We start from the raw sequence: 60,948 nt of genomic DNA on the forward strand, positions 1-60,948 counted from the left end.
GTTTAGGAGGGTTTGAATTTGGCCTTGACTGACGGCGAGGGCATGGCTGGGCACAGCTCCAGTTAAATGCTGCTCTGGGAAAAAGAAAAAATAATGAAAGGGGATAAAGAAAGCCTATGGGACTAATGGGACACCATTAAGAGAAATAATGTCTGTATCATTGGAATTTCAGAAGGAGAAGAGAGGGAGAAAGAGGCAGAAAGACTATTTAAAGAAATAATGGCTAAAAACTTCCCAAAACTGGGGAGAGATTTGGACATCCAAGTTATCAAAGCTAATAGGTTGCCCCAAAATTTCAATCCAAGACAGTCTTCTCTGTCTTGGATTGAGACACATTATAATAAAACTATCTAAATCAAAGCCAAAGAGAGAATTTTTAAAACAGCTAGAGAAAAAATTTTTCTCTCATACAAGGGAACCCCCATGAGGCTATAACCATATTTTTCAGCAAAAACCTTGCAAGCTGGGAGAGAAAATGGGATGATATATTTAAAGTGCTGAAAGAAAAAAAACCGTTAGCCAAGAATACCTTACCTAGCAAAGCTGTCCTTCAAAAATGGAGGTGAGATAAAGATTCTCTAACAAACAAAACTTGAGGGAGTTCATCACCAGTAGACCTGCCTTACAAGAAATGCTGAAAGGAATCTTCAGGCTGAAATGTAAGAGTGCAAATTAACAGCATGAAAACACATGAAAATGTATAACACACTGGTAAAGAATTCAGAATACTCTAATACTGTAATATGGTGGTGTGTTAACCACTTAACTCTAGTATAAAGGTTAAAGGACAGAATTATTTAAAATAGCTATAGCTACAATAATTTGGTTATGAATGCACAATATAAAAAGGTGTAGGGCTTCCCTGGTGGCACAGTGGTTGGGAGTCCGCCTGTCGATGCAGGGGATGCCGGTTCGTGCCTCGGTCTGGGGGGGGTCCCGCATGCCGTGGAGCGGCTGGGCCCGTAAGCCATGGCCGCTGGGCCTGCGCGTCCGGAGCCTGTGCTCCACAGTGGGAGAGGCCACAGCAGTGAGAGGCCCGCGTATTGCAAAAAAAAAAAAAAAAAGATGTAAATTCTGACATCAAAAACATAAAAGGGGAGCGTAAAAGGGGAGAGTTTTTGTATGTGATCAAAGTTAAATTGTTATCGGCATAAAATATTCTGTTATAGCCATACAATGTTTTATGTAAGCCTCGTGGTAACCACAAAACAAAAAGCTACAGTAGATTCACAAAAGATAAAGCAAAGGGAATCAAAGCATACCACTATGGAAAATCATCAATTCATAATAGAAGGTAGCAAGAGTGGAAGAAAGGAACAAGGGAACTACGAAACAGCTAGAAAACAGTGAATAAGATGGCATTAGTAAGTCCTTACCTATCAAGAATTACACTAAATGTAAATAAATTGAATTCTCCAATCAAAAGACATAGAGTAGCTAAAAAACAAGACCCACTATATGCTGCCTACGAGAGACTCACCTCAGCTTTAAAGACACACAAAGTGAAGGGATGAAAAAAGATAATTCATGCAAGTGGAAACCAAAAGAGAGCAGGGGTGGCTATACGTATATCAGAAAAAAGTAGACTTTAACTAAAAAAATGGTAACAAGAGGAAAAGTAGGTCATTATATAATGATAAAAGGGTCAATTCATCAAGAAGATACGACAATTGTAAATATATGTGCACCCAACATTGGAGTACCTATATATATTTAGCAAATACAGATCTGAAGAAAGAAGTAGACAATGATATAATAATAGTAGGGACTTCAATACCCCACTTTCAGCAATGGATAGATTATCCAGACAGAAAATCAATAAGGAGACATTAGACTTGAACCATACTTTAGATCAAATGAACCTAACAGGCATATATAGAACATTCCATCTAACAGAAGCAGAATACACATTCTTCTCAAGTGCACATGGAACACTCTCCAGGATATATCATATGACAGGTCACAAAACAAATCTTGGCAAATTTTAAAAGACTGAAATCATACCAAGTGCCTTTTCCAACAACAGTGGTATTAAACTAGAATTCAATAACAGGAAGAAAGCTGGAAAATTCATAAGTATGTGGGAATTAAACAACACACTCCTGAACAACCAATAAGTCAAAGAACAAATCAAAACAGAAATTAAAAAATATCTTGAAACAAATGACAATGGAAACACAACATAGCATTATCTTTTTTAAGACATTTTTCCAAAAAAACCCATACAGATGGCCAATACATACATGAAAAGGTGCTCAACATCACTGACCACCAGGAAAATGCAAATCAAAACCACAATGAGATATCACCTCACACCTCTTTAAATGGGTATCATCAAAAGACAAAAGATAGTGTTGGTGAGGATGGAGAAAAGGGAACCCTTGTGCACTATTGGTGGGAATGTAAAGTGGTACAGCCACTATGCAAATCAATACGGAGGTTCCTCAGAAAGTTAAAAAATAGAACTACCATATGATCCAGCAGCCCCATTTCTGGGTATATATCCAAAGGAAGTGAAAACAGGATCTCAAAGAGATATCCGCACTCCTGTGTCTATTACAGCATTATTCACAATAGGCAGGATATGGAAACATCATAAGTGTTTGTCAATGTATGAATGGATAAAGAAGTTCTGGAAATGTAGTGTACAGTATGGCGACTATAGTTAACAGTACTGTATGGTATATTTGGAAGTTGGTAAGAGTAGATTTTATAAGTTCTCACCACAAAAAGAAAAATTGTAACTATTTGAGGTGATGGGTGTGTTAACTAACTTTATTGTGGTAATTATTTTGCAGTATATGTGTATAAAAAATCAGGGCTTCCCTGGTGGCGCAGTGGTTGAGAGTCCGCCTGCCGATGCAGGGGATGCGGGTTCATGCCCTGGTCCAGGAGGATCCCACATGCCGCGGAGCAGCTGGGCCCGTGAGCCATGGCCACTAGGCCTGCGCGTCCGGAGCCTGTGCTCCGCAACGGGGGAGGCCACAGCAGTGAGAGGCCCGTGTACTGCAAATAAATGAATAAATAAATAAATAAAAATCATTACGTTGCACACCTTAAACTCACACAATGTTATATATCAATTGTATCTCAATGAACCTGGAAAAAAACATGGTGTGGAAATATATATATATATATGTATATATATATACACACACACACACACACACACACACACACACACATATATATTGAACTATTATAAGCCATGAGAAAAAAAAAGAAATTCTGCCATTCGTGACAACATGGATTGACCTTGAGGGCATTATGCTAAGGGAAATAAGTCAGACATAGAAAGATGAATACTGTATGATATCACTTCTATGTGGAATCTAAAAAAGCCGAATTCTTAAAAACAGAGAGTAGAGTGGTGGTTGCCAGGGGTTGGGGTGGGGGAAATGGGGAGATGTTGGTCAACGGGTACAAACTTCCAATTATAAGACAACTAAGTTCTGGAGATTTAATGTAAAACATGGTGATTATAATTAATGATACTATATTAAATACTTGAAAGTTGCTAAGAGTAAATCTTAAATGTTCTCACCACAAAAAAGGAGATGGGGGACTTCCCTGGTGGCGCAGTGGTTAAGAATCTGCCTGCCAATGCAGGGGACACGGGTTTGAGCCCTGGTCCGGGAAGATCCCACATGCTGTGGAGCAACTAAGCCCGTGCACCACAACTGCTGAGCCTGCGCTCTAGAGCCCGCGAGCCACAACTACTGAGCCCGTGAGCCACAACTACTGAAGTCCGTGCACCTAGAGCCTGTGCTCTGCAACAAGAGAAGCCACCACAATGAGAAGGCCACACACCGCAACACAGAGTAGCTCCCACTCACCGCAACTGGAGAAATCCTGCGTGCAGTAATGAAGACCCAATGCAGCCAAAAATAAATAAGTAAATTTATTTTTTAAAAAAAGGAGATGGTAATTATGTGATGTGATAGAGATGTTAGCTAACACTATGGTGGTCATCACTTTGAAATCTATATCAAATCAACATGTTGTACACCTTAAACTTCCACAATGTTATAGGTCAGTTATGTCTCTATAAAGCTGGGAAACAAACAAAGGAAAGCAAATGCTGCCCTGAGAATGAGCCCCAACCACAGTCCAAATGGGGCTTCTTCCCCACTCCCCTCCCCACCCCTACCTCCCACTCCCTGTGTAAGGAGCCCAGCCCATCCACCATTACATCTCTAACAGCCTGACCCGGTGTGTCCTCTCTCCTTTCATTTCCAACCCTCTCAGCACCTCGTCTCTCCCAGCCCTTCATAATTCGTTTTGAATGGTTAGATCTAGGTGGTGGATAAGTGGGTGTTCATTATACTACTCCTCCACCTTTCTTTATGCATGATAATGTTTATAATAAAAAAGTAGCAGGAGGTGTACAGGAACCGAAGGCAGATCGTGTAGGGCCCCATCACCATTTAGAGAGGTTGGGTTCTACCTAGAAAGAGATGGGTAGAGAGGAGAGGCTTAAGTAAAGGAATGATATCATGGTTTGACTTTCCATTTGTTTTTATTTTTGTTTTGTTTATTTCAGGGTTTTTTGTTTATTGGGTTTTTTTGGCTGTGCTGTGTGGCTTGTGGAATTTTAGTTCCCTGACCAGGGACTGAACCTGAGCCCTTGGCAGTGAGAGTGTGGAGTCCTAACCACTGGACCACCAGGGAATTCCCTGACTTTCCATTTTAACAGGATATGTCAGGGTTTTCTTCCTCCATTTAAATCTGACTCAATATAGGATGAGGAAAGTTGCAGTTCTGATTGCAGTTTTACCAGAGCCACTAAAATATGCCTTTCATTACCCCCAAGCCAAGTATAAATAGCAAATGACCTAAATCAAGCATAGCACAGGAATGGCCAACAATGATCCGAAGAGCTATACAAATGCTGAAGCAAAGATATAATCCTTATTTTAAAAATTTTCCAGCTGTGAAACACATTCAATCTGTTTAAGATTCTGATTTCTCTCTATGCCACTGCCCATGGTACTGTATTTGGTTTGGACCAAGAATAATCCTGGCAACCACCCTGCACATTAGCCAGTCATGGGGTTTCAGGCACCCCAACCCCAGCTCTTCTCCTCCATTGAGGACACGGCTGGCATGGCACTGATGACATGTTTCAAGTCATTCCAGGAAGAGGAGTTGATGACAAAGTCCTTTTTAAACGGAAATAAGCTAAACGTAGAACAGTATAGTTAAAATATGGTAACTAAAGGAATCAGGTGCTCCAAACCCTCTAACAACATGTGAACATCTTTAAAGGCTGCATGATTTCAGGTAAGATATTTAAATTCGCTCAGCTGTTTCTTCTTCTGTTAAGTCAGATTAGTAATACTTGCTTTTGAATAAAATAAATAATGAGAAGCAATAAAAATTCATGAATAAAATGGACCTTGTGAATAAAACTTTTATATTCTTTAGAAAAAGTGCTATTGAAACTATTCAACTTGAGTCCACAAAGAGAAGGAAAAAAGACTGATTTAGGGAAACTATTTTACAATACGGATATTCATATCTACAATGACTAAATCTTAACTAAGATAACCTATCTATCTGGAAAGAAACATAGGTCTGACAGGGAGGTGGTGAAAGGGATATTTAAGGCATCTATCTGGACTCGCAACACAAAGTAAAAACGAACTATAAAACTATGAGAAAAATTGCCAGGTACCCTGATTTCTAGCCCCCCACACCCTCAATTCTCCCCCAAAGGACTCCTGTATAATCCTTGGGGAGGTTTTATAAATGGCTTTCCCCCCACCCCCCCGATCTATTGGAATGTGCTGTGTCAAAGCACGATATTTGAAACTGTAACCTGAGGCTTTCGGCAATCACTGTACTACTAAAATGAACCTTTATAGCTAAGCAGATGATAACCTAGCAGACAAACACTATAATATATGATGAGCATTTAATATGAGCTTCAGTCACCCTTGGAATGATGGCAAAGATATTAACATTGGCAAGCCTCCGTTGCTTTTGAGCAAGCAGATTTTAGTTCTTGCATTCATAGGTTTAAATTTTCTTTAGGTCCTCAGAAAGTACGTTAGATTACCTGGAATTGTGCTAAATAAAAGTCAAAAGGTGGAAGACCTTCCAGATGGCGGAGGAGTAAGACGTGGAGATCACCTTCCTCCCCACAAATACATCAGAAATACATCTATATGTCGAACAACTCCTACAGAACACCCACTGAACACTGGCAGAAGACCTCAGACCTCCCAAAAGGCAAGAAACTCCCCACCTACCTGGGCAGGGAAAAAGAAAAAAGAATAAACAGAGACAAAAGAATAGGGACGGGACCTGCACCAGTGGGAGGGAGCTGTGAAGGAGGAAAGGTTTCCACACACTAGAGAACCCCTTCGTGGGTGGGTACTGTGGGTGGCGGAGGGGGTAAGCTTCGGAGCCGCGGAGGAGAGCACAGCCACAGGGGTGCGGGGGGCAAAGCGGGGAGATTCCCACACAGAGGATCGGCGCCGACCGGCACTCACCAGCGCGAGAGGCTTGTCTGCTCACCCGCCAGGGCGGGCAGGGCTGGGAGCTGAGGCTCGGGCTTCGGAGGAGGTCGGAGCGCAGGGAGAGGACTGGGGTGGCGGCGTGAACACAGCCTGAAGGGGGCTAGTGCGCCACGGCTAGCCGGGAGGGAGTCCGGGGAAAAGTCTGGAACTGCCGAAGAGGCAAGAGACCATTGTTTCCTGGTGCGCGAGGAGAGGGGATTCAGAGCACTGCCTGAATGAGCTCCAGAGATGGGTGCGAGCTGCGTCTATCAGCGCGGACCCCAGAGACGGCATGAGACGCTAAGGCTGCTGCTGCCGCCGCCAAGAAGCCTGTGTGCGAGCACAGGTCACTATCCACACGTCCCCTCCCGGGAGCCTGTGCAGCCCGCCACTGCCAGGGTCCCGGGATCCAGGGACAACTTCCCTGGGAGAACGCACGGCGCGCCTCAGGCTGCTGCAACGTCACGCCGGCCTCTGCCGCCGCAGGCTCACCCCGCACTCCGTGCCCCTCCCTCCCCCCGGGCCTGAGAGAGCCAGAGCCCCCAAATCAGCGGCTCCTTTAAGCCCGTCCTATCTGAGCGAAGAACAGACGCCCTCAGGCGACCTTCACGCAGAGGCGGGGCCACATCCAAAGCTGAGCCCGGGAGCCGGGAGCCGTGCAAACAAAGACGAGAAAGGGAAATTTCTCTGTGCAGCCTCAGGAGTAGTGGATTAAATCCCCACAATCAACTTAGGTACCGTGCATCGGTGGAATACCTGAATAGAAAACGAACCATCTGAAAATTGAGGCAGTGGACTTTAGGCAACCGCAGACGTGGGATTTGCTGTATGCAACTGACTAATTTCTGATTTTTATGTTTATCTTAGTATAGTTTTTAGCACTTGTTATAATTGGTGGATTTTTTTATTGGTTGGGTTGCTCTCTTCTTTTTTTCCCCTTTTGAAATTTTTTATATTAATAATTTTTTAAAGTTTTAATAACTTTATTTTATTTTATTTTTCTTTCTTTCTTTTATTCTCCCTTTTCTTCTGAGCTGTGTGACTGACAGGGTCTTGGTGTTCCGGCCGGGTGTCAGGCCTGAACCTCTGACATAGGAAAGGCGAGTTCAGGACATTGGACCACAGAGACCTCCCGGCCCCATGTAATATCAATCGGCGAGAACTCTCCTAGAGATCTCTGTCTCAATGCTAAGATCCAGCTCAACTCAATGACCAGCAAGCTTCAGTGCTGGACACCCTACGCCAAACAACTAGCAAGACAGGAACACAACCCCACCCATTAGCAGAGAGGCTGCCTAGAATCATAATAAGGTCACAGACACCCCAAAACACACCACCAGACGTGGACCTGCCCACCAGAAAGACAAGATCCAGCCCCACCTACCAGAACACAGGCACCAGTACCCTCCATCAGGAAGCCTACACAGCCCACTGAACCAACCTTACCCACTGGGGGCAGGCACCAAAAACAACGGGAACTACGAACCTAAAGCCTGCAAAAAGGAGACCCCAAACACAGAAAGTTAAGCAAAATGAGAAGATAGAGAAACACACAGCAGATGAACGAGCAAGGTAAAAACCCACCAGATGAAACAAATGAAGAGGAAATAGGCAGTCTACCTGAAAAAGAATTCACAGTAATGACAGTAAAGATGATCCAAAATCTTGGAAATAGAATGGAGAAAATACAAGACACGTTTAACAAGGACCTAGAAGAACTAAAGAGCAAACAAACAATGATGAACAACACAATAAATGAAATTAAAAATTCTCTAGAAGGAGTCAATAGCAGAATAACTGAGGCAGAAGAACGGATAAGCGACCTGGAAGATAAAATAGTGGCAATAACTACTGCAGAGCAGAATAAAGAAAAAAGCATGAAAAGAATTGAGAACAGTCTCAGAGACCTCTGGGACAACATTAAACACACCAACATTCAAATTATAGGGGGTCCAAGAAGAAGAAGAGAAAAAGAAAGGGACTGAAAAATTCTGATGGGTGGAGTATCAATTCTCATAACAGACAAAATAGACTTTAAAATAAAGACTATTAGAAGAGACAAAGAAGGATACTACATAATGATCAAGGGATCAATTCAAGAAGAAGATATAACAATTGTAAATATTTCTGCACCCAACATAGGAGCGCCTCAATACATAAGGCAAATGCTAACAGCCATACAAGGGGAAATCAACAGTAACACAATCATAGTAGGGGACTTTAACACCCCAATTTCACCAATGGACAGATCATCCAAAATGAAAATAAATAAGGAAACACCAGCTTTAAATGACACATTAAACAAGATGGACTTGATATTTATAGGACATTCCAACAAAAAACAACAGAATACACTTTCTTCTCAAGTGCTCAAGGAACAGGATAGATCATATCTTGGATCACAAATCAAGCCTTGGTAAATTTAAGAAAACTGAAATCGTATCAAGTAGCTTTTCTGACCACAACACTATGAGACTAGATATCAATTACAGGAAAAAATGTAAAAAATACAAACACATGGAGGCTAAACAATACACTACTAAATAACCAAGAGATCACTGAAGAAATCAAAGAGGAAATTAAAAAATACCTAGAAACAAATGACAATGAAAACACAAGGACACAAAACCTATGGTATGCAGCAAAAGCAGTTCTAAGAGGGAAGTTTAGAGCAATACAATCCTACCTCAAGAAACAAGAAACATCTCAAATAAACAACCTAACCTTACACCTGAAACAATTAGAGAAAGAAGAAGAACAACAAAAAAAAAAAACCCCCAAAGTTAGCAGAAGGAAAGAAATCATAAAGATCAGATCAGAAATATATGAAAAAGAAATGAAGAAAACGATAGCAAAGATCAATAAAACTAAAAGCTCGTTCTTTGAGAAGATAAACAAAACTGATAAACCATTAGCCAGACTCATCAAGATAAAAAGGGAGAAGACTCAAATCAACAGAATTAGAAATGAAAATGGAGAAGTAACAACTAACACTGTAGAAGTACAAAAGATCATGAGAGATTACTACAAGCTACTCTATGCCAATAAAATGGACAACCTGGAAAAAATGGACAAATTCTTAGAAAAGCACAACCTTCTGAGACTGAACCAGGAAGAAATAGAAAATATAAACAAACCAATCACAAGCACTGAAATTGAAACTGTGATTAAAAATCTTCCAACAAACAAAAGCCCAGGACCAGACGGCTTCACAGGCAAATTCCATCAAACATTTAGAGAAGAGTTAGCACCTATCCTTCTCAAACTCTTCCAAAATGTAGCAGAGGGAGGAACATTCCCAAACTCATTCTACGAGGCCACCATCACCCTGACACCAAAACCAGACAAAGATGTCACAAAAAAAGAAAACGACAGGCCAATATGAACATAGATGCAAAAATCCTCAACAAAATACTAGCAAACAGAATCCAGCAGTACATTAAAAGGATCACACACCATTATCAAGTGGGGTTTATCCCAGGAATGCAAGGATTCTTTAATATATGCAAATCAATCAATGTGATACACCATATTGACAAACTGAAGGATAAAAACCATATGATACTCTCATTAGATGCAGAAAAAGCTTTCAACAAAATTCAACACCCATTTATGATAAAAACCCTCCAGAAAGTAGGCATGGAGGGAACTTACCTCAACACAATAAAGGCCATATATGACAAACCAACAGCCAACATCGCTCTCAATGGTGAAAAACTGAAACCATATCCTCTAAGATCAGGAACAAGACAAGGTTGCCCACTCTTACCACTATTGTTCAACATAGTTTTGGAAGTTTTAGCGACAGCAATCAGAGAAGAAAAAGAAATAAAAGGAATCCAAATCAGAAAAGAAGAAGTAAAACTGTCACTGCTTGCAGGTGACATACTATATGTAGAGAATCCTAAGGATGCTACCAGAAAACTACTAGAGTTAATCAATGAATTTGGTAAAGTAGCAGGATACGAAATTAATGCACAGAAATCTCTTGCATTTCTATACACTAAAGATGGAAAATCTGAAAGAGAAATTAAGGAAACACTCCCATTTACCACTGCAACAAAAAGAATACAATACCTAGGAATAAACCTACCTAAGGAGACAAAAGACCTGCACGCAGAAAACTATAAGACATTGATGAAAGAAATTAAAGATGATACAAACAGATGGTGAGATATACCATGTTCTTGGATTGGAAGAATCAACATTGTGAAAATGACTATACTACCCAAAGCAATTTACATATTCAATGCAATCCCTATCAAACTACCAACGGCACTTTTCACAGAACTAGAACAAAAAAATTCACAATTTGTATGGAAACACAAAAGACCCCGAATAGCCAATCTTGAGAAAGAGAAGACTATACTACAAAGGTACAGTAATCAAGACAGTATGGTACTGGCACAAAAACAGAAATATAGATCAATGGAACAGGATAGAAAGCCCAGAGATCAACCCACGCACATATGGTCACCTTATCTTTGATAAAGGAGGTAAGAATATACAATGGAGAAAAGAGAGTCTTCTTCAATAAGTGGTGCTGGGAAAACTGGACAGCTACATGTAAAAGAATGAAATTAGAACACTCCCTAACACCATACACAAAACTTAACTCAAAATGGATTAAAGACCTAAGTGTAAGGTCAGACACTATAAAACTCTTAGAGGAAAACATAGGCAGAACAGTGTATGACATAAATCACAGCAAGATCCTTTTTGACCCACCTCCTAGAGAAATGGAAATAAAAACAAAAATAAACAAATGGCACCTAATGAAACTTCAAAGCTTCTGCACAGCAAAGGAAACCATAAACAAGACCAAAAGACAACCCTCAGAATGGAAGAAAATATTTGCAAATGAAGCAACTGACAAAGGATTAATCCCCAAAATATACAAGCAGCTCATGCAGCTCAATATCAAAAAAACAAACAACCCAATCCCAAAATGGACAGAAGACCTAAATAGACATTTCTCCAAAGAAGATATACAGATTGCCAACAAACACATGAAAGGATGCCCAACATCACTAATCATTAGAGAAACGCAAATCAAAACTACAATGAGGTATCACATCACACCGGTCAGAAGGGCCATCATCAAAAAATCTACAAACAATAAATGCTGGAGAGGGTGTGGAGAAAAGGGAACACTCTTTCACTGTTGGTGGGAATGTAAATTGATACAGCTACTATGGAGTAAAGTATGGAGGTTCCTTAAAAAACTACAAATAGAACTACCATATGACCCAGCAATCCCACTACTGGGCATATACCCTGAGAAAACCATAACTGAAGAAGAGACATGTACCACAATGTTCATTGCAGCTCTATTTACAATAGCCAGGACATGGCAGCAACCTAAGTGTCCATCGACAGATGAATGGATAAAGAAGATGTGGTACATATATACAATAAAATATTACTCAGCCATAAAAAGAAATGAAATTGAGTTATTTGTAGTTAGGTGGATGGACCTAGAGTCTGTCATACAGAGTGAAGTACGTCAGAAAGAGAAAGACAAATATGCTAACACACATATATGGAATCTAAGAAAAAAAAAAGGTTATGAAGTACGTAGGGGCAGGACAGGAATAAAGACGCAGATGTAGAGAATAGACTTGAGGACATGGGGAGGAGGAAAGGTAAGCTGGGATGAAATGAGAGAGTGGCATTGCCAAATGTAAAATAGCTAGTGGGAAGCAGCTGCATAGCACAGGGAGATCAGCTCGGTGCTTTGTGCCCACCTAGAGGGGTGGGATATCGAGGGCGGAAGGGAGACACAAGAGGGAGGGGATATGGGGATATATGTATACGTATAGCTGATTCACTTTGCTCTACAGCAGAAACTAACACAACATTGTAAAGTAATTATACTCCAATAAAGATGTTAAAAAATAATAAAAAAATAAAAAATGAAAATATAAAATTCAAGTAAAATTAAAAAAAAAAAGCCAAAACGCTTATCATATGAAATTTTTCTACTGCTGTCTTGTGGCCCTGTCCTCCCAGGGACCTTTGAGTCTTTGCTTGTAAGTGTCCTAACTAATGAAGAAATAGGACGGGTGACTCATCCCCACATACCTGGCAGACAAGTCACAGGCACCAATCCTCAATATAGGAGAGTCTAAGTATCAGTAGAATTTGACTGGATGCACAAAGTTCTACCATATTAAGTAGTTAATTCAACAAAACAGCTTGCCCATCCAGTCAGGTATAATTTTTAACTCAGTTGATTGGGAGGCCAGTTGATTCAACAAATGTCAACTGGTTCAATGATGATAGTCAAAAAAAAAGAGTAATTATTTAAAAACATAATCATCATTACCTAACTGAACTGAAGTTAATACTGGGATGATTAGCTGAGTTACCACAAGTTTCCCTCTCTCTCTGTCTCAATCTGTCTCTCTGTCTCTTCAGGGATTATATAGAATTATATCCTCTAGGGAAAAATGAAGGCATCGTGGTAGTTAGAAGCAATGTGTACGGACTTGGAAGTTTTTTATTTGCAATTACACTAGTGGAGTTTTGTAGGTTTGTTTTTGTTTTTTTTTAATTTCTTTGGGTTGAAAATTCAAATAGATACTTCATCTATGTGTAGCTGTGTCTTCCTAGATGGGTAGGTTATCTACTTCTGAGATTAAGCCATTGTAGTTATGAATTATTCATACAGTAAAATATTTTCCTTAAATAAATCCTTATTCCTCTTTATGGCCTCAAGTTGAGAAGTTTCACTATCAATTTTAACAAAGAAAAATTTCACTCACAGTGCACACTTTCTTCATTAATTTGGCTGTGTTTATTCTTTATTTCATTCTGTTCTCGCAACAACACTTTGGACAAATAGGGCAAGTATTAGTTCCTTTTTAAAGCTAGTCTATTTACATCAAACGGAAATAAGTTATTTCACCGGATTGCTTCCTCTCCGCGTTTATGAAGCCCTACTCACCTGGGGCCACCCACTTAGTAAATGGTGGTGTTAGGATTAGAACTCAGGCGATACAGCGGTATTACTGTGCATATACCATGTATTATTAATCTTCACCCTGTGAGATCTGGGGCAGCATCCTATCAGTAAACAGTTGAATATTTCTGCATTCAATAAGTACAATAAATAAAGACCACTGAGTACAGTAAAGATCATAAAGAGTATCACATCTGGGCCAGGCTTGCTGCCAAATGGTTTTCAAAGTTTTGGATTTTGGAGTTGCAGATTGTGGATGTGTATTCCCCTAGCCTTGGTGCTCTCCACCACTGTGTGAGGCACTAATTATTTAACATACAATGACTACTACGCACCTTTTACCTCTTACTCCAAGGCTTCTCTGAAGAGCAACCAACCTGTTGGTGGTCAGCAGAGAGAACCTTCAGGCCCAGGCATTTTCTCCATGACCTTCATTATGCACAAGAGGCAACTCTCTTTTCTTTCACTACTGACAGCTCAACTACACTTTACACAAAATCTCTTAATTTTTCACCCGTGTCTTTCTTTCCCTTTCAACTTCTTCTCTGGCTTCTTGGAGAATGATTAGAGAGAGGGGATGAGTAAAAGGATAGGATCATATCACAGAAAAGTCAAGAAGGAAGAGTGTATCAAAGAGGGGGGCAGAGCGCCCTACACTGTCAAGTGAGTCAAAAAGATTCAGGAGGGTGAGGACCAAGATGCCGTGACCTTGGCAACCAGCGATTCCCTAGTGACCTTTGAGGGAGCAGTTTCTTCAGGGTTATGGGAATGGAACCCAGAATGCAAAGAGTTAGGGAGCAAGTGGATATTGGTGAAGCCAAGACAGTAAATAGAGACCTAACTTTTAATTAGCCAGGATCAACATCCTTTAAAGGTCCTCAGAGTTAAATTCCTTTCACTAGTTCCATGCACTTCCTTATTGTTCCATTAAAACCTGCTTCTCCTCAAGCACTGATAATAAAATATAATCAAAGATGGCTCTTATTAGTCTTCTTTTTTTGTTGTTTGTTTCCATTAAATCACTGGCATTATAACAGTTTGTCTTCTAATACTGTACATCATAAATATACAACATTTCAGCTACATTATGGGTTAATATGCTCCTGTGAACTGGCCTGAAGGCTTGCCACAGATGACATATTTACATGGGGAACATCTTTCCTAAATTCCAAAGAATTGACTAGTGAACTAACAGCTTGAAGTATAGGAAATTGCCATTTCTGTAGGTCAAAAATGATTGCATAGCAGCAATTTGATCTGGTTCCACCTCCTAAGTTTTCAAATGCTACCCTGGAGCTTCCCTGGTGGCGCAGTGGTTGAGAGTCCGCCTGCCGATGCAGGGGACGCGGGTTCGTGCCCCGGTCCGGGAAGATCCCACATGCCGCGGAGCGGCTGGGCCCATGAGCCATGGCCGCTGAGCCTGCGCGTCCGGAGCCTGTGCTCCGCAACGGGAGAGGCCACAACAGTGAGAGGCCCAGCGTACAAAAAAAAAAAAAAAGGCTACCCTGATACAAACTGAATATTGCCACCCTGATTCACTGTTCACTAATTACAGTGGAGGAGGACAAATGGAATCCAGGAGTGATTAACACGAGTCTTAATTGAACTTTTGCTAAGTTGTGCAAAAGGGGCCACTTGTTTACTGCAGCAAGGCACCTGACAATGGCACCTTCTAGGCCTGCCTGTCCATGGTGGCTAGTGCTCACTTTTGTTCTACACCAGGCCCAGGTCCTCTTGTTCTGCCCTTTCTGATGGTCTTGGATATGACCTAGCTCTGTTGTTCTGGGAACCTACTTTCAGATTGGGCCAAAAGACATCAGACACTTGGGAAAAAACAAACCAACCAACCAACCTAGGATCACTTTCTCTACATCTGATGAAATCTCTCCCTTCACCCAACACCCCACGCCCATATTATTGTCATATGTTCACTAATTTTCAAAAAATATAAGCAATATCAAAGAGTAACTATGGAAAAATTACTTCTAGGGACACAGTTGTCATTTCTTTACTGGCCAAACTCTCCCCTACTGCCCAGTACCATGATAAAGACCTGTACCAACTATTTGCATCCTACTACTGCCCCTAATGTGTTATAATAGAGAAGAGACTAACGCTGTGCTTTATAAACTGGCTCATAGTCTCTGCCCATAACTAATATAAAATCCATTTTCAACCAGTGCTGTGAAAATAAAGGGCAAAATAACTCAATAAATAACAACTAGAAATTATTCATTCATTCAAACCAAAATTTCCTAAAACAGAATGGTATTCTTGGTAATAAACTGAATCTCGTTATAAATTATGAACAGGTCCCTTCTAGGAAATTATCTCTCTGTTTATATTTCCTGAACCTAGCATCTTATCTTACACAGAGTGCCTCCACTCAATAAATTCTTCAGGCAAGAAGGAAGGAAGGAAGGGAGGGAGGGAGGGAGGGAGGGAGAAAGAGAGGGAGGGAGGGAGAGAGAGAGGGAGGGAGGGAGGAAAGAAGGGCCAAATGAAAGTAGGAAAGAAGGAAAAACTTCCATGCATTTGCTTGTGTAATTGAGGTAACTAGACATGCAATATTTTTTATGAAACAAAACAAGATGTAAAGTGGGAAATAAAATACTATGTTAAGGGGCTCCATAACTTTGAAGTAAGGACTGGGAATTTGGACTTTGAGGGATTTTATATTCTTTCTGGTTCTTCACCTGTGTTCTGTCCTATTCCTTGTTCCTTATCCAGGGATGATAAATGCACATACTTCACTCGGTGATACTAATATCTGGAATCTGATCCTGTATCACTCTAAATGCAACAGTTCACTGCATTCTTTTATATAGTGATGTTTTGTATTGGTTAGTCCTTGTGGAAAACACGGTAGATGAAACTACACCCCCAAACCCAAAATCTACCTGCATTTACATTTCTTCTGTGAAACAAGTCCAGATATCACCATCCCAGCTCATTGTTTCTGCAGTGACTTGGTTTTCAGATGCTTCTGTCTTTCCAGTTTCATCACAGTTTTTGCTAAGGACTTGGAGACTGGAGTGACAGCTATATTTCCACTCGCTTTACAGCATTTTATTTCCAGTACATATCACCTCACAATGTGTTCCCTTGTGGGACATTACAGGATCATTATTTTTAAAATGAAAGGTATGGTTGATGATTGACTGCCCTCTAATTACCCAGAGTGTTTGTCAAAGCCAGTGGGCAGGAGACATAAGCTCTATTTTGCTGTTATATTGACTGTCAAGTTTACAGCGCATCTCTGCTAGCATGGAAAACTTCCTCAACAAGGATATTTAGTGGAGCAGATCTTTGCCAATGGAACAGATCCCCTCCCCTTCAGGATAAACAGTGAAGAAAATGATCTAATGATCAAATTGGTCCATCCCATGCCTTCAAAATAAGAAGCTTATCTAGGATCGGTGTTTCTCAATTTTTTTCCCCATTATTGAGACTTTTCAGACATCTTCTCCTAATAGCTCACCCAGGACATTTTAATACCATAGATACACTTTTCATCTGTTAACGTACTGTGGTCCTTTGGAGGATTATAAACCATTGTAATACTGACATTTTTTTCTCCCCACCAAGAACAATTTCCACCCTCTTGAGAATGCATGTCTTGGATGGTGTCCGCTAGTGCACACTGATGGAATTCAGATGATGTTTCACCAATTCTATATGCAAGGCCACCGTATTATGGAGTACACAACTCAAGAGGATGTAAGATAGAAAATGGTTCTTTAGTAAACCAACTGAAATCTCATTCCTCTCCTAAAAATAAGGAAGCCCTAATAACGTTAAAGAGTGCATAGGGGCTTCCCTGGTGGCGCAGTGGTTGAGAATCTGCCTGCCAATGCAGGGGACACGGGTTCGAGCCCTGGTCTGGGAAGATCCCACATGCCGCGGAGCAACTGGGCCTGTGAGCCACAACTACTGAGCCTGCACGTCTGGAGCCTGTGCTCCGCAACAAGAGAGGCCATGACAGTGAGAGGCCTGCGCACCGTGATGAAGAGTGGCCCCCACTCGCTGCAACTAGAGAAAGCCCTCGCACAGAAACGAAGACCCAACACAGCCAAAAATAAATAAATAAATAAATTTATAAAAAAAAAAAAAAAAAAAAAGAGTGCATAGTTCCCAAGTCAAAATGGTGCCCAAGTCAAAAAATTTGCAGCCACCAATTCAAGCTCCTCCACGTACAGAGAGGGGCCAGGCTTTGCTCCCAGAAGGTATAAGACTATGGCCTTGTGACAGCCACCATCTCATTTGCTTGTTTATTAGCACACATTTATTGAGTTCTGACTACGTAGACTTTCAGCTCCATGAGGGCAGCGACTGTTTTCGATTTTGCTCACCGTTATAAAGGAAAGAAAGAATGAAGACAGAAAGGGAAGGAAATAGGAAGACAAGGCTAAGTGACTTGAACACTGCCTCTTAGAATATTACATTTAGTGTGAAGGTATATAAACAAATAGTCAAAATAAAATATTGTGATGGTTATAACTGAAAAGATGTGTAGATATGGTGAGGTTACAAAGCAGTGGTTAATTCTATCTGGTTAGAGGTGGGAAGAAAATGAAGTGAGTTATGAAAACCTTTATGGAGACAAGGTTGTATTAGAAGACTTATGTGGGCCCCAGGCACTCTTGCCTTTGTGGTCTCCTTTATCTACAAAAGCACATTTAAGTGTAATATAATTCTAGTACAAGATGAGTATCATTATCTGGGCAGTCTAGGAGCACTTAGCCTGGAGGCCCACGAAAGACCTCTAGGAGGATGAGAGATTTAAGCGAGAGAAACTCTAGGACAAGCTGGAAGAGTGGCTGGAAGATGGGGCAGAGTGTTCCAGGCAGAGGCAACAGCTTGTTCAAAGGCCTGGAAGTGAGAGATCTATTAGGATTGGATGAGAGAGAGACAGACAGAAACAGAAGGGGAGAAGTGTGAGAGATGAAGTTAGAGAAGAAGGTGGGGGTCAAACCGCAGCAGGCCCCGTGTTAAGGAGTCTGGCTTTATCCTAAAGAGAATAAGAAACCATTTTTAAAAGCTTTTATGTGAGGAACCAACAGAAGCAGGTTTGCACTTTGGATATTCATTCAACCTACATTGCAGCCAAATAACTTGCGAAGGTGTCGTGGATATTCTGGGGGTCCACCCAGGCCCCCTCTTTAGGGCCCACATACCCATCCCCTGCTTCTGAAAATAATGGATTTTGAAGGTTCATGGCTGCGTCCTTCAGTGGGAATTGCCCTCAGCCACAGGGAACTGCCCTTTCCAAGGGCAGATCCTTTCCCAGAGAGCACCCATGACTGTAACTGGCTAATGGAGAGATACAAAGGCCCAGCCACATTATCTCAATCAGGGACAACCTCAGCTCCTAAGATCCCTGAGGGATTGATTGAGGCCTCCGTTGTAACCATGTTTCCGGTTACTTCTCCCTCTGCTTAATCCTACTCTGTTAGTTTCTTATGGCTGCATAATGCTTTAGCACAAACTTAGTGGCCTAAAAAGCACACATTTATGATCTCACAACGTCCATGGGTCAGGAGTCTGGGCACAGCTCAACTGGATCCTCTGCTCAGGCTGCAATCAAAGTGTTGGCCAGACTACATTCTCATCTAGAGATGTGACTTTGGAAAAATCCACTTCCAAACTCACTTCAGTTGTTGACAGAATTCATTTCCTTGTTGTGGTTGTAGGACTGAGGATCCCAGCTTCTTGCTGGCTATTGGCTGGAGGCTATCTTTGGTGCTGAGAGGCCACCAGCAATTCCTAGAACCTGCTCACAGTTTCATTTGTGCTTTCCCAACATGCCCACTTACTTAATCAAGCCAGCAAGGAGAGTCTCTGGAACAAGTATGCTAGCAAGACAGACTCAGATATCATATAAATTAACTACAGGGGGCTTCCCTGGTGGCGCAGTGGTTGAGAGTCCGCCTGCCGATGCAGGGTACATGGGTTCATGCCCCGGTCCGGGAAGATCCCACATGCCGCGGAGCAGTTACGCCCGTGAGCTGTGGCCACTGAGCCTGCGTGTCCGGAGCCTGTGCTCCACAACGGGAGAGGTCACAACAGTGAGAAGCCCGTGTACCGCAAAAAAAAAAAAAAAATTAACTGCAGGAGTGACATCTCACCAGCTTTGCTGTATTCTATTCATTAGAAGCAAGTCATAGGTCCCCTCCGCACTCACGGAGAGAGGGTTACATGAAGGCGTGAACATCAGGAGATGACAGACACCTTAGTGTCTACCACACGTGCCTTCCTCACTTCTTACAGGTATATCTCCTGAGAGCACTCCCCAATAAACCTTCTGCATTCCACTACCCCTCTTAGAGTTTGTATCCACTGGAGGCGGGGAAGTGAGTTAGAGACTACTGCCGGAACACCAACTATGGGTGATAGCAGTGGGAGATTGAGCTGCATATGTTCCTTCTATTAATACATGTATAATAATTATTATTAGAATTTAGAATGATACATGGCCTACCTGAAAGTAAAATCAAGTCTAAAAACTACAGTCTTCAAGCAGGGATACACACAACAAAAATAATTCATTTCTAGGACTGGAGAGCAGATTAAACATAACATAAAAATAAGGCTTACTATGTTCCACCGTGTGGAAATAAATTGCAGACTACAATCAGTCACTTTAAAAGAGATGATTAGCACTTTATTAAGTTAGAATAGATTGTACTTCTACAAACGGCAGAAATAATCAATGAATACAGATGCCCTATTAGAGACTGATAGTCAGAAAATATATATAAGCAACTGTTGGTATGATAACAGGATCAAATTCCACCTTGTATATCAACACGCCCATTTTTATCCAACCCATTTACAGTAATTACTTGTTCTTCTTGCTTATCTTGTCATATACAGAGTGATATAAATGATATTCAAAAAGGATCCATTTTTAATGATTTGGACACCATATTATAGGCATTCTCCACTGGAAAAGTATTTTTTCTTAGGTCTTTAAAGTGTGATATATATATACTGGCCTGACCTTATTGCTGGAAACGCTTAAATACTAATGCATTTTAAAATCAGTAACTACAAATGCCACATGCCTGCACTTACACATTGTGCCGTCAGAGAAATATTTTAGAATATTCTGGATAGTCATCAGCTTATTATTCCAACGGTCTTCATGGGTATAATTCATTGCCTTTCAATTGCATGCACATTCAAAATTTCTTACAAAAGAAGAATGGTGACACAAAATATATAATCTTCCCTCAATGAATTGTGATGTTCAGCAGTTGCACAGAAACAAGTGTTGAGTTTCAGGGAAAGAAAACAGCAGCGCTTCAGAGTGGGGTGAGCCGCTCATCCTCTGTCACAAAGGCATCATTAACGTGCCCTCCCTTCATGTCCAGGGGATCGCAGGGGATGCCGTTTTCAATTTTGACTGTGTTTTCCCATTTATCTTCAGTGTCTTCCATTTCAGAAGGTCCTCTGTTCTTCCTAAATGCACATAAAAAGAATGATTGGGATCTAGGAAGAGAAAGGATGGTCTTCTGTACAAACATGGAGATCAGGAAAGGGAAGAGGAACCCTAGAATGATGGGGAAAATAGATGACATTGTGTATTTTCAAGTAAATTTCAAAGATCATAAAGAGTTGATGAGGTGAAAAGATGCTATCAAGATCAGAAGTCTGCATGGATTATATATATGTATATGAATGAATACATATATTTGTATGAATGAATGTTTGTATACACACACATGTACATATGTACATTCACACACACAAACTGCATGAAGGAATGTGAGGAAAACATATGGTAAATTGGCAAGTTAAAAATTTTAGCTCTAGGAGAACTTCACAAAAATTGAATTTAAAAAAGTAATAAATTCCTCTCACAAGATTTGACAAATTAATGGTCTGCAAATGTTAGGTAAAAATCAGGTTGAAATGAGATACCGAGAAGCAAACTCACATTACTTTGTAGAAAGGATGTAACCATTGTAAACTGCAGGTATCATTCCTTGGCTCTACTCATTACAAAACAGTTGTATTCGTTTGTTAAGTCAGGTTTTTGGAACTCCGAACACATTTTACTAATTACAACTCATAGCTATAATCCCAGGTCATTCCAAAAAACTCCATTTAACAGGTAAATTTTTAAGTTGTTCATGCTCAGACCCTTTAAAGACCCTGCTACCCCAATCCAAGTGGTAACCAGATCCTTAATCTTTCCCTGGAGTGTGGGAAAATGTAGCCTTGAATTCAAACATTCTTCCTGTCCTTTGTGAAAGGCCAAGACACTGAGCCAGTTGTGCTTGATATCATAGAGGTGGGGGAGAGAAGAGATGTGAGTACCTCTAGGCAATCAGAGGGCAGAAGAGCTTCCCTCAGGATTATCACAAGTTAGATGTTGGGGCACCATGGAGGCATGATGTTAGGCATGAGGCTCCCGGACTTGTCAAAGATTCTCTTGTTCCAGAAATCTGTAGAAACTTCAAAGAGGCAGACCTGAGTGGACCGCATGGCTGGGATGGTGGACATTGCTGTGGTGACCAGGATGGACTTCCACCGCTATGGAAGTCCCTTAGAAACTTCGTGAATTTCTAGTGGGTGAGGAGGTGGTGAAGCTGCCCCAAAGATGATCAAGGTAGAGGTCCCTATTAGTCCTCCATGAGAGCTCATTTCAAAGCGCTTTAAAGAGTATGGTGGAGGAAGGCAGAGGAAAGAGCGAGCTCTTGTTTACAAAAGAATGACAAGCCATATAGCAGGTGCAGCAGAACAGAAAATCACCAAATAATTATAATTGGTTCTGATGAGGCTCCTCAATGGATACTAAGCCACTGAGTGGGAGATGACTAAGGAATAGCATACTCACAGGGTCTCAGTGTAACACCCCTGCAAGCAATGTACTAATTATAAAGAGACATCTGTTTTTTGTAAAGGGAGAAATTTGGTGAATATCACCGAGACAAACTGACAAGTGCCTCTGGACGTGATGCACCGAGAAGATATATATTTTTTAAAATAAAATTCTGTGTCCTGTGTTCCTGCCCTACACCATCACCAAATTGTTTTGACCTGAATTTCTCAGGAAGAACTAATCAGACAACTCCAAATTAAAAGATATTTTGTAAAACAGCTGACAGCCTAGAGTAGGCACTCAACTAATGTGCTTAGAGTTGGATGGACAGACACATGAGTAGCTGGCGAGCTAGTTAGACAGATAAATGGATGGATCAATGAACGTAGATCAATGACTGGTTGGCTGGATGGTGAATTAATAGATGGATGGATGAATGGGTGGATGGATGATTGGACGGTAGTTGGGTGATGGAACAAACAACTGGATGGAAGAATGGATGGACTAATGCTGTAGGCAAAGTTACTCAGACAGCAGCCCAAGGTAGATTTTGAATGGGATCTATCAGAAGAAAGAGAAAGAAAGAGGGAAGGAAGGGAAGAAGGGAGGAAGGGACGGAGGAAGGGAGGAAGGAAGGAAGGGAATGTACACGTGATATTTCTTGAATATTTTTTCAAATGGATGGAGGAAAGTACTCATTTTCACACCTTAAGAATTAGGAGTGAGTACAGATTTTGCCAGGCTTCACTGATGGTTTATTAGATAATTTCAAATAGGTGGAGTTTATAAAGAAAAGTAAAGTAGCATTTCAATACTGTAGATCCCACTGTCATCACTTGAAAGTATTTTGCCATTGTGCATGCCACTGTCAAATGTCAAAATGTATCACTACAGGCCCAACGCTAGGAGTGGAAGTCGGTGGGTTGTAGTCCCAGAGACCTAGGTAAGGACAGGCTGCTGTGTTTTCCCTTCCTCAGGGTGAAGATACTGCACTGTCCATTCCAAGCATCAGCGGTCAACGATCAGTGCCAGTTGGAGTAGGCATACAATTTCCTGTGATGAGAAGGTCCTCCAGCCAGGTGAAATCACCTATCAGAGGACTAGAATTCTTTGGCCCCTCCTCCTGTAGACAGGGGTATCTCGTCACTTTCCACGTCGTCCAGAAAGCAAAGACAACTGACATTCTATAACCATCGAACACATCACTTCCATTCATAGTATCCAACATTCATTCAATAACTATGTTGAGTGCCTACTATGTGTTGGAAGGGATACAGTTCTTGTCCTAAAGTGAAAAGAAAGGGCTCAATAAAAAAGAAAAACTCCAAATTTCACTCATCCTCCCCTCCTTTTCATGGATTATAAAAGAGAGTGATGTTTCAGTAAGAATGACACCCTAGCGACAAATGTATATTTATAAATTATCATCAAAAATGCCTAGCTCAAAAAAAAAAAAGAAAAAAAAAATGCCTAGCTCACGCAATTTCTCCCCAAGTCACTCCTCGTTGAGCTTGGAGTGAATAATAATTCTCCATAGAAATAAACAGGTTTCTGACAGTCAAGTTTTACCCTGAAATTTGTGTATGTAACTATGAAACTCATATTACAAAAATCCTTGTGGATGGAGCTTTCTGAAGTAGGTGGCAATGCAACAGCAGTCTTAGAAGTAATGGTTGCCAGTGTTCATTTGCCAGTTTCTTCAGTTAAAAAAAATGTTTTTACAGAATTAGAAGAAAAATTGCAGAGAGCTGGACACTTGCAGATCATGACAAGAAATCCTGCCTCCCCTCCCCCCGCCAACCACAAAGGAAAAATAATCCACCAGGCATCACAAGGAATGGGGAAGAACAAAAAAGGAAGATGCAGATGGATGAGGACAAGTTTCTCTTCTTTACAAGAAGGATTTCTTAATCAAAAAGATTCTGAGCAAAATCGCTGTGGAAATTTATCAAAACGAGAGCCGTGTCCATGACAAATTAGGTACATGTTATTTTTTTGTGACCTTAGATCTAGTTGTTCACAGTCTTGGCACTGCCAGGCTTCACAAACTGCAGTGTCAGTAACTTGCTGGCTGGTGGACATGATAAGAAGTTCAAAGGTTATCTAACAGTAATACAGCCCTTTGTCACATTTCATAGTGTGTCCTGTAATAAACTCAGCCACTGCCTGCACATTGCTCTAAGTATAATAAAACTTAACTATCTTTCTGGATCATTCTGATTTGATGTTCTGCTAAAAACATGAATTCTTTTTCCTGAAAAATAAAAATGAGTGTTAATGACTTCCGCTGTTCCTGCATGTCAGGTGGTTCAGGAAGAGGATTAAAAACAAAACAAAACAAAAAAAACCCCGTGACTAAAACACCTGAAACTAGCTCTTAGAAGCCTTAGTGTGGCTATTTCTCATAAATCCAGAGAGAAGATGGGCAAAAGAGGGGACCAAAAAAGTACAGGCATACCTTGGAGATACAGCAGGTTTGGTTCAACTGCAATAAAGCGAGCCACACTACACTGTAGTCTATTAAATGTGCAACAGCATTATGTCTAAAAAAAAAATCACAGTACATACCTTAATTTAAAAATATTTTGGAGATAAAAAATGCTAACCATCATCTAAGCCTTCAGCGAATTGGAACCTTTCTGTTAGTGGAGGGTCTTGCCTTGACGTCGATGGCTGCTGACCAGGGTGGTGGCTGAAGGCTGGGTGGGTGTGGCAATTACTTAAAATTAGACAAAAGTGATGTTTGCTGCATCGACTGACCCCCTTTCATGAATGATTTCTCTGTATGTAACATGCAATGCTGTTTGATAGCATTTTGCCCACAGGAGAACTTCTTTCAAAATTGGAGTCAATCCTCTCAAACCCTGCCGCTGCTTTATCAACTAAGTTAATGTCATATTTTAAATCCCTGGGTGTCATTTCGACCATCTTCGCAGCATCTTCACTAGGAGTAGATTCCATCTCAAGAAACCACTTTTTTGGCTCGTCCATAAGAAGCAACTCCTCATTTGTCAAGGTTTTCTCATGGGATTGTAACGATTCAGTCACATCTTCAGGCTCCACTTCTAGTTCTAGTTTTCTTGCTTTTTCCACCACATCTGCAGCTGCTTCCTCCACTTAAGCCTTGAACCCCTCAGAGTCATCCGTGATGATTGGAATCAACTTCTTCCTAACTCCTGTGAATGTTGATATTTGGACCCCTTCCTATGAATCATGAATGTTCTTAATGGCATCTACAATGGTGAATCCTTTCCAGAAGGTTTTTGACTGACTCTGCCCAGATCCACGACAGGAATCACTATCTATGGTAGCTGTAGCTTTATGAAGTGTATTTCTTAAATAATACGACTTGAAAGTCTAAATTACTCCTTGATCCACGGGCTGAGGAATGGATGTTGTGTTAGCAGGCATGAAAACAACATTAATCTTCTTATACATCTCCATCAGAGCTCTTGAGTGACTAGGTGCATTGTCAATGGGCAGTAATATTTTAAAAGGAATCTTTTTCTGAGCAGTAGGCCTCAACAGTGGGCTTAAAATATCCAGTGAACCATGTTGTAAACAGATGTGCTGTCATCCAGGCTTCGTTATTCCATTTATAGAGCGCATGTAGAGTAGATTTAGCATAATTTCTAAGGGCCCTGGGATTTTCACAATGGTAAACGAGCACTGGCTTCAACTTTTAGTCACCAGGTGCATTAGCCCCTAACAAGAGAGTCAGCCTGTGCTTTGAAGCTTTGAAGCCAGGCATTGACTTCTCTTCTCTAGCTATGGAAGTCCTGGGGGGTATCTTCTTCCAATAGAAGGCTGTTTCATCTACATTGAAAATCTGTTGTTTAGTGTAGCTACCATCATGAATTATCTCAGCTAGATCCTCTGGGTAACTTGCTGCAGCTTCTCCATCAGCACTTGCTTCGTCACCTGGCACTTTTGATGTTATGGAGACGGCTTCTTTCCGCAAACCTCATGAACCAGCCTCTGCTGGCTTCAGACTTTTCTTCTGCAGCTTCCTCACCTCTCTCAGCCTTCATAACACTGAATAGAATCAGGGCTTTGCCTGGATTAGGCTTTGGTTTAAGGGAATGTTGTGGCTGGTTTGATCTTCTATCCAGACCACTGAAACTTTCTCCACATCAGCAATAAAGCTGTTTCACTTTCTTACCATTTGTGTGCTCACTGAATTAGCACTTTTTATTTCCTTCAAGAACTTTTCCCTTGCGCTCACAACTTGACTAACTGTTTGATGTAAGAGGCCCAGCTTTCAGCCTGTCTCAGCTTTCAACATGCCTTCCTCGCTAAGCTTAATCATTTCTAGCTTTTGATTTAAAGTGAGAGACATGTGACTCTTCCTTTCACTTGAACACTCAGAAGACACTGTAGGGTTATTAACTGGCCTGATTTCAATACTGTTGTGTCTCAGGGAATAGGGAGGCTGGAGGAGAGGGAGAGAGATGGGGAACATCCTATTGGTGGAGCAGTCAGAACACTCAATATTCATCATTAAGTTTGCCATCTTATGTGCGCGTGGTCTGTGGACCGCCCCCCCCAATTCCAATAGTTACATCAAAGATCACAGATCACCATAACAAATATAATAATAATGAAAATGTTTGGAATATTGCAAGAATTACCAAAATGTGACGCAGAGACACAAAGTGAGCCAATGCTGTTGGAAAAGTGGTGCTGACAGACTTGCTCAACGCAGGGTTGCCACAAAGCTTCAATCTGTAAAAAACACAGTATCTGCGAAGCACACTAAAGTGAGGTCTGCCTGTATCGGGTGGCCCACGTAGCTAGGGGGTGTTGAGGATCAGGGCAGGTAAAAGCAGAAACAGTATTTTTGTCTCCCTTCAAACAAGATAGGGCTGAAAAGCCAAGGCCCAAGAACAGCCAGACAAACAACAAAGGACAGACAAATATGATTCCAAAACAGGACAGAGTTAATTACTGGGGAACTGGGACTGTCGTCATAATCAGCATGGATGAGTCCTGGGGAAATGGCAGCACTGCTGGAACGATTTTAGTGGGCGTTGCAGCACAGTGAGACTGGTGATGTGATGGCAAAACAGTAAGAATTAGTATCTATTACACGGCAGACTAAGTGCTGTGTACACATCATCTCACATAATTCCTATTGCAATACTATGTAGATTTTATTATTATCCCTGTTTTTCAAATGCAGGACCTGAGACTCAAATATGTAGAGCAACTTGTCTTTCATAATGGAATGAGACTGGTGAAAGGAGCAGACCTAGAACTGTATTTCATCTCCCCAGGCTTCTCTCAAAACACTTTTTTTTTTTTTTTTTTTTTGCGGTACGCGGGCTTCTCACTGTTGTGGCCTCTCCCGTTGCGGAGCACAGGCTCTGGACGCGCAGGCTCAGCGGCCATGGCTCACGGGCCCAGCCGCTCCACGGCATGTGGGATCTTCCCGGACCGGGGCACGAACCCGTGTCCCCTGCATCGGCAGGCGGACTCTCAACCACTGCGCCACCAGCGAAGCCCACATATTTGACTCCTATTGAGGGTGTACATTTAAGAACAGCAAAGTAAAACAATTATTAGCTCTAACATTTCTGATTTCATTTACATTTCTATTTTCAAGACAATTTATTCACTTAATTGAGACTCTATAAGAAAGTGAAGTTTCAGTATATGAAAATATTGGCTGAGCCCCAGCCCTTTGTGTGAAAAAATTCATAGAAATCCAAATGCACTTCCCTTTACTATTGACCTTATGGGAACAGAAATATAACCAGAAATAAACCAAGTGAATTCACTAGTGACTCTGCTCAACTGCTAGCATTAGCTAGGGTTCAATGTCCTGAGTCCTTGACCTGGCTTTGTTACAACTACAAGATTATCATCTCCTTATAGGCAAAGACCACCCATGTTATCTATGTACGTCTCTTCCATGATACATTCTAGAGCTCCTATCACATAATGGATGGTCAATAAAGGAATAAGATATTTTTACCTCTCTGGGCCTTGGCTTCTGGAGAGATGGATTCAGATCATTGTTTAAGATCCCTTCCTAATACTGGCACAAAAACAGAAAGATAGATCAGTGGAACAGGATAGAAAGCCCAGAGATAAACCCACGCACATATGGACACCTTATCTTTGATAAAGGAGGCAGGAATGTACAGTGGAGAAAGGACAGCCTCTTCAATAAATGGTGCTGGGAAAACTGGACAGGTACATGTAAAAGTATGAGATTAGATCACTCCCTAACTCCATACACAAAAATAAGCTCAAAATGGATTAAAGACCTAAATGTAAGGCCAGAAACTATCAAACTCTTAGAAGAAAACATAGGAAGAACACTCTATGACATAAATCACAGCAAGATCCTTTCTGACCCACCTCCTAGAGTAATGGAAATAAAAACAAAAATAAACAAATGGGACCTAATGAAACTTCAAAGCTTTTGCACAGCAAAGGAAACCATAACCAAGACCAAAAGACAACCCTCAGAATGGGAGAAAACATTTGCAAATGAAGCAACTGACAAAGGATTAATCTCCAAAATTTACAAGCAGCTCATGCAGCTCAATATCAAAAAAACAAACAACCCCATCCAAAAATGGGCAGAAGACCTAAATAGACATTTCTCCAAAGAAGATATACGGAATGCCAACAAACACATGAAAGAATGCTCAACATCATTAATCATTAGAGAAATGCAAATCAAAACTACAATGAGATATCATCTCACACCAGTCAGAATGGCCATCATCAAAAAATCAAGAAACAATAAATGCTGGAGAGGGTGTGGAGAAAAGGGGACACTCTTGCACTGCTGGTGGGAATGTGAATTGGTTCAGCCACTGTGGAGAACAGTATGGAGGTTCCTTAAAAAACTACAAATAGAATTACCATATGACCCAGCAATCCCACTACTTGGCATATACCCTGAGAAAACCAAAATTCAAAGAGAGTCATGTACCAAAATGTTCATTGCAGCTCTATTTACAATAGCCAGGACATGGAAACAACCTAAGCGCCCATCATCGGATGAATGGATAAAGAAGATGTGGCACATATACACAATGGAATATTACTCAGCCTTAAAAAGAAATGAAATTGAGCTATTTGTAATGAGATGGATAGACCTAGAATCTGTCATACAGAGTGAAGTAAGTCAGAAAGAAAAAGACAAATACCGTATGCTAACACATATATATGGAATTTAAGGGAAAAAAATGTCATGAAGAACCTAGGGGTAAGATAGGAATAAAGACGCAGACCTACTGGAGAACGGACTTAAGGATATGGGGAGGGGGAAGGGTGAGTTTTGACAGGGCGAGAGAGTCATGGACATATACACACTAACAAACGTAGTAAGGTAGATAGCTGGGGGGAAGCAGCCGCAAGGCACAGGGATATTAGCTCGGTGCTTTGTGACAGCCTGGAAGGGTGGGATGGGGAGAGTGGGAGGGAGGGAGACGCAAGAGGGAAGACATATGGGAACATATGTATATGTATAGCTGATTCACTTTGTTGTAAAGCAGAAACTAACACACCATTGTAAAGCAATTATACCCCAATAAAGATGTTTAAAAAAAAAAAAAAAAAAAAGATCCCTTCCTAAGACAATAACATTATAACAGTCTATTTATATGCAGGAGTCATGAATCAATTCTACTATATACATACAAGTCTGAAATTGTGCTGTGTCTGTGACTCTTCTTTTATAGCACAAGGTGCCAGGTTACATAGAATTAGCACTTTGTAACTGCTTTTTGATGATGATGCTTCTTTACATTGATATAGCACTCCCCAGTGTATGAAGCACTTGTGTGTATTCTCCAATTTTGGCTTCCCATCATCATAACTATTTAAGAAAATATTATCCTCATTTTCCATATATGACTGGATCAAGGTCATTCAGCTAAAAAATGCCAGGGCATGAGACTGGAACCCGAAACCAGGAGTACTGATCCAGTGCTCCTTCAACTAAAACACACATCACACCATCGCCTTCACCACCATTAGCATTATCACATCACCCCCACCATTACAGTGATCACTATCACCATCACCATCATCACCATTACCGTAAAGCTGACCAGAGAGCTAAAATATCCACTTCCAGGCTGGGGCTAGACACAGATCTAGTACAGACACCACTGTCAAGTATATGCAGTTCATCTTGGTTGTCTTCCCACATACCCAACTCCCTAATTATTCCCCAAAAGAAAAAAAAAAATCACTTTTCCAACTTTTTTCCTGCAACAAATCTCTCAATTCTGCAAACTGCTGTTCTCAACTAGATAGTAATAGAGAAGCAACCTCCTCGAATTATTTCACAAAGAGGCGGCAGTTGTAATGGCGTGTTGAAACTGGCTGGTACAGGCTTGCTAGAGGTGACTCAAACACTCAGAAATTTCAGACTGGATAGGAAGTCAGCAAATGCTACAAATCAGGGGATTTTTTTTTTTAGAGAGAACTCATTAGTCAGTCCACCACTATTATAGTAAACAGCAGGCCTAATAAGATCACTTGCCTTTTAAAATAGGTGTTTGACCTATCCTTCTCAAAGTCTTCCAAAATACAGCAGAGGGAGGAACACTCCCAAACTCATTCTACGAGGCCACCATCACCCTGATACCAAAACCAGACAAAGATGTCACAAAGAAAGAAAACGACAGGCCAATTATCACTGATGAACATAGATGCAAAAATCCTCAACAAAATACTAGCAAACAGAATCCAACAGTACATTAAAAAGATCATACACCACGATCCAGTGGGGTTTATTCCAGGAATGCAAGGATTCTTCAATAAACGCAAATCAATCAACGTGATACACCATATTAACAAATTGAAGGAGAAAAACCATATGATCATCTCAATAGATGCAGAGAAAGCTTTTGACAAAATTCAACACCCATTTATGATAAAAACGCTCCAGAAAGTAGGCATAGAGGGAACTTTCCTCAACATAATAACGGCCATATATGACAAACTTGCAGCCAATATCGTCGTCAATGGTGAAAAACTGAAACCATTTCCACTAAGATCAGGAACAAGACAAGGTTGACCACTCTCACCACTCTTTTTTTTTTTTCTCACCACTCTTATTCAACATAGTTTTGGAAGTTCTAGTCACAGCAGTCAAAGAAGAAAAAGAAATAAAAGGAATCCAAATCAGAAAAGAAGAAGTAAAGCTGTCACTGTTTGCAGATGACATGATACTATACATAGAGAATCCTAAAGATGCTACTAGAAAACTACTAGCGCTAATCAACGAATTTGGTAAAGTAGCAGGATACGAAATTAATGCACAGAAATCTCTGGCATTCTCATACACTAATGATGAAAAATCTGAAAGTGAAATTAAGAAAACACTCCCATTTACCATTGCAACAAAAAGAATAAAATATTTAGGAATAAACCTACCTAAGGAGACAAAAGACCTGTATGCAGAAAATTATAAGACACTGATGAAAGAAATTAAAGATGATACAAATCGATGGAGAGATACACCATATTCTTGGATTGGAAGAATCAACATTGTGAAAATGACTCTACTACCCAAAGCAATTTACAGATTCAATGCAATCCCTATCAAACTACCGCTGGCATTTTTCACAGAACTAGAACAAAATATTTCACAATTTGTATGGAAACACAAAAGACCCCGAAGAGTCAAGCAATCTTGAGAACGAAAAATGGAGCTTGAGGAATCAGGCTCCCTGAATTCAGACTATACTACAAAGCTACAGTAAACAAGACAGTATGGTACTGGCACAAAAACAGAAATATAGATCAATGGAACAGGATAGAAAGCCCAGAGATAAACCCATGCACATATGGTCACCTTATCTTTGATAAAGGAGGCAAGAACATACAGTGGAGAAAAGACAGTCTCTTCGATAAGTGGTGCTGGGAAAACTGGACAGGTACATGTAAAAGTATGAATTAGAATACTCCCTAACACCATACACAAAAATAAACTCAAAATGGATTAAAGACCTAAGTGTAAGGTCAGACACTATCAAACTCTTAGAGGAAAACATAGGCAGAACAGTGTATGACATAAATCACAGCAAGATCCTTTTTGACCCACTTCCTAGAGGAATGGAAATAAAAACAAAAATAAACAAATGGCACCTAATGAAACTTCAAACCTTTTGCACAGCAAAGGAAACCATAAACAAGACGAAAAGACAACCCTCAGAATGGGAGAAAATATTTGGAAACGAAGCAACTGACAAAGGATTAATCTCCAAAATTTACAAGCAGCTCATGCAGCTCAATAACAAAAAAACAAACAACCCAATCCAAAACTGGGCCGAAGACCTAAATAGAGATTTCTCCAAAGAAGATATACAGATTGCCAACAGACACATGAAAGAATGCTCAATATCATTAATCATTAGAGAAATGCAAATCAAAACTACAGTGAGATATCATCTCACACTGGTCAGAATGGCCATCATCAAAAAATCTAGAAACAATAAATGCTGGAGAGGGTGTGGAGAAAAGGGAACACTTTCACTGTTGGTGGGAATGTAAATTGATAGAGCCACTATGCAGAACAGTATGGAGGTTTCTTAAAAATCTACAAATAGAACTACCATACGACCCAGCAATCCCACTACTGGGCATATACCCTGAGAAAACCATAATTCAAAAAGAGTCATGTACCAAAATGTTCATTGCAGCTCTATTTACAATAGCCAGGACATGGAAGCAACCTAAGTGTCCATCAACAGATGAATGGATAAAGAAGATGTGGCACATATATACAATGGAATATTACTCAGCCATAAAAAGAAACGAAATTGAGTTATTTATGGTGAGGTGGATGGACCTAGAGTCTGTCATACAGAGTGAAGTAAGTCAGAAAGAGAAAAACGTAAACTGTATGCTAACACATATATATGGAATCTAAGAAAAAAAAAAGGTCATAAAGAACCTAGGGGTGAGACGGGAATAAAGACACAGACCTACTAGAGCATGGACTTGAGGATATGGGGAGGGGGAGGGGAGGCTGTGATGAGGTGAGAGAGTGGCATGGACATATATACACTACCAAGCGTAAAGTGGATAGCTAGTGGGAAGCAGCCGCGTAGTACAGGGAGATCAGCTAGGTGGTTTGTGACTGCCTAGTGGGGTGGGATAGGGAGGGTGGGAGGGAGGGAGACGCAGGAGGGAAGAGATATGGGAACATGTGTATATGTATAAATGATTTGCTTTGTTATAAAGCAGAAACTAACACACCATTGTAAAGCAATTATATTCCAATAAAGGTGTTAAAAAAAAGAAATGAAGAGTGGGAAAGACTTCTGATGCAATGGAGACTTAATAAAGATTTGATTTTGAATGAATAAAAAAAAATGGGACCTAATGAAACTTAAAAGCTTTTGCACAGCAAAGGAAACCATAAACAAGACCAAAAGACAACCCTCAGAATGGGAGAAAATATTTGCCAATGAAGCAACTGACAAAGGATTAATCTCCAAAATTTACAAGCAGCTCATGCAGCTCAATAACAAACAACCCAATCCAAAACTGGGCAGAAGACCTAAATAGAGATTTCTCCAAAGAAGATATACAGACTGCCAACAGACACATGAAAGAATGCTCAACATCATTAATCATTAGAGAAATGCAAGTCAAAACTACAGTGAGATATCATCTCACACTGGTCAGAATGGCCATCATCAAAAAATCTAGAAACAATAAATGCTGGAGAGGGTGTGGAGAAAAGGGAACCCTCTTGCACTGCTGGTGGGAATGTAAATTGATACAGCCACTATGGAGAACAGTATGGAGGTTCCTTATAAAACTACAAATAGAACTACCATATGACCCAGCTATCCCACTATTGGGCATATACCCTGAGAAAACCATAATTCAAAAAGAGTCATGTACCAAAATGTTCATTGCAGCTCTATTTACAATAGCCAGGACATGGAAGCAACCTAAATGTCCATCAACAGATAAATGGATAAAGAAGATGTGGCACATATATACAATGGAATATTACTCAGCCATAAAAAGAAACGAAATTGAGTTATTTGTAGTGAGGTGGATGGACCTAGAGTCTGTCATACAGAGTGAAGTAAGTCAGAAAGAGAAAAACGTAAACTGTATGCTAACACATATATATGGAATCTAAGGGGAAAAAAAAGGTCATGAAGAACCTAGGGGTAAGACGGGAATAAAGACACAGACCTACTAGAGCATGGACTTGAGGATATGGGGAGGGGGAAGGGTAAGCTGTGCCAAAGTGAGAGAGAGGCATGGACATATATACACTACCAAACGTAAAATAGATAGCTAGTGGGAAGCAGCCGCATAGCACAGGGAGATCAGCTAGGTGGTTCGTGACCACCTGGAGGGGTGGGATAGGGAGGGTGGGAGGGACGGAGATACAAGAGGGAAAAGATATGGGAATATATGTATAACTGATTCACTTTGTTATAAAGCAGAAACTAACAAACCATTGTAAAGCAATTATACTCCAATGAAGATGGTAAAAAAAAAAAAAAAAAAACCAACTCTACCTGAGATTTGAGCCCATGGTCAAGACCATATTCTCCAAAGACCATCTCCAACCTTGCTTGATCCTTAGGAGTGGGGCTAATTTGTGGGAGAAAATGTCTAGGCACCATGTCAGGATAAATTTTTTAAAATCATGCGGTTGGAATGGCATTGCTGGACCTCATTTGTAGTTATATTGGTTGAGGACATAGTCAAATATATACTGATAAACTTCCATGGTCAAATAAAATAAAATATTTATGAAAAAAATAAAATAGGTGTTTGTTAACTAATAAAATCTCAAGCAATAAGCCATTGAACTGGAAAATCTTCTGCAGTATGGTGGCAATATCTGGATGGAAAAGAGATCTTTTTCCAGCATCCCTTAATCACATAAATGGGTTAAGCTCATCTTGGATAATACTAATTACTGTTTATTTAGTACATACTATAACCTAGGTATTTTATACACATTTTTTCACCCAATCCTCATTTCAGTCCTGTGAGACATTATCTCCCTATAACAGATGGAGAAACAGACCCACAGAAATTACATGACACAACCAAGGTCACTCACCTAAAGGGTATAACTAGTATTTGAGTTCACCTAGTTTGGGCCACCAGTGACTGCATACTTTCCACCCAGCGGTTCTGAACAGTCAGTGGAATGCTGTCATTGACACAGCTACCAGAATAGTTAAAGCTTTACTTGAGAAATTTCTTCAGTAGTAAGTATAAAGATGCACATGTCTTAGAGGACACTGGCACTCTTCTCTGCAGAAGCAGAATGGTGATTCAGATGACCCTGTGGTCCCTCCTCGTCTTCTAGGTTTAAGATTTTGTATCACACAAACTATGTTCATTATTACCTAATGTATGAATTGGATTCTTGAACAAATCTTTGTCTTCCTCACCACTAAAGGCTTTCAGGGGCAACTCCCATTTTTTCCCACAATTAGAAAACGCTTTCATCACAATGATCAGGGCTCTCCCCACTTCGAACTGCACCCTCTCCCCACCTTTGAAGCAATACTTTGCCCAAGAAAAACCCACCAGATTTTTTCCGTATCAAATGGAAAACCCAACAAATCAATTTCTCTTCAGAAGATTGTCATAACTGTCCTGACTCTATTTGCTAATTACTGATGCTCTCCAGGTTGACACAGGAGATTTGTCCATCTGTTTCCTGGTTTGAACAGGAACTAAATTTGTGAAGGCAAGGTTGTGACAACAGCCTCCCTTCTCCCGGGCAACAGATTATGATGCTACACACTCAGTTATTATATTACTGCAGAATCTGCTCAGAAGGAAGAGATAGCTGATCCCAGCACTAACGAGCTGAAAGACCAGCAACTGGCAGGATAATAAAATAACAGTAACAGCTAACAGCAGTAGTGCCAGGCACTACTTCAAGAACTCTATTAACTCTTTTGATCCCAGCAAATTAATTCTTTCTAATATACCTCACTGTCACTTGAGCAAAGTTATCTATGCACAGACAGTAAAGAAAAATTTAACCAACTTGACTCGAGCACCACAAACCATATCCTCTTGAGCTTGGTTTCCCTGACTCATTGCCTGTATTTCCTGATATCCATACAGTTAATGGATTACATATGAGAGCAGAGTCTAGGCAATAAATACTTTGAATCCAAGCAGTCTATCTCCAGAGCCCATTCTTCTACCTCCTTCACCATATTGTACTAGTGAGGAAATGGGGAACCAAGGAGATGGCGTGAATTCACAAAGGTTACAGTTGTTGGAAACCATAGAATCCTAGCATTTCAGGATTAATATAAAACTTAAAACTATTAAACATAGGTATTCAAATACTACAAGAGAATATTTCTTAATATTCTGAACAACAAAACAAAACAGATTAATAATTTGTACCAAGCCTCTCAGCATTATGTGTCATGCCAAGAGCAAGAAAAGCAAGCAAGTACAACTTGATCTTAATATTTGAGCTTAATTTGGGCACTACACGTAAATCACATTTATTCCATAGCATTTCACTTACCATTTGTGAAAAAAATTATAAAGCCCCCAATTTAAAATGATTACCTTCTGCTAATAACCAGGGTGAACAATATGGAAAGTAGAAAGTCTCAGGAGAAACATTTAGTCAAACACACACTTGGCCAAACACAACCTGCATGTCCCGTGTGGGCACCAACCCTTTTGAAAACCAATGTGTGTGCCTGTGATTCCACTTACCAGAATTCCTCTTCCTTGGTATCAGAAGGGAAGGTTTAGAAGCATCAGAGTGTCTACTGAAGAGTTAAGGACTCTCTTCACTTCCCCTCTGGATCAGAGGTGCTTGTAAACAAAATTATTTTCTCCTTTCATTGTGCTAAGAAATCTTGTCTCCTCTCTACCTAAATAACTCTCCCACTGGTCTGAAATTCTCTAATACCAATAATTTTGACAGCAAAGTTTGCATGTGCCCCAGAATCCAGCTAAATGAACTCCAGGAGTGGGAATCTAAATGTAAGTACTTAATTTGGAAGCTCTGAAACTAAGTGAATTAGAATAGCCTAGATATCCATTAAAACATATTTTCTTCAATTGTACATCAACTAAACTTCAGTTAAAAGAATGCACCTCCTTCAGAGAATCGACTTTAGTGGGTCTGTGGTAGGGCAAAGGAACCTATATTTTAAACAAGTGTTCCAGGCAATTCTGATGCAGGAAGTTGATTCAAAGGCCACTGTGAAGAACACGGGTCTATATAAAATCATAGGCACTAGAGGGAAGAGCATCCATCAAAGGGAGGGAATATAAAACATCGCAAAAGTGTGTAGTACAAGGTGGAGGCTGCAGGCACTGGAAGAGGCAGGCCAAGGTGAGGAGGCATGAAAAGGACTACGGAACTACTAGTCTTTGGAGGTGGATGACTAGCAAAGATTAACTCTGCCTACCCAAAAAGTCTGCTTAGCTCTGTATATCCAGCTTACAAAATCATAACCCAGATATTAAAACCAACTCTAGATATAAAACATTCACATGGTGTAGAATAGAAAGAAAGATAGTAATGGAAGGACCCATAGTTAACTAAGGGACACGGACTCCAAAAAGTCTCCAAAAACAAGAGCATAAGTGATATTTTGAAAAACCACCAATTTTTTCAGTTTCAGATATAACACATTTTCTTCATCTAGGGGAAAAATCCTCTTCTTGTTTTTCCAAGTCATGAGTAAACAAGAAAATGTTCTTTAGATCACTCCCTTTAAATATCTTACCTTCTATGTTGCCGGATTCCTGACAAAATCAATAGCATGGTTGCCACTATGATGATGCAAAACATTACACCAAATATAATAATCCAGACGGGCACAGAGGGGTCAGTAGGTGGTGCAAGAGTGGCAGGAATTCTTAAAAATTCCAGAGTCTGGTCATTCAAAAAGAAGGCATTGTTGATCCGGTTCCTATTCATTCTAAAATACAATGATGATTAAAAACAAATGAAACAAGACAGAAGAAACATTAGAAACAGAAGGTATAACCCTATCTCCCCATGATTATAACTATCTCTATAAACAGAGCATCCCCCTAGCAGGAGACTTCAGGTTGAACAGACAGTTTGATAAGGACAAATCATGCTGTGGTTTTCTGTCTATAAGTGGCAGAGCTGGTTGCCAGAAAGATGCTTCTCTATGTACTACTGCCCTCCACTGTTGATAATGTCCTAGAAGTAACTGGAAGTCTTGAGCTTTGAGCTCTGCCCACCATGTTTTATTTCCTGAGAGGCAGCATCTAGATTAAAATGACAGAAATCTATTTAAGGTGCCTTACATAAATACCAACAGCCTGAAAAGATAAGATAATATGCAAAAAGTGGGTGATAAATATGAGAAGAAAAAACAAAACCAGCAGCAGAAAAGAGAACACGAAGCCAGGAGCAGCTGCAAATCCATCAATTTGATCTTTTTTTTCATTCAATTCAACAAACATTTGCTGGAAACTTACTAAGTACCAGATCCTGTGCTAGGTGCTGGAGATACAAAATGAAATAAAAATACCCAAGGAGCTTACAGTCTAGAAGAGTGGCCCATCAGTCCCTCCGCAATCACAGTGCAATCACAGTGCAAGGGGTAAATATGGGCACAGTGGGAGCACAGCAGAGGGGTAAGTACACCATAGTAAAATGTCACAGCTGCTTTCCTAAGAAGGCAACTTTTGAGCTGTGCTTTGAGGGACAAGTAGAAGTTCTTTAGACCAAAGTGTGCAGTGAGCATAGGAATTGGAGACATGGTATGTAGTATGATTTGTTGCGTCAGCTGCAAGTAGTTCCATATGACTAAAGTAAATGGTGCTTTAGGAGTACAAAAGTCTAGAAAAATATGAAGGTAAATGCATTACTTTTCCCAGGGAAAATCTGTATCTTTGGTGGTAGTGGCACTTAGGGAGGGGTTGGTGGCAGTTAGGTAGGGGTTGGTAGCAAAAACTTATTTGACTGAAACTAAATTTCTAACTGGAATTTGCAAATTAGATGAGGAGATTTCTTGGAGATAACTGTGTGGCCTTTACTGAATTCACACTAGGCAAGCTGACTTCAACAACCTCCAGAGTAGCACTGAAACCAGAATATAACGTGAACCCTACGTGTGATGTCAAATTTTCTAGAAGCTGCGTTTAAAAAAAAAAGTAAATAGTAACAGGGAAAATTAATTTTAATAACATATATTTTGGGACTTCCCCGGAAGTCCAGTGGTTACGACTCTGAGCTCCCAATGCAGGGAACCCAGGTTCGATCCCTGGTCAGGGAACTAGATCCCACATACCGCAACTAAGAATTCACATGCCACAACTAAAGATTCCACATGCCACAACTAAAGCTCCCCTGTGCCGCAACTAAGACCCAGCACAGCCAAATAAATAAATATTTAAAAAAATATATATATATATTGCCCACTATATCCAAGAAAATATAATTTCAACATGTAATCAATTTTAAGTTGGTTCACATTTTATTTTGTGCTCAGTCACTGAAATTTGGTGTGTACTTTACACTTAGAGCATATCTAATCTTGGACTAACTACATTTCAAGTGCTTGAGAGCCACATGTGGCTGGTGACTACTGATCCTGAACCTGAGAGTAAAAGCTGGAGAATCTCTGCAGACCAGCACCAGGGTATCAGGAAAGACCTCCTTTAGCAAATGAAAATCTATGGGGAGGCCTGATTATTCATAAATGGGAAGGAGAATCCCAGCCAGGGAATCTGCAGCAGGGGATAATTTCCATGCAATTTTAATCAAACTACGAATGTTTTCTTTTTTCGTAACCTAATTTTGCTAACACAGTAACACAAACCTTCCCACAAAATAACGAACCCCACTACCAAGGTATAACAGAGTAAAGTGAAAAGTTGCTCTGCATTCTCATTCTGTCTACCCGGTCGGTTAGCACTCAGGCTGATAAGAGGTTCTAGTATAGTACAAACTATATCTCCACCTACCACTGAAATCCCCAAGAGGCGTCAATCACCATGGATATCTTCTAGCCAAGATTGGCCTTGAATAAGGCCAGGCCCTCAAAACAGATCAAAAGCAGACATCTTAAAACTGGTCTGTCATCCCCTCGCCTAATTCCATAGGTGTGGATACTCTAGCAGACCGGGAGAAAAAAAAAAATCACTGCATGTGCTGGCAGCATGCCTGCGTTCAAGTCGTCACTCTTTATTTTTCTAGGTGACCTGAGCAAATCAATTAATCTCCCCGAGCCTCAATTTCCTCATTTATAAAGCAGGGATAATAATAACAGCTCACAAATGATTGGTGCTGATACTAAATGCCACAGACGTATCAGAACATGCCTTGTGAACCAGAAAATATTATGCAAGCATTAGGCGGAACTAGCATTATTTTGCCCAACCACATAGGCTCTTCAGCCTTGAAATTCCTACTACCTGCCTTCTAGGTACTATCTCCTTTCTTTTCAGTCTATCCTTCCCTCTTGGTACTGTTTCCTTTATTTTCATACAATTCTGATGAGTCCTATCCATTCCCGGACATAAATTCCCATTCTATTAGCCATCCTCACCCCCTCAATAGCCCTTCTTACTAGGGCCTTTGAAACAGACATTTTGTTGTGAACATATTCCTCTAGATCTTCAACCTTCACCCTAAACACTCACTCCTCCGCCTCACATTAACTGAAGCTTGGTTTAACCACAGGGCCTTCATTTTCCTTGTAGCCCTCCCTCATCACAAGTCTTGAATAAAATCCCTTTTCTCATAAAATACAATATTCCTAATTCTTACTCCCTAAGTAGTGGCTCTTAGCAGTATTCTTACTGGCAAAAGTGCAGAAACAATTTGGCTCAAACCTTCTTGTTAGGGCTTCCCTGGTGGCGCAGTGGTTAAGAAACCGCCTGCCAATGCAGGGGACACGGGTTCGAGCCCTGGTCTGGGATGATCCCACATACTGTGGAGCAACTAAGCCCGTGTGTCACAGCTACTGAGCCTGTGCTCTAGAGCCCTTGAGCCACAACTACTGAAGCCTGTGCGCCTAGAGCCCGTGCTCCACAACAAGAGAAGCCACCGCAATGAGAGGCCCACTCACCGCAACGAAGAGCAGCCCCCGCTCGCCACAACTAGAGAAAGCCTGCACACAGCAACGAAGACCCAATGCAGCCAAAATAAATAAATTTATTTATTTATTTATTAAAAAAACAAAACAAAGAAAACCTTGTTAAATCATTTCCCATGGGTATAGAGCCTCAATGCCTTTGCTTCAGCAAGGGAAACAGATGATTATTCACACAAAAACACTTGGCATTTGATTATACACTCATTATCTTAAACATTGATATTTTACAAAGAGCAGATGAATTCTTTCACTAGACATTTCTCTTTGGTAACGAGAAAAATATGCATTTCAGTAACTTGTAAATAAATCCTTTGTAAGAAGAATGAACTTTGTCTCATTCTTTTTCAGGAAATAGTTTATTCTGTGAACTCATTCTTCCAATATACCTTTGCCCAACACCAATCATGTGTGGGATTTGAAGTTTTGACACACATAAAGTGCACATTAGTTGAAATAAAAACAAACTGCTTCTTCTGCTTCTGTGCAGAAAAGAATACATTTCAGTTCTGAAAGTTTGTTATAATCCCAAGGAGAGAAGGAGGGGAACTGTCAGGAAAAAATGGGTAAAACTTCAAATGGGTGAAAAATATGACTGAGTGTCCTGCAAGTCTACCTTTCTGGACAATTTCCACCTTTTACTGTTTTTGAGTTATTTTGCATATCTGTAAGTTGGAGAAAACTGATACAATGTAAATGATTCTTGTCCACAGAAAATCAAGGTGAATTGTGTCTGGTGGAGCACTGCCAATGGATAGACTGGTGTATCTTTTAATAAATAAACATCACCATTCTTCAATTCCTGCATTTGCATGCTGCCTTGAAGTCTCCTTTAAACTGGTTTTAACATCTTACTAGTTCCCTCATTAACTAATAAGATAATAAAATCTTGGATAGCATTTATTTTTGATTTGTATGAAAGTCATGCTTTTACTTTTTTTCAAAAAATTATCTTTTAAAGGTAAAGACTTTCACTTTGCTGTACAGTAGAAACTAACACAACATTGTAAAGCAACTATACTCCCCTAAAAAAAAACCACCAAAAAACACGTAAGCGTTCGGGCTCGAGAAGGCATATGATGAACCATCACACAATAGTGCCATACAAGGTGTTCTCGCCAAAAGAAGACAGTACTAAACCTTCTTAGCTAATGTTTAAACCAGGGCTTCTGAGCCACAGCACAATGGATATTTGGGGTTGAATAGTTCTTTGTTGTGAAGTGCTATCCTGAGCACAGGAGGATGTTAACTGGCGTCCCTAACTTCTGCCTACTCCGTCCCCAGCACTGTACAACAACAATGTCTCCAGACATTGCCTAATGTCTCCTTGGAGGCAAAACTGCCCCTGGATGAGAACCACTGATCTATACTAATCTCTATTCCAAAGTAACGAAATGAAGCCTTTGGCATCTTAATAAATAAATCACTTGGAACCAGAGAGAGAAGTCTTCAAAATCTAAGAAAACAGCTGAATTAATAACTTGATTTACCAGTGGAAGGCATATTTAGCGGTGATTACCTTATGGCTGACTGTACCTCAACAGCAGGAAGGGTGTGATTCCTTGAAGGATCGGTAACCACAAACCAGAATGACACGCGCTGGGTTACATTGCAAAGTAGGACGTGGGAAATTCTGCAGATGATGAGAAGAAAAAAAGTACATTATGAACGAATAATACCAAATTGCATTAGACATTCCACTCTGGTGTTATTACCATCTTAAGAGGTGAAGAAATGTCCTACTAAGAAGAAAATAATATAGGAAATTTCCTTTATTTCAAAATCATAGACTTGGGGATCATTCCTAAAATAAGGAATCTACCAAAAAAGAAAGAAAAAACAGAATGGCTCAGTAGAGGGCATTACGTATCTCATTCTTCATCACCTGTTAGCTGACAGCATCCCTGTTTCCTCAACTCTTGGCCTCTCTGACACAAAAGCCTTTTGTGTTTCCTCATCAGGATCTTTTTAGTGTCCTCTTCATTCAGGTTTCCACCTCTCAGAACCAGACAAGTCTGTTGATCGAGGACTTGCTTCCTCTGTTGGCCACTGTTTCCACCCCTCTCCTACTCCAGTAACTGGGGTCGGCCCAACAACAGACCTCCAGACTGAAGTGCTGTAACATTTACCAGCAGGCTTTGAACACTGTTTTTGCGGGTACCTGCTTCCAACTATAAATTGGAAATGTGCCTCACTCTAGTCTGTGTACCTGGATCACCAGTAGAAATGACAAGAAAGAAATGGCATTAGTGTTCAGATTAGAGACAATCTATATATGAAAGTATGAAATCTATGAACGCAGAAAATAAGAGGAGAATCCACAACAAACCAACGTTGTCGGAGCTAAAAAATAAGTCCCGAAAGGCTTTCACCAGGTCCTTAAGAATAAAATTACAAAAAGTGACATTAGCAACCATTCTAGAAGAAACACACAGCCTCTGTAGAAATACAAGTAAATTCACTCTTTTTCCTTAAAGGAGCATTCAAGTGCATTTTGTTCATTTTTACAGTAATGAAAGAGAGTGCCCTTCAGTCAATTTTCAGGGCCTGGTACAAATTATTATTATTATTTTTGGTACAAATTATTATATTTTCTCCCTTTAAATGTCAAGGGCAAAAAGTGGAGGGCTCCCCCGCCACCCAGAGCCAAGCGCCTGGGCCAGCAGTGGGAGCTGAAGGATCCCCTGTGCTCAGAACACAGGTGCGCCCCGCGAGGCCCCGGGTCCGCGAGGCCCCAAGTGCGTCCGCGAGGCCCCAAGTGCGTCCGCGAGGCCCCGAGTGAGTCCACAGGGCCCTGGGTGGGTCTGCGAGCCCCCGAGTGAGTCCGCGAGGCCCCGAGTGGGTCCGTGAGGCCCCGAGTGAGTCCGCGAGGCCCCGGCCTGGCACACGCAGGACCTCATGCCCAGAGGTTCCGACGCCCCACGAACCGTAAACTTCAGCGCCGTAAGCTTCGCGTCTACAGACTTCGGGGCCGCCCAGAAGCCAAAGCCCATCGAAGGTCCGACCCCGCTGACCCGTGAGCATGGCCAGCTACCTGAGTATGTACCTGGGCATGGCCAAGGCCATGCAGCCAGCCCACACCCGGAAGCGCCGGTCCCCATGGTTCCCATGGACCGGGCCGCCCACGGAACCTGCCTCCCGATGGGCCGGGACGGGTGCCAAATCCTGTGCTACCGCCGCCGCCGCTGCCGCCGCCGCCAGGATCGCGGGCTCTGGTTCCGCAGCAGGCCGCTCCCTGCCGTCCTGCGCAGCTGGAAGTACTACCCGGTCCGCGGGTCCTTGGTGCCCCAGGCCCGGAGGCGCCTTCCCAGCGGGCCGCCCCTCCGCGCCTTCTCGGGTCTGGGGTTTCCGGCCATGGCAACGGTTTCACGATGAGGTCCCAGTGGAACGCCCGCCTCTCCTGCCACACGCAGAGCCTGGTGGACATCCGTACAGCCCCCGTTTAAAGCCTAAGCAGCTTGTCCACGTGTCCGCCCAGCCAGGAGTCCCCGGAACCCTATGCCAAGGAGACCGCGCTGAAGGCCCTCAGCCGACGCGAGGAAGGACAAAGGCGGCTCGACGGGCCTCTGAGGTCTGAGAGCCCCGAGCCCAGGCTATCGGCCTTCCAGCCCGTGTTGAGGAATGGAGTGGTCCCTGCCTTTGTGTCCAGGCCGGGGCCTCTGAGAAGCATCTGCTCCCGGTGCAAGCGCCTCTGAGAAGAGGACACTGAGCCCCGGCCTGACAGCAGCCCTGCCTGAGCCTTCCCTGCCTGCCGCCCACCCTGCTGTGAGGCCCCCCCACCCCCACCCACCCAGGGCACAGTCACAGAGCCTCGCTGGAGAGATGGGAGCGGATCAGCACTCCCAGGCCTGGGCTTCTTGCAGTCTGACATCCCCCTTGAGTCCTGAGAGCCAAAGCCACCTCCTCCTAACACTCAAACCCACATTTCTTTTACCCAGCTGACCCCTGCCCTACCCCTGCCTGAGTCACTGGCACGGACCGCCAGGCCAGCTCCCTCCACTCCAGCCAGGAGTTGCCAAGCCCCAGAGCCACCTCTCCTACCTGCAGAGCCCGCCCCGAGGAAGCACCGCTGACGTCCAGGCCTGCACTCCCTCCTGCCCACCCACCCTTGCTGCCTTTGCCCCTGAGAAGACCCTTCTCAGGAAGGCGTGCTTCTCCCCTACTGCCCACTTCATACGGTTTAAAGGTGGTTCTTATTTTAAATAATACTAAAATAGCTTCATTATCCTAGAGATTGTCATGGTCTTTCTTTCAAAGATTCAAACATTAGGATTTCATCCACATGATGGTTTCTACACCCTGGCTCTGTTGGGGCCAGACAAGTCTTTGTTTGTGGGGTGCAGACCTCTGCATTGTAGGGTTTTAGCAAAATCCCTGGTCTCTATCCTCTAGGTGCCAGTAGATAATCCATACTGTAAACATACAACGTGTCTCCAGGTCCTGCCAGATGTTTGGGGGGGGAGGGGCGGGGCGCGCGGTGCACAATGACACTGGTGGAGAGCCACTGAGGGACAGTGCCCTCTACTGGCAGAAACAGTCAAGCCCGGTCTCCCAAAATGTGCCTTCTTCAAAGACACAGAGATGAACAAAATGAAGTGGTGTGTGCTTGGCAAAAACATATCCCCCACTTTGCAGAATGCTGTGGGGTGCGAATGACTCATGTTTTGGGCCTTATTAACAATCAGACAATGCGGTTTTTTAAAATGAGCTACTCATTTATCATCTTCAGGTTGGCAAAATTTGAAAAGTTAAAAAATATCAAATGCTGGAAATGATGCAGAGAATTGGAATCCCAGGCCGTGCTGTGGGTGTCGATGGGTCCAGCCCTTCTGAAGCGGCATTTGGAAGTGTTTCCTAGAACACAGTGTGGCCACCAGAAACACTCTTACACACACACACACACACACACACACACACACACACTGGTGAGGATGTTCTTTGCAGCCCCCTTTGTCAGAGCAGAGAATTGGAAGAACCTAAATGTCCACCAACAGGGGAAGGGATAAAGTAAACATGGTATTGCTATCAAGGGACTACTATTCCACAGATTAAAGGAAAGAAAGAGCCCAGGGTTTCTGCACTGTTCGGTCTGGGCCACATAATTCTATGATGTGGATGCCCTGTGCGTTGCAGGATGTTTAGAAGAAAACCTGGCCTCTGTGGACTCGATATCATCAGGACCTCCTCCAGTAAAAACAATCAAACATGTCTCCAGCCACTGCCAAACACTCGCTGAAGGACAAAAATCACCCCCAGTTGGGAACTACGGAACTAGAGTTACACATTTTTTTTAAAAAAGGTATATCTCAAAAATACACTGTCAAATGAAAAAGATGGGAAGTGGCATATTATGGGTAGCACAAGCCATTTATATAAATCAAAAATATATATATATACAAAGTAATATTGCTGGCATAATAGAGGGGGCCGGAAACCAAGTAAATGGTCATTTGGACACTTTGCCTGTATTGTTCTTTCCATCTAAAGCCTCTTCAAATACTGTTCAAACATGAATTTCAAGGTTTCCCCTTTACAGAGTCAGAGAATGAGCTATAAACATAGCAAAGCCCCTTCTCCCTCCCATGGAGCACGCTTTTTAAGGGGGCGGAGACAGAAGGTAGACATTTAAATAAATGTACACACTGACAGGTGGGGAGATGTGCTATGAAGAAACCAAGGCAGGAGGAGGGATGCACACAGCTGCATCGACACACTGTGGCCCAAGCGCTTCCTCTGTCCCCATCACCATGGAACCCACTATCCCTTACTACGAATTCAAGTCCTTCATTCCGTGTTTCCACTGGGTGGCAACTCAGGCTTTAACACAGCACCTCAGCAAATAACAGGAAAATATGTTATCTACTTAGAAATAAAGATGTCCAAAACATTAAAATTGCTGGCTGAAAATATTAAACTCAACATTTTCAATGGAGACAGTTACTGTTACATACAAAACATCCTGGGCTGAAACTCTATAAATCAAGCTTTTATTCTGAAGTTTACTACCTGCCATTTGCTAGACATGAGACAGGGCACTGCACTCTGCGTGAGTTACTAGAAAGGGCTCGAGACCTTCGTGTGTCAGTGAGGGTACGGTTAACTGCTTAGGGTCTTCCTCAGTAGAAGAGTAGTAAGTATCCCTCCTACATGATGGTTTAGCCAGGAAAAGTCAGTCAAAGATTTTAAGCACACAAAACAGTAAGCTTCTGCTCTACAAATATCAACTACAGGAACAGAACTACAGAGATGTGTTTACATTTTGTTCCGATCCAGGCAGTTGAACTGGTAATGAGTAAACCCACTTCCCAAAGTAGCGAGCTTGTGGGGAAAGGGCCAGGGGAAAGCACACCCCTGCTTCTGGAGCCAGCTGCAAGGCAGAGGCTGCATAGGATGATGGAGACACACCCTCGCGGGCTGGGGCTTCCTCCTTGTCTGGATGATCCTTTGGGAAATTAACGGATGTCCTGGGTACCGCAAGAGTAAGACACTGAGGTCCAACAAGAGATAAAATGCAGGCGGCGGGGAGCTCCTTCTACTGTGGCCATTCCCGCCACCTTCACCGTGGGAGTATCCGCCCAGGGGACTCAGGTGCAACACGAGGGAGAAATGGTGGGTGGGACACCGTCTGCTTGTGTCCACTGCAGCCCAGTAGACGGGGCCCTGGTTTAAGAGCCAGGACGTTAAGCATGCTTCATTCACTCACAGACGTTTACCAAGAGCTAACAATGATTAGCCACTATGGTTAGGGAGGGTTAGGAAAAGAGTTCTACTGCAGGGGCATTTAGATTGCACGACCTTGCCCATGAGTGCCGGGTCTAGGAGTTTAGTGCTATTAAGACGCTTGAAGATCAAGGTCACGGTGTGAGCTCACCAGAAGATTAAAACCAAAGTGGGAGCCAAAACTCCCGAGATGCCCGAATCTGCTCACAAGACGCCATGCTCCGTCGGAGAACAGACCCAGGACAGAGGGGAGGGCACAGGGCTTCTGGATTCCACGTGGTTTGTCCACAGTCTTTGTCAGGAGGGGCTCTAATTTCTACCCACAGTAGAGCTTCATAGTCTCCAAGCTTTGAGCACCGTTTTCAATTTTATCAGCTGAGCGTTCCCTGGGAGCCTATCAAACACTCTGTCCATCTGCATCACAAGACTTCTCTGGGCCCTGGGCCACGAGGCCAAGGCCCAAGTCCACCCTGCACTGTGCGGCCCTGTATTCCTGAAGTGTGGCCCGTGTGGGCGCTCAGTGACTGTGATACGAATAGATGGATGAATGAACTAACAGAACGGAGTAATGAGCTCCACTGTTTTTACTCACTGTTTCTACATTACTCCAAGAGAGAGTAACTGAGAAAGTAAACTGGGCCAGCACGGCAATAACAGAAAAGGGAGGAAGGAAAGGAGGGAGAGTACTTCCCTAAAACTTTGTTTCCCCAATCACAAATATTCAGACAACGTAACCCAGACAACTCTCTAGTGTAAGAAGACTCCTGAATATAGTGCACATAGAGGTAGCCAAGAGGAAGTGTACATGTAAGGGAAGTGGGTGCTAAAGGGAGTAACATGAAGAGTGATTTCACAGGTTTCGGCAGATAATTTACTCGGCGACCGAAAGACGCAGATTCCTTCCAGTGATAGATTATGTCCAACCAGCGTGACTTCTTCCACGCCCTTTCTTCTAAATGTGACCACACTGAATGTCCTCTAAGATTTGCACAAAATGAAAAATTAATCAGCCGACAGCACTTACTGAACTAAACGTGTCTTTTAAAGTATGTTTTGATGTAATGAATAAACTGAAATGCCTAAATCTTACAAAGTTCTCATCACAAGGAGAAAGATTACATCACAATGCACGGTGACAGATGTTAACTAGACTTACTGAGGTGATCATTTCACAATACACACAAATATCCAATCATTATGCCGTATACCCGCAGCTAATATAATGTGATCTGTCCATTGCACCTCAATAAAAATAATAAATAAATAAATGACTGAAATGGCATTAGCACAGCTAAACAGCAAACCTACACTTTCAAGATCTGTAAATATAGATGGGTCTGATGGAACTCTTTGTATTCACTGGCATAATAATTTTGTCCGACTGCTTCGCAAAGCTGTAGTATTTACACATATACAGTCACTCCTGTCAGCAAATCACTAAAAGGGTAGAAAGGTCCACTCCCATTCCTCAAGTGTGGAGAGCCCTGGTCTGAAGGTAACTGTCTCAGAACTGGCTCCACTGCCACTCCTCATCAGTGGCGCCAGACAGGGCCAACTAGGGTGGGAAGAATCGGGCTCTTGTTTCTGCTAAATAGGAGCTGGGCTGCTGTTTAACAGGCATGAGATCGTTAATCCCCTTACCGTGGATACAAGAGCATGTTGTTCGTTCTTAGATCACAAGGCTTATCCTTGAATAATTAGGCAGAGGAAGAAATCAATTCCGTGCCCTACATCATTTTCCTCAGAAAGGGAACGCTAGGCCTGAGTTAGACTTCTGCCTCTCCTGCTAAAAATGATAAATTATTCTAAAAAACCAATATTGGAGTAAACTAGGCAATTAGATTTCTCAGTTTTCCCGGAAAATAGACTAAAGTTTAAACTTAATCATATTTTCCTGAGATAATAATACTTTCAACATTTAAAAATTCCTATGAAACTATTTTAGAAAATCTGGCCTAAACCTTATTATAAAAACTTGAAAACATCTGTTTACCATCTTCAATCAAAGTCCCAAGAAACCTTCAAGTAATCTGATCTAATGAAACCAGAACTTTTTACCACTTAAACTTGTCCTTCCCTCTTCCATTCTACTTTTAAGAAAATCCAGGGAAGAGCAAGAAAACCACTTGATATCAAGATTTGTAAGTAATGTTTTCAAAGGAACTGTCTTGTTTCTGTCACATTTTGTCCGTCTTCCATGACTCCCAGGGCCGGCTTCTTGGGTGTGGGCCTGTGCTGTGTGGGACCTGGATTTACCCATCATTTAAATCTCAGAGCCTACCTAGCAGCCTACACAGCAGGCTTCCAACAGAGGTTACTTAAGTCTCTGGCCCCCATCCAGCAGTGTAGGGCACAGGCGGCCTCAGGGGAGCGCCGTGAAGAAGAGACTTCTGCTTCTCACACCACTGACTTGGGCGCTCTGTCAGCTCTTTCTCTCCCTCACTCCCTGACAGCATCTCGAGGAGGCACGATGGAGCTTGCCTGTCACTTCTGGCCCTTAAAGAGCTCAGGCCGGTCTGGTCTGATCAAAACCTAGACGAACTGTCTTCCCGCCCCTAACACAGGGCTTCCCTCGCCCCGGCCGTGCTGGCCTCAGCGGCCTGCTCTGTTCTTTTACTCTCCTGGCTCTACCCCTCCTGCGCTTCGCCCTTACCTCCCCGCAGTCCCGCTCATCGGGGGATGGAAAAGGGAGGTGGGAGAGCGCGGGGATCCGACAGCAGAGAAAAAGGTAAGCTCCTTTTTCCCTAGCCAGGCTCCTTGTGCTGCCCTCTGGCCGCTGGTGGCCCCTGCCGGGGCGGGTCCTAGCGTTCTCCACCCAGAGTGCACCCGGCGGGCCTCAGGAGACCGTCTGGGGACCTGTGCACTGCCCCTTCCCCTGACAAGGACGACGCACTCTGGCCAGGGCCGAAGGCTTCCATCTCGCCCCTCCCTGCCCGCTCTGCCGCCTTCCCTTTGCCCTGCACTTGGATCTCAGGCCCCACAGGCAGCGACTCGTGCAGCTCCCTCCGGAGGCCTCTGCTTGGCCCCGGGCGGGCAGCCGTCCCAGTGCAGGCTGTTGGCAAAGCCGCCCTCTCTCACCCAGCCATGGAGGCTCAAGCCAGCCTTTGCCTTCAGACTTCTCCAGCTAAGAGGCAGGCGCTAGTTTCTGTTCCACCCACGGGACAGTCTCAGTGGCTGGGGACACCATCACCGTGGCTCGCGCTCCAGGTGCTGCTACTCTGGTGGCAGCTGGAAGTGGCCCTGGGAACGTCTGCAAGCTGGGGAGTGATGTGCCCCTCTCTCCTCTAGCAGACGACTCCTCTCTCTACTAGCAGCTCTGCCTGACCTGAGGTGGGCAGGGGAACACGCAAGGGGGCCACTAGTGTGGCCTGGACGCTAGTGGACGCCCATCACATGGACCCAGCTGTCAGCTCCCAGCGGGCTGCGTGGTGCACCCACACCGGGACCCATCCCCGCCCCTGTTCTGCGGGGAAGGCCGTGGACACGCCGCACCCTCTCTGCAGGGCCTCGCCCTCTGCCTCTCGGACCCTCGACCTTCTCTTCCACTGCCCGCTTGGGGTCATGGTGACTGGACCCGTTCAGCTCTCCTGCAAGTCCTTCATGGATGTGGCCAAGACCTCGCTTTAGGAAGAACACCTTCTGGCAGAGTCAATCCAGCTTATACTGGGTCAAGGGTAGGCTGGTGGTACGTTGCCAAATATGCAGAGGAGACACTGAGCCCTGTGTCACTGGACGTGATCGCGCTTGATATGAGATACCATAGTTAGGACTGAGTGAAAGGTGGGACGAAGAGTCTTGAAGAATGTAATGAAGAGTAATGAAGTAATGAAGAATCTTGAAGAATGTAATGAAGAGTTTTCATTACTCTGCTCATTATTTGACTGTCTTTAGTGAGTTACTCTTTACATCTTCCACCCAGTGCATCTCAGTAGCTCTAAGTTTTCTGCAGTATCCATAGAATAAGCAGTGACAGGATAGGAAAAAAACGATTTAAAAAACCGGCCAATGTTCAAGATTTGAATCCCTAAAGCCATCCTAACAGGCATACTTCCCACCCTCTAGAATCCACTCTGCCTCACACTGGCACCAAAAGACCTCTGAAAAGCACATTTAAAATCGGATCCATTTGCCAAGCTAGTGGTGCCTTTCTATTACCCACCACACTCGGGAGAGGCAGCCTGTCTGGGAAGTTGTTTTCAATTCATCTTGCATTGTGTGGTGCCCTTTCCCATAGAGGAAACCTGCTCATGTAAAGAAGCAGCCACCGTTAGGGGGCAGCACTTGTACTGCATCTTAAGCCCATCCTGATTCATGAGGCAGCCCTCATCCCTCAGCCCCCTGAGAGCAGTACTGCTTGCTGGGACTCAAGCTGCCTGAGCATTTACAGGAAAACAATTTGTTGACCCCAATCTAGGTTTGCGCTCTTCAATTTTTCAACTGACATTGGCAACAAAAGCCTCTATAGAGCCTATGCACCCAGTTCCAATTAAAACACCTTTGCAAATAAACCAGATTACATATTCACAGACTCCTACAATGTCCGGGTTCCGAAAAATCAAATTCCCAAAGTGAATTCCTCAAAACTAATCTGAAATGTTACATATTTAAATTAACTTTTCCTAAGCATGGAAATGTGATATAACATAGTCATTTACAAGGTGAAATTTAGGTACTAAGAGGATGTAATACAATGAACACAGCGATGTATAAAATCTGTTGATCAAAAATGACAATAAGATAAAAAGAGACTAGTTGAGGGGCTAGCATTGTGAGATGACCAGCAGCTGTTTTCCTTATATTTTTCTCTTTTCTTTTGTTTTTGAAAATTGAGGTATAGTTTTATGTACAATATTGTATGTTTCAGGTGTACAACACAGTGATTCACAATTTTAAAGGCTATAACTCCATTTATAGCTATTATAAAATACTGGCTATATTCTCTGTGCTGTATAATATATCCTTGTAGCTTATTTATTTTATATATAGTAGTTTGTACCTCTTAACCCCCTACCCCTACCTTGCCCCTCCCCCTTCCCTCTCCCCAGTGGGAACCACTAGCTTGTTCTCTATATCTGAGTGTGTTTCTTTTCGTTATACTCACTACTTTATTTTTTAGATTCCACATATAAGTGATAACATACAGTACTTATCTTATTATTTCACTAAGCATAATAGCCTCCCAAGTCCATCCGCATTGTTGCAAATGGCAAATTTTCATTCATTTTTTCGGTTGAGTAGTATTCCATTGTATGTATATGTATATATGTGGATGTGTGTGTGTGTGTGTATATGTACACCACATCTTCTTTATCCATCTTTCTGTTGATGGACACTTAGGTGGCTTCCATGTCTTGGCTATTGTAAATAACACTGCTGTGTACATTGGGGTGCATGTATCTTTTTGAGTTAGGGTTTTTCTTTTTCTCTGATATATACCCAGGAATGGAATTGTGGGGTCATATGGTAGTTCTATGTTTAGTTTTTTGAGAAACCTCCATACTGTTTTCCACAGTGGCTGTACAATTTACGTCCCCACCAACGGTGTACATGGGTTCCCTCTTCTCCTTATATTTTTCCTTTTTTATTTTTTGGAAGGCAATCTTCTCATTTTAATTTTTTTTTTTTTTTTTTTTTGTGGTACGTGGGCCTCTAACTGTTGTGGCCTCTCCCGTCGCGGAGCACAGGCTCCAGACGCGCAGGCTCAGCAGCCATGGCTCGCGGGCCCAGCCGCTCCGCGGCACGTGGGATCCTCCTGGACCGGGGCACGAACCCGTGTCCCCTGCATCGGCAGGCGGACTCTCAACCACTGCGCCACCAGGGAAGCCCTCGTTTTAATTTTTAAAAGGTTATTATAAATCATTTTGGAAAGAATGCTTCCATTTAAAGGCATAAGATAAAGGCAAATATATCTTTTCTAAAAATCTATAAAACAGGAGTAAAGTTCACATAGGGCATCATTTTGTTTTACCTTACACCTCCTTCTTTTAATTTTTTGAATCATGTGAATATGTTACATATCTTAAAATACATATGTGTGAAAAAATACATATGTGTGTTGTGTATATATGTGTGTGTTTGTGTACACGCAAATCCACATATCATGTTTATTTTGCTCCCCCAAATTTTACTCTTCTGTTTTATCCCTTATATTCACAGCCCATGCATAATACATTGTGGGTCTGAGGAAGACAAAAAATAGAAACCCTCTCTGCCAAGTTCTCAATAAAATTAAGACAAAAGAAGGAAGCAGACAGGAGACCAAAATAAAAGGCTGCGTTGGAGGATGTGACTTTTATCAGCGGGCAAATATCCTTCTTAATTTTAAGAATATCCTGCGGTAAGATAAATTCATCTATAGTGACCCAGGCAGAGCTGAACCGAGGCAGGTATCACCATATTCTGGTGTAACATGCAAGATACTTAACACCTTACGAGCTGGCACCTAACAATCTAAACAGTCTACAGCTACAGACAGCACGGACAGCCGTGTGGGTGTGTAAGCTGCCCAGGCAGGGCCTGATTCTGTACTCAGTGTGGGGGGCAGCGCAGAAAAATGTGTGCTGAGGGCAGGCCGGCTCCTCAAGAGAAGCGAACCCATGCCCAGTTTATCCTTCCAGCCCACCAATCAAATCAGTCATTTCACCTCTCAAGGGAAGAGTGAAGTAAGGGAGTAGAGAGAAACCAGGAGTGTTACCCGAATCACAAATGGAGATGGAAGGAAACACCACAAATAGGGAAGATTCCTTCGGAAGAACAGATCCAAATGTAAAACTAAGGCTTTGAAGAAAATAAACAAGGTGCTATGATAGATACCAACACTGCAATGAACCTATACATATGTAAGTTATTTTCAAAATGAGTGCTATGCACTTATCCCCTTGCCTCCCAAGTTCATATGTTGAAGTCCTAACCCCAAATGTGAATGTATTAATATTTGCAGATAGGGCCTATAAGGAGATAATTACAGTTAAATGAGGTCATATGGTGGAGCCCTGATAGAGAGGATTAGCGCCCTCATCCAAAAAGGCACCAGAATGCTCACTCTCTCCCCTGCCACTTCCCCCTCAACAAAGAAGAGGTCGTGTGAGTATACAAAGATCTGGTGTTGCCTACAAGCTGAAAGAAGAGGCCTCAGAATGAAATCTACCTTGTCAGCATCTTAATCTTCAACTTATAATATATAACCTCAACTTATATAATATATATATACAGAGAGAGAGAGAAATGTAGAAAGCTTATGACATGTAAGTACAAATTTTTATATTTATCTTCATAGTGCCTATGGAATGAAGAGCATTGTTAGAACATGATATAAACTGCAAGCTGAGCTAGATTATAAAGGTTCTTTTTAATGTTGAATTAAAATGTGGGTCCCTTAAAAATTAGATGTATACCTTATTTTCAAGATTGAGTTTTGAATCAATGTCCTGTCTCAAATAATACTTGCAAACAATCAATTTAGACTTTTCATTGCTTACTTACTCAGTTGCTTCTCTGTTGGGAACTCTTCTCATGGAGAAAGCCACCATCGCTTTGAAGAGATATTCTTCATTTGTATCCCAGGTGTACTGAAAGAGAAGTAAAACCGAAGGTAAAGTGAAGAGGCATGGGGTAAAAATTGGTCCACTGGGTTCTAACTGTGGCCACACTGGTGTTGGTGTGTGTCTGTCTGTCTGTCTGCATCTCTCTCTCATCTTCCTCATACAATAAAGACTGGAGACCATGATAAATCATGTCACCATAATGTTCAGGATAGAGTTTCCCAGCTATTCTATCACTGTAAGTGTGGTGTGTTTCCCATTGCATTATCTTCTTCCAAATCTGCAGTATTAGTAGCCAGTCAACAAACAGGTCACTTGGACATCTCATCCTGGAGACAAACAGTTGATTCCCTTCTTCCCTTTCACCTTTCCCTCATAAACTGACTCCCCTTCTCAGCTTCCTTCCCTTTATTAACACCAGTACAATTTTACTTTTTATACTTTTAGCTGAAAACTTGAGTGTATGTGTGTATTATGGGCTGAATTGTACCCCCCTACAAAGAAATTCATATGTTAAAATCCTAACCCTCCAGTACCTCAGAATAGAACCATATATGGAGATAGTGTCTTTACAGAGGTGATCAGGTTACAATTAGATCACGAAGGTGGGCCCTAATCCAATATGACGGGTGTCCTTGGAAGAACAGGAAATTTGTCACAGACACATACAGAGGGAAGACGTGTAGACACAGGGAGAAGACAGCCATCTAGAAGCCAAGGGGAGAGGCCTGGAACACATCCCTCCCTCACAGAACTCAGAAGGAACCGACCCCACTGACACCTTGATCTTGGACTTCCAGCCTCCAGAATGAGAGAAAACAAATTTCTGTTGTTTAAGCCACTCAATCTGTGGTACTGTGTTACAGCAGCCCTAGCAAACTGAAGTGGCTGACTCCACATTTTAGGTGGTAATCAAGTGTAACTGGAGAAAATCACAAAACAGGTTCTGTGGCTTAACTCTAAACTCAAGATGACCTACTCCCAAATTGCCCGGGATCCCCTTAGGATTCTCCATCAGTTTTCTCTCTCTCAAAGTTCACAATGACTATTTCAAAGCTCCTTCAGGCCTCCCCAAATCTCAGTGCTTCCCTCAAACCTCACTCTCACTAGGAGCTCTTGTTTTATAAGTCACTGATACATCTCGAGTCATCCACTCACACTCCCCCGCCCTCCTGACACCAAGTACAAAACTTCCTCCATAGGCACATGTCTTATCCACATCCTCCCCCGAAGGGCCAGATGTGGTGTTTCTCCTCCTGTCAATGGCTGTTCTGTCCACCTCTATTAGGAACGCTTCCATTCGGCCCTTCCCAGGATCTAAACAATACAGTTTTCCCCTCTCTTCTGTGCATTCAGTGCTGACTGGAGGCTGTCCATTGACTCTGAACCACGCTCAACTCTTTCCCATTAAAACAACAGCAAAACTAAACCACTTTATTCAGTCCTCCTTCTTCTACCCATTGCTGTCTCTCTCCTGCCCTTCAGAGCCAAAATTCCCAAAGGAGTTGTCCATCCTTCTGTCTTTACCTGGTCACTGCCCACTTACTCTTTTCTTTTAATATAAATTTATTTATTTTATTTATTTTTGGCTGTGTTGGGTCTTCGTTGTTGTGCGTGGGCTTTTCTCTAGTTGCGGCGAGCAGGGGCTACTCTTCGTTGCGGTGAGCGGGCCTCTCATTGCGGTGGCTTCTCTTGTTGCGGAGCACGGGCTCTAGGCGTGTGGGCTTCAGTAGTTGTAGCACGTGGGCTCAGTAGTTGTGGCTCACGGGCTCTAGAGCGCAGGCTCAGTAGTTGTGGCACACGGGCTTAGCTGCTCCGCAGCATGTGCGATCTTCCCGGACCTAGGGCTCAAACCCGTGTGCCCTGAATTGGCAGGCAGATTCTTAACCACTGCACCACCAGGGAAGCCCCACTGCCCACTTATTCTTAACCTCCTCCACCATCTGCCTTCCAATCACTCTACTCCACAAAGCGGCTCTCTCACGTTACCAATGACCTTCACGTTGCTCAACACAATGAGCAGTTTTCAGTCACGCCTCGCTTGGCCTCTCAACAGCACATTTGATGCTCTTGAACAGTCCCTTCATCCGAAAGCACTCTCTTCCCTTTCGTGATACGGCATCGTCCTGGTTGTCCTCCTGCCCCTCTGCCTCCTTTGCAGGTTCACCCTCCTCTACAAGGGCTTTAAGCTTTCAAGAATCACTAAGCTCAAGGCTAGCCCCTCTCCTCTTGCCACCCTCCGCTTTCTCCCTCAGCACTGTCATTACAACCTCAGTGCAGGTGACGCAGGAACGTGTATCTCAAGCCAGCTCTGTCCTTGCCTGTTTGTCAATAATACCTCAAACTCAGTAAGTCCAAAACTAAAGCCATGGTTTTCTTGTTGGTTCTTGGTTCCCTGACTCATAAATGGGCCATCAGGCATCCAGTTGCATAATTAGAAACAAAAGCTTATCCTTCACCCGTCGTCCTCTCTTCCTTGTCATCCCATCCCCGTGACTCTCAAATCCCTTCACTGCCCCCTCTATCTCCACCAACACACCATACTCCAAATAGCCATCATCTCCCACCTGCACTACTCCACCTGCCTCCCAACTGGCTCCTCCTCTCTACTCCAGGCGTCTGGACTCTGTCTTCCACACTGTAGCCAAAGTGTCTTGTAAACACAAATTCTGTCATGACGCCCCTTCCACGAAACTCCTCGTCACTTTAAAGATAATATCAAGGACTTCCCTGATGGTGCAGTGGTTAGCAGTCTGCCTGGCAATGCAGGGGACACGGGTTTGAGCCCTGGTCCGGGAAGACCCCACATGCCGTGGAGCAACTAAGCCCGTGTGCCACAACTACTGAGCCTGCGTTCTAGAGCCCACGTGCCACAACTACGGAAGCCAGCATGCCTAGAGCCCATGTTCTGCAACAAGAGAAGCCACCACAACGAGAAGCCCGTGCGCAGCAACAGAGAGTAGCCCCCGCTCGCTGCAACTAGAGAAAAGCCCGTGCACAGCAACAAAGATCCAACGCAGCCAAAAATAAATAAATAGATACATTAATTAAATATATATATATACATACATATATATAACATCAAAACTCCTCAACACATCCCACACATTCTTTGGCCTGACCCTTCCTTCCGCCCGCAGCTCATCATGCACCATTGTCCTCCCCACTGCTCCACTTCCAGGCACCTTGCCCTCCTTCCACCCTTCACTCTCCCCAAGTTCTTTCCTATAATAAGCCTTTGCATGTGCTGGTCCCTCCACCCTCTTTCCTTTCATCCCCTGGTTCACTTTTACTCCTGCTTTAGACCTCACAGCAAATGCCAGTTCCTGCGGCCCCTCGTGAGGCCAAAGCCCCTACGTACTTCTCCTCCCTGTAATGCTTGCCAAGATTACACGCTTGCATTTGGTTCATTAACATGCAACCAATTCCACTACTATAAGCTCCCCAAGGGCAAGGATAAGCCTGGTTTTAGCTGCACTGCATCCCCAGCACCCAGCACGGGGCCTGCCCTCAGAGGATCCTGGGATAAGCAACCCTACGCACTGGCAGAGATGGTGGATTCTGCAGTCAGACTGCCTGGGTTCAAACCTGACCCCTGCCCCTTGCTGACTTGATATCTTGAGTAGGCCAAGTAATGTCTCTGCGCCTCTGTTTTCTCATCCACCTCATGAGAATGGGAATACCCATGCCACCTTCCTCAAAGGGTTGTTATGAGGGCTAAATGAGCTGATGTGAGCAAAGTGATTAGATGGGTCCCAGCTAGAAAGTAAACTAAGTTCTCAAGGAATGGTGGCGGTTAGAATGATTATTACTCACGGAGCGAGCGAACAAAACGGTGGATTGCCCTGCCAACTGAGTCCTTCCAAGTATCTTTAGCACTGTTTTATCATCTCTAGCCTGAGGCGTCTTGCTATCACCTTCTATTCGGGAAAATGGTCACAGAGCATGCGGAAAACCGAAACTAGAATGACACAACTCCATCTTATTAATTCAACAGTCTTTACTGCTCCTATAGCTACCGGAGCCCCATGAGTATTTTTTTAACTTTAATTTCATAAGCATATATTTCATGCTATTACTTTGACATGTGAGAAGAACTGAAGAAACCTCACCTGAGAATTGGAACGTTCTGTGCCATGAAAGATCTCATGTGGATGAAAGTTGCCCTCCTTTCAATGATGAGAAAAGTCACTGACAAAGTTCAAATGACCACAACGGTGAGGAGCAGAGCCCAGCCCACACCTGAGAGCCTGACTCAGGCCCCTCTGCTCCACTCTGCTAGGCTGAAACGTGCAGGCTTGCAAAATTGTTTGGGGCAGCACAGAACTTCACATATTTTCCAGCACACACTGCAGATTAAATACTTCAGGAAAATCACTTTACTAACAATTTCTATTTCACTACAGTCTTTTTTGCTTTAAGAAAATATCAGATTTCAGGTCTTTAGAAGCAATCTATACAAGTTTAAGATAAACTATGCAGAGAAAGCAGTGTTACCAGCAAACAAAATTTTAAAGGAACATACAAGTTTCTTCACTTACTGCTTTATCTCCCAGAGCTGTTCTGAGACTAAGTCTCACTTTAAAAGCATTTTCTGCATCTGCCAGAGAGAGAAAAGACAGAGAGCACTATATGATGATAAAATCTGCCAAAATGGAACCTGATAGATGCTAATATTTAATGCAACTCGAATCAACAGAATTGCAAGTAAACTGCCCCAGATACTTCCGGAAGTTTAACTGCAATCACCTTAAATGGCTGAAATTTTAATTTCAAACTCATAAAACATTCACAGGCTCAACTTTCAAGCCATGACACGACGGCAGATTTAGAAAAATAAAGAAGTCTTTCGGTCAGAGACTTGTCAATCATTTAGAAAACTGTTCATCTACTTTGAAGTTTCAAGGCTTACGTACCTGGCTGACAGAGTTCGGCATGAATAGCACTCACTAGAAAAAAGAGCAGCCACAACATTCTTTCAAAGTGGAAAACACAAGGCAAACGGAGGGAAAAAAAATCCACCCTTCGCTTAAAGCTGCCTTAGCCATTCTGTGACCTGGATTAGAATATCAGACAAACAAGCAAGCCACCAACTAAAAGGTTTAATGATTAACCCCCATCATCTGGGTTAATACTTTGAGAGAAGCAGCCCATCTCCTGTCAGTTATTTACGAAAATCTGTTTGGAAAACAGATTAGCTGTCCTTTCCAAATTCTACCTCCAAAGAATGTTTTCTCTGCTGACCCAAAAGTCGGAATCCTCCCCCCACCTCTCTTCTGTTGTTGTCTGGTTAAATGCACGA

The 60,948-nt window shown here is 42.4% G+C and overlaps 1 protein-coding gene across 1 annotated transcript; it reads right to left on the reverse strand.

Annotated features, from left to right (window-relative positions):
• Positions 1 to 20,112: 20,112 nt before the first annotated feature.
• Positions 20,113 to 60,697, reverse strand: CLTRN (collectrin, amino acid transport regulator). Its single transcript, XM_065901244.1, has 6 exons — positions 60,563 to 60,697; positions 60,188 to 60,246; positions 55,588 to 55,673; positions 42,905 to 43,018; positions 38,038 to 38,232; positions 20,113 to 20,931 (listed from the first exon to the last, which is right to left on the reverse strand). Exons 1-6 carry the CDS (start codon positions 60,618 to 60,620, stop codon positions 20,775 to 20,777), a joined length of 669 nt encoding a protein of 222 aa, XP_065757316.1. The 5' UTR covers positions 60,621 to 60,697; the 3' UTR covers positions 20,113 to 20,774.
• Positions 60,698 to 60,948: the final 251 nt, after the last annotated feature.

Source organism: Phocoena phocoena, chromosome X (genome assembly GCF_963924675.1).
Source record: "Phocoena phocoena chromosome X, mPhoPho1.1, whole genome shotgun sequence".
NCBI classification, from domain to species: Eukaryota; Metazoa; Chordata; class Mammalia; order Artiodactyla; family Phocoenidae; genus Phocoena; species Phocoena phocoena.

Excerpts from the sequence above, each read along its gene's own strand:
- CLTRN (XM_065901244.1), bottom strand. The coding sequence starts at position 60,620 with ATGTTGTGGCTGCTCTTTTTTCTAGTGAGTGCTATTCATGCCGAACTC. Across the intron at positions 60,247-60,562 it reads TGCCGAACTCTGTCAGCCAG|ATGCAGAAAATGCTTTTAAA; the intron begins GTACGTAAGCCT and ends TCTCTCTGGCAG. Across the intron at positions 43,019-55,587 it reads CCCAACAGAGAAGCAACTGA|AATTTCCCACGTCCTACTTT; the intron begins GTAAGTAAGCAA and ends CATCATCTGCAG.